Below are 71,691 nucleotides of genomic sequence, written 5' to 3' on the forward strand. Positions count from 1 at the left end.
ACAACGAAAATCGGCGAGAAATCGTCGTTTTGCATCGAAAAATGCGGTTTTCTGTAAGAATTTTGATGATTTCGTGCAAAATTCTGCTGTTTTCTTGCAATTCAGCCGTTGAATCTTGGTAAAAAGTCATGATTTTGTAGATTTCGTGCTCTTCTTTGCGAATTCAAGCCAGAAAACAACGAAAATCGGCGAGAAATCGTCGTTTTGCATCGAAAAATGCGGTTTTCTGTAAGAATTTTGATGATTTCGTGCAGAATTCTGCTGTTTTCTTGCAATTCAGCCGTTGAATCTTGGTAAAAAGTCATGATTTTGTAGATTTCGTGCTCTTCTTTGCAAATTTAAGCCAGAAAACCACGAAAATCGGCGAGAAATCGTCGTTTTGCATCGAAATATGCGGTTTTCTCTAAGAATTTTGATGATTTCGTGCAGAATTCTGCTGTTTTCTTGCAATTCAGCCGTTGAATCTTGGTAAAAAGTGATGATTTTGTAGATTTCGTGCTCTTCTTTGCGAATTCAAGCCAGAAAACAACAAAAATCGGCGAGAAATCGTTGTTTTGCATCGAAATATGCGGTTTTCTGTAAGAATTTTGATGATTTCGTGTAGAATTCTGCTGTTTTCTTGCAATTCAGCCGTTGAATCTTGGTAAAAAGTCATGATTTTGTAGATTTCGTGCTCTTCTTTGCGAATTCAAGCCAGAAAACAACGAAAATCGGCGAGAAATCGTCGTTTTGCATCGAAATATGCGATTTTCTGTAAGAATTTTGATGATTTCGTGCAGAATTCTGCTGTTTTCTTGCAATTCAGCCGTTGAATCTTGGTAAAAAGTGATGATTTTGTAGATTTCGTGCTATTCTTTGCGAATTCAAGCCAGAAAACAACACAAATCGGCGAGAAATCGTTGTTTTGCATCGAAATATGCGGTTTTCTGTAAGAATTTTGATGATTTCGTGCAGAATTCTGCTGTTTTCTTGCAATTCAGCCGTTGAATCTTGGTAAAAAGTCATGATTTTGTAGATTTCGTGCTCTTCTTTGCGAATTCAAGCCAGAAAACAACGAAAATCGGCGAGAAATCGTCGTTTTGCATCAAAATATGCGATTTTCTGTAAGAATTTTGATGATTTCGTGCAGAATTCTGCTGTTTTCTTGCAATTCAGCCGTTGAATCTTGGTAATAAGTCATGATTTTATAGATTTCGTGCTCTTCTTTGCGAATTCAAGCCAGAAAACAACGAAAATCGGCGAGAAATAATCGTTTTGCATCGAAATATGCGGTTTTCTGTAAGAATTTTGATGATTTCGTGCAGAATTCTGCTGTTTTCTTGCAATTCAGCCGTTGAATCTTGGTAAAAAGTCATGATTTTGTAGATTTCGTGCTCTTCTTTGCGAATTTAAGCCAGAAAACCACGAAAATCGGCGAGAAATCGTCGTTTTGCATCGAAATATGCGGTTTTCTCTAAGAATTTTGATGATTTCGTGCAGAATTCTGCTGTTTTCTTGCAATTCAGCCGTTGAATCTTGGTAAAAAGTGATGATTTTGTAGATTTCGTGCTCTTCTTTGCGAATTCAAGCCAGAAAACAACGAAAATCGGCGAGAAATCGTCGTTTTGCATCGAAAGATGCGGTTTTCTCTAAGAATTTTGACGATTTCGTGCAGAATTCTGCTGTTTTCTTGCAATTCAGCTGTTGAATCTTGGTAAAAAGTCATGATTTTGTAGATTTCGTGCTCTTCTTTGCGAATTCAAGCCAGAAAACAACGAAAATCGGCGAGAAATCGTCGTTTTGCATCGAAAAATGCGGTTTTCTGTAAGAATTTTGATGATTTCGTGCAGAATTCTGCTGTTTTCTTGCAATTCAGCCGTTGAATCTTGGTAAAAAGTCATGATTTTGTAGATTTCGTGCTCTTCTTTGCGAATTCAAGCCAGAAAACAACGAAAATCGGCGAGAAATCGTCGTTTTGCATCGAAAAATGCGGTTTTCTGTAAGAATTTTGATGATTTCGTGCAGAATTCTGCTGTTTTCTTGCAATTCAGCCCTTGAATCTTGGTAAAAAGTGATGATTTTGTAGATTTCGTGCTCTTCTTTGCGAATTCAAGCCAGAAAACAACAAAAATCGGCGAGAAATCGTTGTTTTGCATCGAAATATGCGGTTTTCTGTAAGAATTTTGATGATTTCGTGCAGAATTCTGCTGTTTTCTTGCATTCAGCCGTTGAATCTTGGTAAAAAGTCATGATTTTGTAGATTTCGTGCTCTTCTTTGCGAATTCAAGCCAGAAAACAACGAAAATCGGCGAGAAATCGTCGTTTTGCATCGAAAAATGCGGTTTTCTGTAAGAATTTTGATGATTTCGTGCAGAATTCTGCTGTTTTCTTGCAATTCAGCCCTTGAATCTTGGTAAAAAGTCATGATTTTGTAGATTTCGTGCTCTTCTTTGCGAATTTAAGCCAGAAAACCACGAAAATCGGCGAGAAATCGTCGTTTTGCATCGAAATATGCGGTTTTCTCTAAGAATTTTGATGATTTCGTGCAGAATTCTGCTGTTTTCTTGCATTCAGCCGTTGAATCTTTGTAAAAAGTGATGATTTTGTAGATTTCGTGCTCTTCTTTGCGAATTCAAGCCAGACAACAACGAAAATCGGCGAGAAATCGTCGTTTTGCATCGAAATATGCGGTTTTCTCTAAGAATTTTGACGATTTCGTGCAGAATTCGGCTGTTTTCTTGCAATTCAGCCGTTGAATTTTGGTAAAATGTCATGAATTTGTAGATTTCGTGCTCTTCTTTGCGAATTTAAGATAGAAAACAACGAAAATCAGCGAGAAATCGTCGTTTTGCATCGAAATATGCGGTTTTCTCTAAGAATTTTGATGATTTCGTGCAGAATTCTGCTGTTTTCTTGCATTCAGCCGTTGAATCTTTGTAAAAAGTGATGATTTTGTAGATTTCGTGCTCTTTCATGCCAGATAACAACGAAAATCGGCGAGAAATCGTCGTTCTGCATCGAAATATGCGGTTTTCTGTAAGAATTTTGATGATTTCGTGCAGAATTCTGCTGTTTTCTTGCAATTCAGCCGTTGAATCTAGGTAAAAAGTCATGATTTTGTAGATTTCGTGCTCTTCTTGGCGAATTCAAGATAGAAAACAACGAAAATCGGCGAGAAATCGTTGTTTTGCATCGAAATATGCAGTTTTCTCTAAGAATTTTGATGATTTCGTGCAGAATTCTGCTGTTTTCTTGCAATTCAGCCGTTGAATCTTGGTAATAAGTCATGATTTTGTAGATTTCGTTCTCTTCTTTGCGAATTCAAGCCAGAAAACAACGAAAATCGGCGAGAAATAATCGTTTTGCATCGAAATATGCGGTTTTCTGTAAGAATTTTGATGATTTCGTGCAGAATTCTGCTGTTTTCTTGCAATTCAGCCGTTGAATCTTGGTGAAAAGTCATGATTTTGTAGATTTCGTGCTCTTCTTTGCGAATTTAAGCCAGAAAAAAAAATCGGCGAGAAATCGTTGTTTTGCATCGAAATATGCGGTTTTCTGTAAGAATTTTGATGATTTCCTGCAGAATTCTGCTGTTTTCTTGCAATTCAGCCGTTGAATCTTGGTAAAAAGTCATGATTTTGTAGATTTCGTGCTCTTCTTTGCGAATTTAAGCCAGAAAACCACGAAAATCGGCGAGAAATCGTCGTTTTGCATCGAAATATGCGGTTTTCTCTAAGAATTTTGATGATTTCGTGCAGAATTCTGCTGTTTTCTTGCAATTCAGCCCTTGAATCTTGGTAAAAAGTGATGATTTTGTAGATTTCGTGCTCTTCTTTGCGAATTCAAGCCAGAAAACAACAAAAATCGGCGAGAAATCGTTGTTTTGCATCGAAATATGCGGTTTTCTGTAAGAATTTTGATGATTTCGTGCAGAATTCTGCTGTTTTCTTGCAATTCAGCCGTTGAATCTTGGTAAAAAGTCATGATTTTGTAGATTTCGTGCTCTTCTTTGCGAATTCAAGCCAGAAAACAACGAAAATCGGCGAAAAATCGTCGTTTTGCATCGAAATATGCGATTTTCTGTAAGAATTTTGATGATTTCGTGCAGAATTCTGCTGTTTTCTTGCAATTCAGCCGTTGAATCTTGGTAATAAGTCATGATTTTGTAGATTTCGTGCTATTCTTTGCGAATTCAAGCCAGAAAACAACACAAATCGGCGAGAAATCGTTGTTTTGCATCGAAATATGCGGTTTTCTGTAAGAATTTTGATGATTTCGTGCAGAATTCTGCTGTTTTCTTGCAATTCAGCCGTTGAATCATGGTAAAAAGTCATGATTTTGTAGATTTCGTGCTCTTCTTTGCGAATTCAAGCCAGAAAACAACGAAAATCGGCGAGAAATCGTCGTTTTGCATCGAAATATGCGATTTTCTGTAAGAATTTTGATGATTTCGTGCAGAATTCTGCTGTTTTCTTGCAATTCAGCCGTTGAATCTTGGTAATAAGTCATGATTTTGTAGATTTCGTGCTCTTCTTTGCGAATTCAAGCCAGAAAACAACGAAAATCGGCGAGAAATAATCGTTTTGCAACGAAATATGCGGTTTTCTGTAAGAATTTTGATGATTTCGTGCAGAATTCTGCTGTTTTCTTGCAATTCAGCCGTTGAATCTTGGTAAAAAGTCATGATTTTGTAGATTTCGTGCTCTTCTTTGCGAATTTAAGCCAGAAAACCACGAAAATCGGCGAGAAATCGTCGTTTTGCATCGAAAAATGCGGTTTTCTGTAAGAATTTTGATGATTTCGTGCAGAATTCTGCTGTTTTCTTGCAATTCAGCCGTTGAATCTTGGTAAAAAGTCATGATTTTGTAGATTTCGTGCTCTTCTTTGCGAATTCAAGCCAGAAAACAACGAAAATCGGCGAGAAATCGTCGTTTTGCATCGAAAAATGCGGTTTTCTGTAAGAATTTTGATGATTTCGTGCAGAATTCTGCTGTTTTCTTGCAATTCAGCCCTTGAATCTTGGTAAAAAGTGATGATTTTGTAGATTTCGTGCTCTTCTTTGCGAATTCAAGCCAGAAAACAACAAAAATCGGCGAGAAATCGTTGTTTTGCATCGAAATATGCGGTTTTCTGTAAGAATTTTGATGATTTCGTGCAGAATTCTGCTGTTTTCTTGCATTCAGCCGTTGAATCTTGGTAAAAAGTCATGATTTTGTAGATTTCGTGCTCTTCTTTGCGAATTCAAGCCAGAAAACAACGAAAATCGGCGAGAAATCGTCGTTTTGCATCGAAAAATGCGGTTTTCTGTAAGAATTTTGATGATTTCGTGCAGAATTCTGCTGTTTTCTTGCAATTCAGCCCTTGAATCTTGGTAAAAAGTCATGATTTTGTAGATTTCGTGCTCTTCTTTGCGAATTTAAGCCAGAAAACCACGAAAATCGGCGAGAAATCGTCGTTTTGCATCGAAATATGCGGTTTTCTCTAAGAATTTTGATGATTTCGTGCAGAATTCTGCTGTTTTCTTGCATTCAGCCGTTGAATCTTTGTAAAAAGTGATGATTTTGTAGATTTCGTGCTCTTCTTTGCGAATTCAAGCCAGACAACAACGAAAATCGGCGAGAAATCGTCGTTTTGCATCGAAATATGCGGTTTTCTCTAAGAATTTTGACGATTTCGTGCAGAATTCGGCTGTTTTCTTGCAATTCAGCCGTTGAATTTTGGTAAAATGTCATGAATTTGTAGATTTCGTGCTCTTCTTTGCGAATTTAAGATAGAAAACAACGAAAATCAGCGAGAAATCGTCGTTTTGCATCGAAATATGCGGTTTTCTCTAAGAATTTTGATGATTTCGTGCAGAATTCTGCTGTTTTCTTGCATTCAGCCGTTGAATCTTTGTAAAAAGTGATGATTTTGTAGATTTCGTGCTCTTTCATGCCAGATAACAACGAAAATCGGCGAGAAATCGTCGTTCTGCATCGAAATATGCGGTTTTCTGTAAGAATTTTGATGATTTCGTGCAGAATTCTGCTGTTTTCTTGCAATTCAGCCGTTGAATCTAGGTAAAAAGTCATGATTTTGTAGATTTCGTGCTCTTCTTGGCGAATTCAAGATAGAAAACAACGAAAATCGGCGAGAAATCGTTGTTTTGCATCGAAATATGCAGTTTTCTCTAAGAATTTTGATGATTTCGTGCAGAATTCTGCTGTTTTCTTGCAATTCAGCCGTTGAATCTTGGTAATAAGTCATGATTTTGTAGATTTCGTTCTCTTCTTTGCGAATTCAAGCCAGAAAACAACGAAAATCGGCGAGAAATAATCGTTTTGCATCGAAATATGCGGTTTTCTGTAAGAATTTTGATGATTTCGTGCAGAATTCTGCTGTTTTCTTGCAATTCAGCCGTTGAATCTTGGTGAAAAGTCATGATTTTGTAGATTTCGTGCTCTTCTTTGCGAATTTAAGCCAGAAAAAAAAATCGGCGAGAAATCGTTGTTTTGCATCGAAATATGCGGTTTTCTGTAAGAATTTTGATGATTTCCTGCAGAATTCTGCTGTTTTCTTGCAATTCAGCCGTTGAATCTTGGTAAAAAGTCATGATTTTGTAGATTTCGTGCTCTTCTTTGCGAATTTAAGCCAGAAAACCACGAAAATCGGCGAGAAATCGTCGTTTTGCATCGAAATATGCGGTTTTCTCTAAGAATTTTGATGATTTCGTGCAGAATTCTGCTGTTTTCTTGCAATTCAGCCCTTGAATCTTGGTAAAAAGTGATGATTTTGTAGATTTCGTGCTCTTCTTTGCGAATTCAAGCCAGAAAACAACAAAAATCGGCGAGAAATCGTTGTTTTGCATCGAAATATGCGGTTTTCTGTAAGAATTTTGATGATTTCGTGCAGAATTCTGCTGTTTTCTTGCAATTCAGCCGTTGAATCTTGGTAAAAAGTCATGATTTTGTAGATTTCGTGCTCTTCTTTGCGAATTCAAGCCAGAAAACAACGAAAATCGGCGAAAAATCGTCGTTTTGCATCGAAATATGCGATTTTCTGTAAGAATTTTGATGATTTCGTGCAGAATTCTGCTGTTTTCTTGCAATTCAGCCGTTGAATCTTGGTAATAAGTCATGATTTTGTAGATTTCGTGCTATTCTTTGCGAATTCAAGCCAGAAAACAACACAAATCGGCGAGAAATCGTTGTTTTGCATCGAAATATGCGGTTTTCTGTAAGAATTTTGATGATTTCGTGCAGAATTCTGCTGTTTTCTTGCAATTCAGCCGTTGAATCATGGTAAAAAGTCATGATTTTGTAGATTTCGTGCTCTTCTTTGCGAATTCAAGCCAGAAAACAACGAAAATCGGCGAGAAATCGTCGTTTTGCATCGAAATATGCGATTTTCTGTAAGAATTTTGATGATTTCGTGCAGAATTCTGCTGTTTTCTTGCAATTCAGCCGTTGAATCTTGGTAATAAGTCATGATTTTGTAGATTTCGTGCTCTTCTTTGCGAATTCAAGCCAGAAAACAACGAAAATCGGCGAGAAATAATCGTTTTGCAACGAAATATGCGGTTTTCTGTAAGAATTTTGATGATTTCGTGCAGAATTCTGCTGTTTTCTTGCAATTCAGCCGTTGAATCTTGGTAAAAAGTCATGATTTTGTAGATTTCGTGCTCTTCTTTGCGAATTTAAGCCAGAAAACCACGAAAATCGGCGAGAAATCGTCGTTTTGCATCGAAATATGCGGTTTTCTCTAAGAATTTTGATGATTTCGTGCAGAATTCTGCTGTTTTCTTGCAATTCAGCCGTTGAATCTTGGTAAAAAGTGATGATTTTGTAGATTTCGTGCTCTTCTTTGCGAAATCAAGCCAGAAAACAACGAAAATCGGCGAGAAATCGTCGTTTTGCATCGAAAGATGCGGTTTTCTCTAAGAATTTTGACGATTTCGTGCAGAATTCTGCTGTTTTCTTGCAATTCAGCTGTTGAATCTTGGTAAAAAGTCATGATTTTGTAGATTTCGTGCTCTTCTTTGCGAATTCAAGCCAGAAAACAACGAAAATCGGCGAGAAATCGTCGTTTTGCATCGAAAAATGCGGTTTTCTGTAAGAATTTTGATGATTTCGTGCAAAATTCTGCTGTTTTCTTGCAATTCAGCCGTTGAATCTTGGTAAAAAGTCATGATTTTGTAGATTTCGTGCTCTTCTTTGCGAATTCAAGCCAGAAAACAACGAAAATCGGCGAGAAATCGTCGTTTTGCATCGAAAAATGCGGTTTTCTGTAAGAATTTTGATGATTTCGTGCAGAATTCTGCTGTTTTCTTGCAATTCAGCCGTTGAATCTTGGTAAAAAGTCATGATTTTGTAGATTTCGTGCTCTTCTTTGCAAATTTAAGCCAGAAAACCACGAAAATCGGCGAGAAATCGTCGTTTTGCATCGAAATATGCGGTTTTCTCTAAGAATTTTGATGATTTCGTGCAGAATTCTGCTGTTTTCTTGCAATTCAGCCGTTGAATCTTGGTAAAAAGTGATGATTTTGTAGATTTCGTGCTCTTCTTTGCGAATTCAAGCCAGAAAACAACAAAAATCGGCGAGAAATCGTTGTTTTGCATCGAAATATGCGGTTTTCTGTAAGAATTTTGATGATTTCGTGTAGAATTCTGCTGTTTTCTTGCAATTCAGCCGTTGAATCTTGGTAAAAAGTCATGATTTTGTAGATTTCGTGCTCTTCTTTGCGAATTCAAGCCAGAAAACAACGAAAATCGGCGAGAAATCGTCGTTTTGCATCGAAATATGCGATTTTCTGTAAGAATTTTGATGATTTCGTGCAGAATTCTGCTGTTTTCTTGCAATTCAGCCGTTGAATCTTGGTAAAAAGTGATGATTTTGTAGATTTCGTGCTATTCTTTGCGAATTCAAGCCAGAAAACAACACAAATCGGCGAGAAATCGTTGTTTTGCATCGAAATATGCGGTTTTCTGTAAGAATTTTGATGATTTCGTGCAGAATTCTGCTGTTTTCTTGCAATTCAGCCGTTGAATCTTGGTAAAAAGTCATGATTTTGTAGATTTCGTGCTCTTCTTTGCGAATTCAAGCCAGAAAACAACGAAAATCGGCGAGAAATCGTCGTTTTGCATCAAAATATGCGATTTTCTGTAAGAATTTTGATGATTTCGTGCAGAATTCTGCTGTTTTCTTGCAATTCAGCCGTTGAATCTTGGTAATAAGTCATGATTTTATAGATTTCGTGCTCTTCTTTGCGAATTCAAGCCAGAAAACAACGAAAATCGGCGAGAAATAATCGTTTTGCATCGAAATATGCGGTTTTCTGTAAGAATTTTGATGATTTCGTGCAGAATTCTGCTGTTTTCTTGCAATTCAGCCGTTGAATCTTGGTAAAAAGTCATGATTTTGTAGATTTCGTGCTCTTCTTTGCGAATTTAAGCCAGAAAACCACGAAAATCGGCGAGAAATCGTCGTTTTGCATCGAAATATGCGGTTTTCTCTAAGAATTTTGATGATTTCGTGCAGAATTCTGCTGTTTTCTTGCAATTCAGCCGTTGAATCTTGGTAAAAAGTGATGATTTTGTAGATTTCGTGCTCTTCTTTGCGAATTCAAGCCAGAAAACAACGAAAATCGGCGAGAAATCGTCGTTTTGCATCGAAAGATGCGGTTTTCTCTAAGAATTTTGACGATTTCGTGCAGAATTCTGCTGTTTTCTTGCAATTCAGCTGTTGAATCTTGGTAAAAAGTCATGATTTTGTAGATTTCGTGCTCTTCTTTGCGAATTCAAGCCAGAAAACAACGAAAATCGGCGAGAAATCGTCGTTTTGCATCGAAAAATGCGGTTTTCTGTAAGAATTTTGATGATTTCGTGCAGAATTCTGCTGTTTTCTTGCAATTCAGCCGTTGAATCTTGGTAAAAAGTCATGATTTTGTAGATTTCGTGCTCTTCTTTGCGAATTCAAGCCAGAAAACAACGAAAATCGGCGAGAAATCGTCGTTTTGCATCGAAAAATGCGGTTTTCTGTAAGAATTTTGATGATTTCGTGCAGAATTCTGCTGTTTTCTTGCAATTCAGCCCTTGAATCTTGGTAAAAAGTGATGATTTTGTAGATTTCGTGCTCTTCTTTGCGAATTCAAGCCAGAAAACAACAAAAATCGGCGAGAAATCGTTGTTTTGCATCGAAATATGCGGTTTTCTGTAAGAATTTTGATGATTTCGTGCAGAATTCTGCTGTTTTCTTGCATTCAGCCGTTGAATCTTGGTAAAAAGTCATGATTTTGTAGATTTCGTGCTCTTCTTTGCGAATTCAAGCCAGAAAACAACGAAAATCGGCGAGAAATCGTCGTTTTGCATCGAAAAATGCGGTTTTCTGTAAGAATTTTGATGATTTCGTGCAGAATTCTGCTGTTTTCTTGCAATTCAGCCCTTGAATCTTGGTAAAAAGTCATGATTTTGTAGATTTCGTGCTCTTCTTTGCGAATTTAAGCCAGAAAACCACGAAAATCGGCGAGAAATCGTCGTTTTGCATCGAAATATGCGGTTTTCTCTAAGAATTTTGATGATTTCGTGCAGAATTCTGCTGTTTTCTTGCATTCAGCCGTTGAATCTTTGTAAAAAGTGATGATTTTGTAGATTTCGTGCTCTTCTTTGCGAATTCAAGCCAGACAACAACGAAAATCGGCGAGAAATCGTCGTTTTGCATCGAAATATGCGGTTTTCTCTAAGAATTTTGACGATTTCGTGCAGAATTCGGCTGTTTTCTTGCAATTCAGCCGTTGAATTTTGGTAAAATGTCATGAATTTGTAGATTTCGTGCTCTTCTTTGCGAATTTAAGATAGAAAACAACGAAAATCAGCGAGAAATCGTCGTTTTGCATCGAAATATGCGGTTTTCTCTAAGAATTTTGATGATTTCGTGCAGAATTCTGCTGTTTTCTTGCATTCAGCCGTTGAATCTTTGTAAAAAGTGATGATTTTGTAGATTTCGTGCTCTTTCATGCCAGATAACAACGAAAATCGGCGAGAAATCGTCGTTCTGCATCGAAATATGCGGTTTTCTGTAAGAATTTTGATGATTTCGTGCAGAATTCTGCTGTTTTCTTGCAATTCAGCCGTTGAATCTAGGTAAAAAGTCATGATTTTGTAGATTTCGTGCTCTTCTTGGCGAATTCAAGATAGAAAACAACGAAAATCGGCGAGAAATCGTTGTTTTGCATTGAAATATGCAGTTTTCTCTAAGAATTTTGATGATTTCGTGCAGAATTCTGCTGTTTTCTTGCAATTCAGCCGTTGAATCTTGGTAATAAGTCATGATTTTGTAGATTTCGTTCTCTTCTTTGCGAATTCAAGCCAGAAAACAACGAAAATCGGCGAGAAATAATCGTTTTGCATCGAAATATGCGGTTTTCTGTAAGAATTTTGATGATTTCGTGCAGAATTCTGCTGTTTTCTTGCAATTCAGCCGTTGAATCTTGGTGAAAAGTCATGATTTTGTAGATTTCGTGCTCTTCTTTGCGAATTTAAGCCAGAAAAAAAAATCGGCGAGAAATCGTTGTTTTGCATCGAAATATGCGGTTTTCTGTAAGAATTTTGATGATTTCCTGCAGAATTCTGCTGTTTTCTTGCAATTCAGCCGTTGAATCTTGGTAAAAAGTCATGATTTTGTAGATTTCGTGCTCTTCTTTGCGAATTTAAGCCAGAAAACCACGAAAATCGGCGAGAAATCGTCGTTTTGCATCGAAATATGCGGTTTTCTCTAAGAATTTTGATGATTTCGTGCAGAATTCTGCTGTTTTCTTGCAATTCAGCCCTTGAATCTTGGTAAAAAGTGATGATTTTGTAGATTTCGTGCTCTTCTTTGCGAATTCAAGCCAGAAAACAACAAAAATCGGCGAGAAATCGTTGTTTTGCATCGAAATATGCGGTTTTCTGTAAGAATTTTGATGATTTCGTGCAGAATTCTGCTGTTTTCTTGCAATTCAGCCGTTGAATCTTGGTAAAAAGTCATGATTTTGTAGATTTCGTGCTCTTCTTTGCGAATTCAAGCCAGAAAACAACGAAAATCGGCGAAAAATCGTCGTTTTGCATCGAAATATGCGATTTTCTGTAAGAATTTTGATGATTTCGTGCAGAATTCTGCTGTTTTCTTGCAATTCAGCCGTTGAATCTTGGTAATAAGTCATGATTTTGTAGATTTCGTGCTATTCTTTGCGAATTCAAGCCAGAAAACAACACAAATCGGCGAGAAATCGTTGTTTTGCATCGAAATATGCGGTTTTCTGTAAGAATTTTGATGATTTCGTGCAGAATTCTGCTGTTTTCTTGCAATTCAGCCGTTGAATCATGGTAAAAAGTCATGATTTTGTAGATTTCGTGCTCTTCTTTGCGAATTCAAGCCAGAAAACAACGAAAATCGGCGAGAAATCGTCGTTTTGCATCGAAATATGCGATTTTCTGTAAGAATTTTGATGATTTCGTGCAGAATTCTGCTGTTTTCTTGCAATTCAGCCGTTGAATCTTGGTAATAAGTCATGATTTTGTAGATTTCGTGCTCTTCTTTGCGAATTCAAGCCAGAAAACAACGAAAATCGGCGAGAAATAATCGTTTTGCAACGAAATATGCGGTTTTCTGTAAGAATTTTGATGATTTCGTGCAGAATTCTGCTGTTTTCTTGCAATTCAGCCGTTGAATCTTGGTAAAAAGTCATGATTTTGTAGATTTCGTGCTCTTCTTTGCGAATTTAAGCCAGAAAACCACGAAAATCGGCGAGAAATCGTCGTTTTGCATCGAAATATGCGGTTTTCTCTAAGAATTTTGATGATTTCGTGCAGAATTCTGCTGTTTTCTTGCAATTCAGCCGTTGAATCTTGGTAAAAAGTGATGATTTTGTAGATTTCGTGCTCTTCTTTGCGAAATCAAGCCAGAAAACAACGAAAATCGGCGAGAAATCGTCGTTTTGCATCGAAAGATGCGGTTTTCTCTAAGAATTTTGACGATTTCGTGCAGAATTCTGCTGTTTTCTTGCAATTCAGCTGTTGAATCTTGGTAAAAAGTCATGATTTTGTAGATTTCGTGCTCTTCTTTGCGAATTCAAGCCAGAAAACAACGAAAATCGGCGAGAAATCGTCGTTTTGCATCGAAAAATGCGGTTTTCTGTAAGAATTTTGATGATTTCGTGCAAAATTCTGCTGTTTTCTTGCAATTCAGCCGTTGAATCTTGGTAAAAAGTCATGATTTTGTAGATTTCGTGCTCTTCTTTGCGAATTCAAGCCAGAAAACAACGAAAATCGGCGAGAAATCGTCGTTTTGCATCGAAAAATGCGGTTTTCTGTAAGAATTTTGATGATTTCGTGCAGAATTCTGCTGTTTTCTTGCATTCAGCCGTTGAATCTTTGTAAAAAGTGATGATTTTGTAGATTTCGTGCTCTTCTTTGCGAATTCAAGCCAGACAACAACGAAAATCGGCGAGAAATCGTCGTTTTGCATCAAAATATGCGGTTTTCTCTAAGAATTTTGACGATTTCGTGCAGAATTCGGCTGTTTTCTTGCAATTCAGCCGTTGAATTTTGGTAAAATGTCATGAATTTGTAGATTTCGTGCTCTTCTTTGCGAATTCAAGATAGAAAACAACGAAAATCAGCGAGAAATCGTCGTTTTGCATCGAAATATGCGGTTTTCTCTAAGAATTTTGATGATTTCGTGCAGAATTCTGCTGTTTTCTTGCATTCAGCCGTTGAATCTTTGTAAAAAGTGATGATTTTGTAGATTTCGTGCTCTTTCATGCCAGATAACAACGAAAATCGGCGAGAAATCGTCGTTCTGCATCGAAATATGCGGTTTTCTGTAAGAATTTTGATGATTTCGTGCAGAATTCTGCTGTTTTCTTGCAATTCAGCCGTTGAATCTAGGTAAAAAGTCATGATTTTGTAGATTTCGTGCTCTTCTTGGCGAATTCAAGATAGAAAACAACGAAAATCGGCGAGAAATCGTTGTTTTGCATCGAAATATGCAGTTTTCTCTAAGAATTTTGATGATTTCGTGCAGAATTCTGCTGTTTTCTTGCAATTCAGCCGTTGAATCTTGGTAATAAGTCATGATTTTGTAGATTTCGTTCTCTTCTTTGCGAATTCAAGCCAGAAAACAACGAAAATCGGCGAGAAATAATCGTTTTGCATCGAAATATGCGGTTTTCTGTAAGAATTTTGATGATTTCGTGCAGAATTCTGCTGTTTTCTTGCAATTCAGCCGTTGAATCTTGGTAAAAAGTCATGATTTTGTAGATTTCGTGCTCTTCTTTGCGAATTCAAGCCAGAAAACAACGAAAATCGGCGAGAAATAATCGTTTTGCATCGAAATATGCGGTTTTCTGTAAGAATTTTGATGATTTCGTGCAGAATTCTGCTGTTTTCTTGCAATTCAGCCGTTGAATCTTGGTGAAAAGTCATGATTTTGTAGATTTCGTGCTCTTCTTTGCGAATTTAAGCCAGAAAAAAAAATCGGCGAGAAATCGTTGTTTTGCATCGAAATATGCGGTTTTCTGTAAGAATTTTGATGATTTCGAGCAGAATTCTGCTGTTTTCTTGCAATTCAGCCGTTGAATCTTGGTAAAAAGTCATGATTTTGTAGATTTCGTGCTCTTCTTTGCGAATTCAAGCCAGAAAACAACGAAAATCGGCGAGAAATTGTCGTTTTGTATCGAAATATGCGGTTTTCTCTAAGAATTTTGACGATTTCGTGCAGAATTCTGCTGTTTTCTTGCAATTCAGCCGTTGAATCTTGGTAAAAAGTCATGATTTTGTAGATTTCGTGCTCTTCTTTGCGAATTCAAGCCAGAAAACAACGAAAATCGGCGAGAAATCGTCGTTTTGCATCGAAAAATGCGGTTTTCTGTAAGAATTTTGATGATTTCGTGCAGAATTCTGCTGTTTTCTTGCAATTCAGCCGTTGAATCTTGGTAAAAAGTCATGATTTTGTAGATTTCGTGCTCTTCTTTGCGAATTAAAGCCAGAAAACAACGAAAATCGGCGAGAAATCGTCGTTTTGCATCGAAAAATGCGGTTTTCTGTAAGAATTTTGATGATTTCGTGCAGAATTCTGCTGTTTTCTTGCAATTCAGCCGTTGAATCTTGGTAAAAAATCATGATTTTGTAGATTTCGTGCTCTTCTTTGCGAATTCAAGCCAGAAAACAACGAAAATCGGCGAGAAATCGTCGTTTTGCATCGAAATATGCGGTTTTCTGTAAGAATTTTGTTGATTTCGTGCAGAATTCTGCTGTTTTCTTGCAATTCAGCCGTTGAATCTTGGAAAAAAGTCATGATTTTGTAGATTTCGTGCTCTTCTTTGCGAATTCAAGCCAGAAAACAACGAAAATCGGCGAGAAATAATCGTTTTGCAACGAAATATGCGGTTTTCTGTAAGAATTTTGATGATTTCGTGCAGAATTCTGCTGTTTTCTTGCAATTCAGCCGTTGAATCTTGGTAAAAAGTCATGATTTTGTAGATTTCGTGCTCTTCTTTGCGAATTTAAGCCAGAAAACCACGAAAATCGGCGAGAAATCGTCGTTTTGCATCGAAAGATGCGGTTTTCTCTAAGAATTTTGACGATTTCGTGCAGAATTCTGCTGTTTTCTTGCAATTCAGCTGTTGAATCTTGGTAAAAAGTCATGATTTTGTAGATTTCGTGCTCTTCTTTGCGAATTCAAGCCAGAAAACAACGAAAATCGGCGAGAAATCGTCGTTTTGCATCGAAAAATGCGGTTTTCTGTAAGAATTTTGATGATTTCGTGCAAAATTCTGCTGTTTTCTTGCAATTCAGCCGTTGAATCTTGGTAAAAAGTCATGATTTTGTAGATTTCGTGCTCTTCTTTGCGAATTCAAGCCAGAAAACAACGAAAATCGGCGAGAAATCGTCGTTTTGCATCGAAAAATGCGGTTTTCTGTAAGAATTTTGATGATTTCGTGCAGAATTCTGCTGTTTTCTTGCATTCAGCCGTTGAATCTTTGTAAAAAGTGATGATTTTGTAGATTTCGTGCTCTTCTTTGCGAATTCAAGCCAGACAACAACGAAAATCGGCGAGAAATCGTCGTTTTGCATCGAAATATGCGGTTTTCTCTAAGAATTTTGACGATTTCGTGCAGAATTCGGCTGTTTTCTTGCAATTCAGCCGTTGAATTTTGGTAAAATGTCATGAATTTGTAGATTTCGTGCTCTTCTTTGCGAATTCAAGATAGAAAACAACGAAAATCAGCGAGAAATCGTCGTTTTGCATCGAAATATGCGGTTTTCTCTAAGAATTTTGATGATTTCGTGCAGAATTCTGCTGTTTTCTTGCATTCAGCCGTTGAATCTTTGTAAAAAGTGATGATTTTGTAGATTTCGTGCTCTTTCATGCCAGATAACAACGAAAATCGGCGAGAAATCGTCGTTCTGCATCGAAATATGCGGTTTTCTGTAAGAATTTTGATGATTTCGTGCAGAATTCTGCTGTTTTCTTGCAATTCAGCCGTTGAATCTAGGTAAAAAGTCATGATTTTGTAGATTTCGTGCTCTTCTTGGCGAATTCAAGATAGAAAACAACGAAAATCGGCGAGAAATCGTTGTTTTGCATCGAAATATGCAGTTTTCTCTAAGAATTTTGATGATTTCGTGCAGAATTCTGCTGTTTTCTTGCAATTCAGCCGTTGAATCTTGGTAATAAGTCATGATTTTGTCGATTTCGTTCTCTTCTTTGCGAATTCAAGCCAGAAAACAACGAAAATCGGCGAGAAATAATCGTTTTGCATCGAAATATGCGGTTTTCTGTAAGAATTTTGATGATTTCGTGCAGAATTCTGCTGTTTTCTTGCAATTCAGCCGTTGAATCTTGGTAAAAAGTCATGATTTTGTAGATTTCGTGCTCTTCTTTGCGAATTCAAGCCAGAAAACAACGAAAATCGGCGAGAAATAATCGTTTTGCATCGAAATATGCGGTTTTCTGTAAGAATTTTGATGATTTCGTGCAGAATTCTGCTGTTTTCTTGCAATTCAGCCGTTGAATCTTGGTGAAAAGTCATGATTTTGTAGATTTCGTGCTCTTCTTTGCGAATTTAAGCCAGAAAAAAAAATCGGCGAGAAATCGTTGTTTTGCATCGAAATATGCGGTTTTCTGTAAGAATTTTGATGATTTCGAGCAGAATTCTGCTGTTTTCTTGCAATTCAGCCGTTGAATCTTGGTAAAAAGTCATGATTTTGTAGATTTCGTGCTCTTCTTTGCGAATTCAAGCCAGAAAACAACGAAAATCGGCGAGAAATTGTCGTTTTGTATCGAAATATGCGGTTTTCTCTAAGAATTTTGACGATTTCGTGCAGAATTCTGCTGTTTTCTTGCAATTCAGCCGTTGAATCTTGGTAAAAAGTCATGATTTTGTAGATTTCGTGCTCTTCTTTGCGAATTCAAGCCAGAAAACAACGAAAATCGGCGAGAAATCGTCGTTTTGCATCGAAAAATGCGGTTTTCTGTAAGAATTTTGATGATTTCGTGCAGAATTCTGCTGTTTTCTTGCAATTCAGCCGTTGAATCTTGGTAAAAAGTCATGATTTTGTAGATTTCGTGCTCTTCTTTCCGAATTAAAGCCAGAAAACAACGAAAATCGGCGAGAAATCGTCGTTTTGCATCGAAAAATGCGGTTTTCTGTAAGAATTTTGATGATTTCGTGCAGAATTCTGCTGTTTTCTTGCAATTCAGCCGTTGAATCTTGGTAAAAAATCATGATTTTGTAGATTTCGTGCTCTTCTTTGCGAATTCAAGCCAGAAAACAACGAAAATCGGCGAGAAATCGTCGTTTTGCATCGAAATATGCGGTTTTCTGTAAGAATTTTGATGATTTCGTGCAGAATTCTGCTGTTTTCTTGCAATTCAGCCGTTGAATCTTGGAAAAAAGTCATGATTTTGTAGATTTCGTGCTCTTCTTTGCGAATTCAAGCCAGAAAACAACGAAAATCGGCGAGAAATCGTCGTTTTGCATCGAAAAATGCGGTTTTCTGTAAGAATTTTGATGATATCGTGCAGAATTCTGCTGTTTTCTTGCAATTCAGCCGTTGAATCTTGGTAAAAAGTCAAGATTTTGTAGATTTCGTGCTCTTCTTTGCGAATTCAAGCCAGAAAACAACGAAAATCGGCGAGAAATCGTCGTTTAGCATCGAAATATGCGATTTTTTGTAAGAATTTTGATGATTTCGTGCAGAATTCTGCTGTTTTCTTGCAATTCAGCCGTTGAATCTTGGTAAAAAGTCATGATTTTGTAGATTTCGTGCTCTTCTTTGCGAATTTAAGCCAGAAAACCACGAAAATCGGCGAGAAATCGTCGTTTTGCATCGAAATATGCGGTTTTCTCTAAGAATTTTGATGATTTCGTGCAGAATTCTGCTGTTTTCTTGCAATTCAGCCGTTGAATCTTGGTAAAAAGTGATGATTTTGTAGATTTCGTGCTCTTCTTTGCGAATTCAAGCCAGAAAACAACAAAAATCGGCGAGAAATCGTTGTTTTGCATCGAAATATGCGGTTTTCTGTAAGAATTTTGATGATTTCGTGCAGAATTCTGCTGTTTTCTTGCAATTCAGCCGTTGAATCTTGGTAAAAAGTCATGATTTTGTAGATTTCGTGCTCTTCTTTGCGAATTCAAGCCAGAAAACAACGAAAATCGGCGAAAAATCGTCGTTTTGCATCGAAATATGCGATTTTCTGTAAGAATTTTGATGATTTCGTGCAGAAATCGGCGAGAAATCGTTGTTTTGCATCGAAATATGCGGTTTTCTGTAAGAATTTTGATAATTTCGTGCAGAATTCTGCTGTTTTCTTGCAATTCAGCCGTTGAATCATGGTAAAAAGTCATGATTTTGTAGATTTCGTGCTCTTCTTTGCGAATTCAAGCCAGAAAACAACGAAAATCGGCGAGAAATCGTCGTTTTGCATCGAAATATGCGATTTTCTGTAAGAATTTTGATGATTTCGTGCAGAATTCTGCTGTTTTCTTGCAATTCAGCCGTTGAATCTTGGTAAAAAGTCATGATTTTGTAGATTTCGTGCTCTTCTTTGCGAATTTAAGCCAGAAAACCACGAAAATCGGCGAGAAATCGTCGTTTTGCATCGAAATATGCGGTTTTCTCTAAGAATTTTGATGATTTCGTGCAGAATTCTGCTGTTTTCTTGCAATTCAGCCGTTGAATCTTGGTAATAAGTCATGATTTTGTAGATTTCGTGCTATTCTTTGCGAATTCAAGCCAGAAAACAACACAAATCGGCGAGAAATCGTTGTTTTGCATCGAAATATGCGGTTTTCTGTAAGAATTTTGATGATTTCGTGCAGAATTATGCTGTTTTCTTGCAATTCAGCCGTTGAATCATGGTAAAAAGTCATGATTTTGTAGATTTCGTGCTCTTCTTTGCGAATTCAAGCCAGAAAACAACGAAAATCGGCGAGAAATAATCGTTTTGCAACGAAATATGCGGTTTTCTGTAAGAATTTTGATGATTTCGTGCAGAATTCTGCTGTTTTCTTGCAATTCAGCCGTTGAATCTTGGTAAAAAGTCATGATTTTGTAGATTTCGTGCTCTTCTTTGCGAATTTAAGCCAGAAAACCACGAAAATCGGCGAGAAATCGTCGTTTTGCATCGAAAAATGCGGTTTTCTCTAAGAATTTTGATGATTTCGTGCAGAATTCTGCTGTTTTCTTGCAATTCAGCCGTTGAATCTTGGTAAAAAGTCATGATTTTGTAGATTTCGTGCTCTTCTTTGCGAATTCAAGCCAGAAAACAACGAAAATCGGCGAGAAATCGTCGTTTTGCATCGAAAAATGCGGTTTTCTGTAAGAATTTTGATGATTTCGTGCAGAATTCTGCTGTTTTCTTGCAATTCAGCTGTTGAATCTTGGTAAAAAGTCATGATTTTGTAGATTTCGTGCTCTTCTTTGCAAATTTAAGCCAGAAAACCACGTAAATCGGCGAGAAATCGTCGTTTTGCATCGAAATATGCGGTTTTCTCTAAGAATTTTGATGATTTCGTGCAGAATTCTGCTGTTTTCTTGCAATTCAGCCGTTGAATCTTGGTAAAAAGTGATGATTTTGTAGATTTCGTGCTCTTCTTTGCGAATTCAAGCCAGAAAACAACAAAAATCGGCGAGAAATCGTTGTTTTGCATCGAAATATGCGGTTTTCTGTAAGAATTTTGATGATTTCGTGCAGAATTCTGCTGTTTTCTTGCAATTCAGCCGTTGAATCTTGGTAAAAAGTCATGATTTTGTAGATTTCGTGCTCTTCTTTGCGAATTCAAGCCAGAAAACAACGAAAATCGGCGAGAAATCGTCGTTTTGCATCGAAATATGCGATTTTCTGTAAGAATTTTGATGATTTCGTGCAGAATTCTGCTGTTTTCTTGCAATTCAGCCGTTGAATCTTGGTAAAAAGTCATGATTTTGTAGATTTCGTGCTCTTCTTTGCGAATTTAAGCCAGAAAACCACGAAAATCGGCGAGAAATCGTCGTTTTGCATCGAAATATGCGGTTTTCTCTAAGAATTTTGATGATTTCGTGCAGAATTCTGCTGTTTTCTTGCAATTCAGCCGTTGAATCTTGGTAATAAGTCATGATTTTGTAGATTTCATGCTATTCTTTGCGAATTCAAGCCAGAAAACAACACAAATCGGCGAGAAATCGTTGTTTTGCATCGAAATATGCGGTTTTCTGTAAGAATTTTGATGATTTCGTGCAGAATTCTGCTGTTTTCTTGCAATTCAGCCGTTGAATCATGGTAAAAAGTCATGATTTTGTAGATTTCGTGCTCTTCTTTGCGAATTCAAGCCAGAAAACAACGAAAATCGGCGAGAAATAATCGTTTTGCAACGAAATATGCGGTTTTCTGTAAGAATTTTGATGATTTCGTGCAGAATTCTGCTGTTTTCTTGCAATTCAGCCGTTGAATCTTGGTAAAAAGTCATGATTTTGTAGATTTCGTGCTCTTCTTTGCGAATTTAAGCCAGAAAACCACGAAAATCGGCGAGAAATCGTCGTTTTGCATCGAAAAATGCGGTTTTCTCTAAGAATTTTGATGATTTCGTGCAGAATTCTGCTGTTTTCTTGCAATTCAGCCGTTGAATCTTGGTAAAAAGTCATGATTTTGTAGATTTCGTGCTCTTCTTTGCGAATTCAAGCCAGAAAACAACGAAAATCGGCGAGAAATCGTCGTTTTGCATCGAAAAATGCGGTTTTCTGTAAGAATTTTGATGATTTCGTGCAGAATTCTGCTGTTTTCTTGCAATTCAGCTGTTGAATCTTGGTAAAAAGTCATGATTTTGTAGATTTCGTGCTCTTCTTTGCAAATTTAAGCCAGAAAACCACGTAAATCGGCGAGAAATCGTCGTTTTGCATCGAAATATGCGGTTTTCTCTAAGAATTTTGATGATTTCGTGCAGAATTCTGCTGTTTTCTTGCAATTCAGCCGTTGAATCTTGGTAAAAAGTGATGATTTTGTAGATTTCGTGCTCTTCTTTGCGAATTCAAGCCAGAAAACAACAAAAATCGGCGAGAAATCGTTGTTTTGCATCGAAATATGCGGTTTTCTGTAAGAATTTTGATGATTTCGTGCAGAATTCTGCTGTTTTCTTGCAATTCAGCCGTTGAATCTTGGTAAAAAGTCATGATTTTGTAGATTTCGTGCTCTTCTTTGCGAATTCAAGCCAGAAAACAACGAAAATCGGCGAGAAATCGTCGTTTTGCATCGAAATATGCGATTTTCTGTAAGAATTTTGATGATTTCGTGCAGAATTCTGCTGTTTTCTTGCAATTCAGCCGTTGAATCTTGGTAAAAAGTCATGATTTTGTAGATTTCGTGCTCTTCTTTGCGAATTTAAGCCAGAAAACCACGAAAATCGGCGAGAAATCGTCGTTTTGCATCGAAATATGCGGTTTTCTCTAAGAATTTTGATGATTTCGTGCAGAATTCTGCTGTTTTCTTGCAATTCAGCCGTTGAATCTTGGTAATAAGTCATGATTTTGTAGATTTCATGCTATTCTTTGCGAATTCAAGCCAGAAAACAACACAAATCGGCGAGAAATCGTTGTTTTGCATCGAAATATGCGGTTTTCTGTAAGAATTTTGATGATTTCGTGCAGAATTCTGCTGTTTTCTTGCAATTCAGCCGTTGAATCATGGTAAAAAGTCATGATTTTGTAGATTTCGTGCTCTTCTTTGCGAATTCAAGCCAGAAAACAACGAAAATCGGCGAGAAATAATCGTTTTGCAACGAAATATGCGGTTTTCTGTAAGAATTTTGATGATTTCGTGCAGAATTCTGCTGTTTTCTTGCAATTCAGCCGTTGAATCTTGGTAAAAAGTCATGATTTTGTAGATTTCGTGCTCTTCTTTGCGAATTTAAGCCAGAAAACCACGAAAATCGGCGAGAAATCGTCGTTTTGCATCGAAAAATGCGGTTTTCTCTAAGAATTTTGATGATTTCGTGCAGAATTCTGCTGTTTTCTTGCAATTCAGCCGTTGAATCTTGGTAAAAAGTCATGATTTTGTAGATTTCGTGCTCTTCTTTGCGAATTCAAGCCAGAAAACAACGAAAATCGGCGAGAAATCGTCGTTTTGCATCGAAAAATGCGGTTTTCTGTAAGAATTTTGATGATTTCGTGCAGAATTCTGCTGTTTTCTTGCAATTCAGCTGTTGAATCTTGGTAAAAAGTCATGATTTTGTAGATTTCGTGCTCTTCTTTGCAAATTTAAGCCAGAAAACCACGTAAATCGGCGAGAAATCGTCGTTTTGCATCGAAATATGCGGTTTTCTCTAAGAATTTTGATGATTTCGTGCAGAATTCTGCTGTTTTCTTGCAATTCAGCCGTTGAATCTTGGTAAAAAGTGATGATTTTGTAGATTTCGTGCTCTTCTTTGCGAATTCAAGCCAGAAAACAACAAAAATCGGCGAGAAATCGTTGTTTTGCATCGAAATATGCGGTTTTCTGTAAGAATTTTGATGATTTCGTGCAGAATTCTGCTGTTTTCTTGCAATTCAGCCGTTGAATCTTGGTAAAAAGTCATGATTTTGTAGATTTCGTGCTCTTCTTTGCGAATTCAAGCCAGAAAACAACGAAAATCGGCGAGAAATCGTCGTTTTGCATCGAAATATGCGATTTTCTGTAAGAATTTTGATGATTTCGTGCAGAATTCTGCTGTTTTCTTGCAATTCAGCCGTTGAATCTTGGTAATAAGTCATGATTTTGTAGATTTCGTGCTCTTCTTTGCGAATTCAAGCCAGAAAACAACGAAAATCGGCGAGAAATAATCGTTTTGCATCGAAATATGCGGTTTTCTGTAAGAATTTTGATGATTTCGTGCAGAATTCTGCTGTTTTCTTGCAATTCAGCCGTTGAATCTTGGTAAAAAGTCATGATTTTGTAGATTTCGTGCTCTTCTTTGCGAATTTAAGCCAGAAAACCACGAAAATCGGCGAGAAATCGTCGTTTTGCATCGAAATATGCGGTTTTCTCTAAGAATTTTGATGATTTCGTGCAGAATTCTGCTGTTTTCTTGCAATTCAGCCGTTGAATCTTGGTAAAAAGTGATGATTTTGTAGATTTCGTGCTCTTCTTTGCGAATTCAAGCCAGAAAACAACGAAAATCGGCGAGAAATCGTCGTTTTGCATCGAAAGATGCGGTTTTCTCTAAGAATTTTGACGATTTCGTGCAGAATTCTGCTGTTTTCTTGCAATTCAGCTGTTGAATCTTGGTAAAAAGTCATGATTTTGTAGATTTCGTGCTCTTCTTTGCGAATTCAAGCCAGAAAACAACGAAAATCGGCGAGAAATCGTCGTTTTGCATCGAAAAATGCGGTTTTCTGTAAGAATTTTGATGATTTCGTGCAGAATTCTGCTGTTTTCTTGCAATTCAGCCGTTGAATCTTGGTAAAAAGTCATGATTTTGTAGATTTCGTGCTCTTCTTTGCGAATTCAAGCCAGAAAACAACGAAAATCGGCGAGAAATCGTCGTTTTGCATCGAAAAATGCGGTTTTCTGTAAGAATTTTGATGATTTCGTGCAGAATTCTGCTGTTTTCTTGCAATTCAGCCGTTGAATCTTGGTAAAAAGTCATGATTTTGTAGATTTCGTGCTCTTCTTTGCGAATTTAAGCCAGAAAACCACGAAAATCGGCGAGAAATCGTCGTTTTGCATCGAAATATGCGGTTTTCTCTAAGAATTTTGATGATTTCGTGCAGAATTCTGCTGTTTTCTTGCATTCAGCCGTTGAATCTTTGTAAAAAGTGATGATTTTGTAGATTTCGTGCTCTTCTTTGCGAATTCAAGCCAGAAAACAACGAAAATCGGCGAGAAATCGTCGTTTTGCATCGAAATATGCGGTTTTCTCTAAGAATTTTGACGATTTCGTGCAGAATTCGGCTGTTTTCTTGCAATTCAGCCGTTGAATTTTGGTAAAATGTCATGATTTTGTAGATTTCGTGCTCTTCTTTGCGAATTCAAGATAGAAAACAACGAAAATCAGCGAGAAATCGTCGTTTTGCATCGAAATATGCGGTTTTCTCTAAGAATTTTGATGATTTCGTGCAGAATTCTGCTGTTTTCTTGCATTCACCCCGTTGAATCTTTGTAAAAAGTGATGATTTTGTAGATTTCGTGCTCTTTCATGCCAGAAAACAACGAAAATCGGCGAAAAATCGTCGTTCTGCATCGAAATATGCGGTTTTCTGTAAGAATTTTGATGATTTCGTGCAGAATTCTGCTGTTTTCTTGCAATTCAGCCGTTGAATCTAGGTAAAAAGTCATGATTTTGTAGATTTCGTGCTCTTCTTGGCGAATTCAAGATAGAAAACAACGAAAATCGGCGAGAAATCGTTGTTTTGCATCGAAATATGCAGTTTTCTCTAAGAATTTTGATGATTTTGTGCAGAATTCTGCTGTTTTCTTGCAATTCAGCCGTTGAATCTTGGTAATAAGTCATGATTTTGTAGATTTCGTACTCTTCTTTGCGAATTCAAGCCAGAAAACAACGAAAATCGGCGAGAAATAATCGTTTTGCATCGAAATATGCGGTTTTCTGTAAGAATTTTGATGATTTCGTGCAGAATTCTGCTGTTTTCTTGCAATTCAGCCGTTGAATCTTGGTAAAAAGTCATGATTTTGTAGATTTCGTGCTCTTCTTTGCGAATTCAAGCCAGAAAACAACGAAAATCGGCGAGAAATAATCGTTTTGCATCGAAATATGCGGTTTTCTGTAAGAATTTTGATGATTTCGTGCAGAATTCTGCTGTTTTCTTGCAATTCAGCCGTTGAATCTTGGTAAAAAGTCATGATTTTGTAGATTTCGTGCTCTTCTTTGCGAATTTAAGCCAGAAAACCACGAAAATCGGCGAGAAATCGTTGTTTTGCATCGAAATATGCGGTTTTCTGTAAGAATTTTGATGAATTCGAGCAGAATTCTGCTGTTTTCTTGCAATTCAGCCGTTGAATCTTTGTAAAAAGTCATGATTTTGTAGATTTCGTGCTCTTCTTTGCGAATTCAAGCCAGAAAACAACGAAAATCGGCGAGAAATTGTCGTTTTGCATCGAAATATGCGGTTTTCTCTAAGAATTTTGACGATTTCGTGCAGAATTCTGCTGTTTTCTTGCAATTCAGCCGTTGAATCTTGGTAAAAAGTCATGATTTTGTAGATTTCGTGCTCTTCTTTGCGAATTCAAGCCAGAAAACAACGAAAATCGGCGAGAAATCGTCGTTTTGCATCGAAAAATGCGGTTTTCTGTAAGAATTTTGATGATTTCGTGCAGAATTCTGCTGTTTTCTTGCAATTCAGCCGTTGAATCTTGGTAAAAAGTCATGATTTTGTAGATTTCGTGCTCTTCTTTGCGAATACAAGCCAGAAAACAACGAAAATCGGCGAGAAATCGTCGTTTTGCATCGAAAAATGCGGTCTTCTGTAAGAATTTTGATGATTTCGTGCAGAATTCTGCTGTTTTCTTGCAATTCAGCCGTTGAATCTTGGTAAAAAATCATGATTTTGTAGATTTCGTGCTCTTCTTTGCGAATTCAAGCCAGAAAACAACGAAAATCGGCGAGAAATCGTCGTTTTGCATCGAAATATGCGGTTTTCTGTAAGAATTTTGATGATTTCGTGCAGAATTCTGCTGTTTTCTTGCAATTCAGCCGTAGAATCTTGGTAAAAAGTGATGATTTTGTAGATTTCGTGCTCTTCTTTGCGAATTCAAGCCAGAAAACAACGAAAATCGGCGAGAAATCGTTGTTTTGCATCGAAATATGCGGTTTTCTGTAAGAATTTTGATGATTTCGTACAGAATTCTGTTGTTTTCTTGCAATTCAGCCGTTGAATCTTGGTAAAAAGTCATGATTTTATAGATTTCGTGCTCTTCTTTGCGAATTCAAGCCAGAAAACAACGAAAATCGGCCAGAAATCGTCGTTTTGCATCGAAATATGCGGTTTTCTGTAAGAATTTTGATGATTTCGTGCAGAATTCTGCTGTTTTCTTGCAATTCAGCCGTAGAATCTTGGTAAAAAGTGATGATTTTGTAGATTTCGTGCTCTTCTTTGCGAATTCAAGCCAGAAAACAAAGAAAATCGGCGATAAATCGTTGTTTTGCATCGAAAAATGCGGTTTTCTGTAAGAATTTTGATGATTTCGTGCAGAATTCTGCTGTTTTCTTGCAATTCAGCCGTTGAATCTTGGTAAAAAGTCATGATTTTGTAGATTTCGTGCTCTTCTTTGCGAGTTCAAGCCAGAAAACAACGAAAATCGGCGAGAAATCGACGTTTTGCATCGAAAAATGCGGTTTTCTGTAAGAATTTTGATGATTTCGTGCAGAATTCTGCTGTTTTCTTTCGATTCAGCCGTTGAATCTTGGTAAAAAGTCATGATTTTGTAGATTTCGTGCTCTTCTTTGCGAATTCAAGCCAGAAAACAACGAAAATCGGCGAGAAATCGTCGTTTTGCATCGAAATATGCGGTTTTCTCTAAGAATTTTGACGATTTCGTGCAGAATTCTGCTGTTTTCTTGCAATTCAGCCGTTGAATCTTGGTAAAAAGTCATGATTTTGTAGATTTCGTGCTCTTCTTTGCGAATTCATGCCAGAAAACAACGAAAATCGGCGAGAAATCGTCGTTTTGCATCGAAATATGCGGTTTTCTGTAAGAATTTTGATGATTTCGTGCAGAATTCTGCTGTTTTCTTGCAATTCAGCCGTTAAATCTTGGTAAAAGTCATGATTTTGTAGATTTCGTGCTCTTCTTTGCGAATTCAAGCCAGAAAACAACGAAAATCGGCGAGGAATCGTCGTTTTGCATCGAAATATGCGGTTTTCTGTAAGAATTTTGATGATTTCGTGCAGAATTCTGCTGTTTTCTTGCAATTCAGCCGTTGAATCTTGGTAAAAAGTCATGATTTTGTGGATTTCGTGCTCTTCTTTGCGAATTCATGCCAAAAAACAACGAAAATCGGCGAGAAATCGTCGTTTTGCATCGAAATATGCGGTTTTCTGTAAGAATTTTGATAATTTCGTGCAGAATTCTGCTGTTTTCTTGCAATTCAGCCGTTGAATCTTGGTAAAAAGTCATGATTTTGTAAATTTCGTGCTCTTCTTTGCGATTTCAAACCAGAAAACAACGAAAATCGGCGAGAAATCGTCGTTTTGCATCGAAATATGCGGTTTTCTCTAAGAATCTTGATGATTTCGTGCAGAATTCTGCTGTTTTCTTGCAATTCAGCCGTTGAATCTTGGTAAAAAGTGATGATTTTGTAGATTTCGTGCTCTTCTTTGCGAATTCAAGACAGAAAACAACGAAAATCGGCGAGAAATCGTCGTTTTGCATCGAAAGATGCGGTTTTCTCTAAGAATTTTGACGATTTCGTGCAGAATTCTGCTGTTTTCTTGCAATTCAGCTGTTGAATCTTGGTAAAAAGTCATGATTTTGTAGATTTCGTGCTCTTCTTTGCGAATTCAAGCCAGAAAACAACGAAAATCGGCGAGAAATCGTCGTTTTGCATCGAAAAATGCGGTTTTCTGTAAGAATTTTGATGATTTCGTGCAGAATACTGCTGTTTTCTTGCAATTCAGCCGTTGAATCTTGGTAAAAAGTCATGATTTTGTAGATTTCGTGCTCTTCTTTGCGAATTCAAGCCAGAAAACAACGAAAATCGGCGAGAAATCGTCGTTTTGCATTGAAAAATGCGGTTTTCTGTAAGAATTTTGATGATTTCGTGCAGAATTCTGCTGTTTTCTTGCAATTCAGCCGTTGAATCTTGGTAAAAAGTCATGATTTTGTAGATTTCGTGCTCTTCTTTGCGAATTTAAGCCAGAAAACCACGAAAATCGGCGAGAAATCGTCGTTTTGCATCGAAATATGCGGTTTTCTCTAAGAATTTTGATGATTTCGTGCAGAATTCTGCTGTTTTCTTGCATTCAGCCGTTGAATCTTTGTAAAAAGTGATGATTTTGTAGATTTCGTGCTCTTCTTTGCGAATTCAAGCCAGAAAACAACGAAAATCGGCGAAAAATCGTCGTTTTGCATCGAAATATGCGGTTTTCTCTAAGAATTTTGACGATTTCGTGCAGAATTCGGCTGTTTTCTTGCAGTTCAGCCGTTGAATTTTGGTAAAATGTCATGATTTTGTAGATTTCGTGCTCTTCTTTGCGAATTCAAGATAGAAAACAACGAAAATCAGCGAGAAATCGTCGTTTTGCATCGAAATATGCGGTTTTCTCTAAGAATTTTGATGATTTCGTGCAGAATTCTGCTGTTTTCTTGCATTCAGCCGTTGAATCTTTGTAAAAAGTGATGATTTTGTAGATTTCGTGCTCTTTCATGCCAGAAAACAACGAAAATCGGCGAGAAATCGTCGTTCTGCATCGAAATATGCGGTTTTCTGTAAGAATTTTGATGATTTCGTGCAGAATTCTGCAGTTTTCTTGCAATTCAGCCGTTGAATCTAGGTAAAAAGTCATGATTTTGTAGATTTCGTGCTCATCTTGGCGAATTCAAGATAGAAAACAACGAAAATCGACGAGAAATCGTTGTTTTGCATCGAAATATGCAGTCTTCTCTAAGAATGTTGATGATTTCGTGCAGAATTCTGCTGTTTTCTTGCAATTCAGCCGTTAAATCTTAGTAATAAGTCATGATTTTGTAGATTTCGTACTCTTCTTTGCGAATTCAAGCCAGAAAACAACGAAAATCGGCGAGAAATAATCGTTTTGCATCGAAATATGCGGTTTTCTGTAAGAATTTTGATGATTTCGTGCAGAATTCTGCTGTTTTCTTGCAATTCAGCCGTTGAATCTTGGTAAAAAGTCATGATTTTGTAGATTTCGTGCTCTTCTTTGCGAATTCAAGCCAGAAAACAACGAAAATCGGCGAGAAATAATCGTTTTGCATCGAAATATGCGGTTTTCTGTAAGAATTTTGATGATTTCGTGCAGAATTCTGCTGTTTTCTTGCAATTCAGCCGTTGAATCTTGGTAAAAAGTCATGATTTTGTAGATTTCGTGCTCTTCTTTGCGAATTTAAGCCAGAAAACCACGAAAATCGGCGAGAAATCGTTGTTTTGCATCGAAATATGCGGTTTTCTGTAAGAATTTTGATGATTTCGAGCAGAATTCTGCTGTTTTCTTGCAATTCAGCCGTTGAATCTTGGTAAAAAGTCATGATTTTGTAGATTTCGTGCTCTTCTTTGCGAATTCAAGCCAGAAAACAACGAAAATCGGCGAGAAATTGTCGTTTTGCATCGAAATATGCGGTTTTCTCTAAGAATTTTGACGATTTCGTGCAGAATTCTGCTGTTTTCTTGCAATTCAGCCGTTGAATCTTGGTAAAAAGTCATGATTTTGTAGATTTCGTGCTCTTCTTTGCGAATTCAAGCCAGAAAACAACGAAAATCGGCGAGAAATCGTCGTTTTGCATCGAAAAATACGGTTTTCTGTAAGAATTTTGATGATTTCGTGCAGAATTCTGCTGTTTTCTTGCAATTCAGCCGTTGAATCTTGGTAAAAAGTCATGATTTTGTAGATTTCGTGCTCTTCTTTGCGAATTCAAGCCAGAAAACAACGAAAATCGGCGAGAAATCGTCGTTTTGCATCGAAAAATGCGGTTTTCTGTAAGAATTTTGATGATTTCGTGCAGAATTCTGCTGTTTTCTTGCAATTCAGCCGTTGAATCTTGGTAAAAAATCATGATTTTGTAGATTTCGTGCTCTTCTTTGCGAATTCAAGCCAGAAAACAACGAAAATCGGCGAGAAATCGTCGTTTTGCATCGAAATATGCGGTTTTCTGTAAGAATTTTGATGATTTCGTGCAGAATTCTGCTGTTTTCTTGCAATTCAGCCGTTGAATCTTGGTAAAAAGTCATGATTTTGTAGATTTCGTGCTCTTCTTTGCGAATTCAAGCCAGAAAACAACGAAAATCGGCGAGAAATCGTCGTTTTGCATCGAAATATGCGGTTTTCTCTAAGAATTTTGACGATTTCGTGCAGAATTCTGCTGTTTTCTTGCAATTCAGCCGTTGAATCTTGGTAAAAAGTCATGATTTTGTAGATTTCGTGCTCTTCTTTGCGACTTCATGCCAGAAAACAACGAAAATCGTCGAGAAATCGTCGTTTTGCATCGAAATATGCGGTTTTCTGTAAGAATTTTGATGATTTCGTGCAGAATTCTGCTGTTTTCTTGCAATTCAGCCGTTGAATCTTGGTAAAAAGTCATGATTTTGTAGATTTCGTGCTCTTCTTTGCGAATTCAAGCCAGAAAACAACGAAAATCGGCGAGAAATCGTCGTTTTGCATCGAAATATGCGGTTTTCTCTAAGAATCTTGATGATTTCGTGCAGAATTCTGCTGTTTTCTTGCAATTCAGCCCTTGAATCTTGGTAAAAACTGATGATTTTGTAGATTTCGTGCTCTTCTTTGCGAATTCAAGCCAGAAAACAACGAAAATCGGCGAGAAATCGTTGTTTTGCATCGAAATATGCGGTTTTCTGTAAGAATTTTGATGATTTCGTACAGAATTCTGCTGTTTTCTTGCAATTCAGCCGTTGAATCTTGGTAAAAAGTCATGATTTTGTAGATTTCGTGCTCTTCTTTGCGAATTCAAGCCAGAAAACAACGAAAATCGGCGAGAAATCGTCGTTTTGCATCGAAATATGCGGTTTTTTGTAAGAATTTTGATGATTTCGTGCAGAATTCTGCTGTTTTCTTGCAATTCAGCCGTAGAATCTTGGTAAAAAGTGATGACTTTGTAGATTTCGTGCTCTTCTTTGCGAATTCAAGCCAGAAAACAACGAAAATCGGCGATAAATCGTTGTTTTGCATCGAAATATGCGGTTTTCTGTAAGAATGTTGATTTCGTGCAGAATTCTGCTGTTTTCTTGCAATTCAGCCGTTGAATCTTGGTAAAAAGTCATGATTTTGTAGATTTCGTGCTCTTCTTTGCGAATTCAAGCCAGAAAACAACGAAAATCGGCGAGAAATCGACGTTTTGCATCGAAAAATGTGGTTTTCTGTAAGAATTTTGATGATTTCGTGCAGAATTCTGCTGTTTTCTTGCGATTCAGCCGTTGAATCTTGGTAAAAAGTCATGATTTTGTAGATTTCGTGCTCTTCTTTGCGAATTCAAGCCAGAAAACAACGAAAATCGGCGAGAAATCGTCGTTTTGCATCGAAATATGCGGTTTTCTGTAAGAATTTTGATGATTTCGTGCAGAATTCTGCTGTTTTCTTGCAATTCAGCCGTTGAATCTTGGTAAAAAGTCATGATTTTGTAGATTTCGTACTCTTCTTTGCGAATTCAAGCCAGAAAACAACGAAAATCGGCGAGAAATCGTCGTTTTGCATCGAAATATGCGGTTTTCTCTAAGAATTTTGACGATTTCGTGCAGAATTCTGCTGTTTTCTTGCAATTCAGCCGTTGAATCTTGGTAAAAAGTCATGATTTTGTAGATTTCGTGCTCTTCTTTGCGAATTCATGCCAGAAAACAACGAAAATCGGCGAGAAATCGTCGTTTTGCATCGAAATATGCGGTTTTCTGTAAGAATTTTGATGATTTCGTGCAGAATTCTGCTGTTTTCTTGCAATTCAGCCGTTAAATCTTGGTAAAAAGTCATGATTTTGTAGATTTCGTGCTTTTCTTTGCGAATTCAAGCCAGAAAACAACGAAAATCGGCGAGAAATCGTCGTTTTGCATTGAAAAATGCGGTTTTCTGTAAGAATTTTGATGATTTCGTGCAGAATTCTGCTGTTTTCTTGCAATTCAGCCGTTGAATCTTGGTAAAAAGTCATGATTTTGTAGATTTCGTGCTCTTCTTTGCGAATTTAAGCCAGAAAACCACGAAAATCGGCGAGAAATCGTCGTTTTGCATCGAAATATGCGGTTTTCTCTAAGAATTTTGATGATTTCGTGCAGAATTCTGCTGTTTTCTTGCATTCAGCCGTTGAATCTTTGTAAAAAGTGATGATTTTGTAGATTTCGTGCTCTTCTTTGCGAATTCAAGCCAGAAAACAACGAAAATCGGCGAAAAATCGTCGTTTTGCATCGAAATATGCGGTTTTCTCTAAGAATTTTGACGATTTCGTGCAGAATTCGGCTGTTTTCTTGCAATTCAGCCGTTGAATTTTGGTAAAATGTCATGATTTTGTAGATTTCGTGCTCTTCTTTGCGAATTCAACATAGAAAACAACGAAAATCAGCGAGAAATCGTCGTTTTGCATCGAAATATGCGGTTTTCTCTAAGAATTTTGATGATTTCGTGCAGAATTCTGCTGTTTTCTTGCATTCAGCCGTTGAATCTTTGTAAAAAGTGATGATTTTGTAGATTTCGTGCTCTTTCATGCCAGAAAACAACGAAAATCGGCGAGAAATCGTCGTTCTGCATCGAAATATGCGGTTTTCTGTAAGAATTTTGATGATTTCGTGCAGAATTCTGCAGTTTTCTTGCAATTCAGCTGTTGAATCTAGGTAAAAAGTCATGATTTTGTAGATTTCGTGCTCTTCTTGGCGAATTCAAGATAGAAAACAACGAAAATCGACGAGAAATCGTTGTTTTGCATCGAAATATGCAGTCTTCTCTAAGAATGTTGATGATTTCGTGCAGAATTCTGCTGTTTTCTTGCAATTCAGCCGTTAAATCTTAGTAATAAGTCATGATTTTGTAGATTTCGTACTCTTCTTTGCGAATTCAAGCCAGAAAACAACGAAAATCGGCGAGAAATAATCGTTTTGCATCGAAATATGCGGTTTTCTGTAAGAATTTTGATGATTTCGTGCAGAATTCTGCTGTTTTCTTGCAATTCAGCCGTTGAATCTTGGTAAAAAGTCATGATTTTGTAGATTTCGTGCTCTTCTTTGCGAATTCAAGCCAGAAAACAACGAAAATCGGCGAGAAATAATCGTTTTGCATCGAAATATGCGGTTTTCTGTAAGAATTTTGATGATTTCGTGCAGAATTCTGCTGTTTTCTTGCAATTCAGCCGTTGAATCTTGGTAAAAAGTCATGATTTTGTAGATTTCGTGCTCTTCTTTGCGAATTTAAGCCAGAAAACCACGAAAATCGGCGAGAAATCGTTGTTTTGCATCGAAATATGCGGTTTTCTGTAAGAATTTTGATGATTTCGAGCAGAATTCTGCTGTTTTCTTGCAATTCAGCCGTTGAATCTTGGTAAAAAGTCATGATTTTGTAGATTTCGTGCTCTTCTTTGCGAATTCAAGCCAGAAAACAACGAAAATCGGCGAGAAATTGTCGTTTTGCATCGAAATATGCGGTTTTCTCTAAGAATTTTGACGATTTCGTGCAGAATTCTGCTGTTTTCTTGCAATTCAGCCGTTGAATCTTGGTAAAAAGTCATGATTTTGTAGATTTCGTGCTCTTCTTTGCGAATTCAAGCCAGAAAACAACGAAAATCGGCGAGAAATCGTCGTTTTGCATCGAAAAATACGGTTTTCTGTAAGAATTTTGATGATTTCGTGCAGAATTCTGCTGTTTTCTTGCAATTCAGCCGTTGAATCTTGGTAAAAAGGCATGATTTTGTAGATTTCGTGCTCTTCTTTGCGAATTCAAGCCAGAAAACAACGAAAATCGGCGAGAAATCGTCGTTTTGCATCGAAAAATGCGGTTTTCTGTAAGAATTTTGATGATTTCGTGCAGAATTCTGCTGTTTTCTTGCAATTCAGCCGTTGAATCTTGGTAAAAAATCATGATTTTGTAGATTTCGTGCTCTTCTTTGCGAATTCAAGCCAGAAAACAACGAAAATCGGCGAGAAATCGTCGTTTTGCATCGAAATATGCGGTTTTCTGTAAGAATTTTGATGATTTCGTGCAGAATTCTGCTGTTTTCTTGCAATTCAGCCGTTGAATCTTGGTAAAAAGTCATGATTTTGTAGATTTCGTGCTCTTCTTTGCGAATTCAAGCCAGAAAACAACGAAAATCGGCGAGAAATCGTCGTTTTGCATCGAAATATGCGGTTTTCTCTAAGAATTTTGACGATTTCGTACAGAATTCTGCTGTTTTCTTGCAATTCAGCCGTTGAATCTTGGTAAAAAGTCATGATTTTGTGGATTTCGTGCTCTTCTTTGCGACTTCATGCCAGAAAACAACGAAAATCGTCGAGAAATCGTCGTTTTGCATCGAAATATGCGGTTTTCTGTAAGAATTTTGATGATTTCGTGCAGAATTCTGCTGTTTTCTTGCAATTCAGCCGTTGAATCTTGGTAAAAAGTCATGATTTTGTAGATTTCGTGCTCTTCTTTGCGAATTCAAGCCAGAAAACAACGAAAATCGGCGAGAAATCGTCGTTTTGCATCGAAATATGCGGTTTTCTCTAAGAATCTTGATGATTTCGTGCAGAATTCTGCTGTTTTCTTGCAATTCAGCCGTTGAATCTTGGTAAAAACTGATGATTTTGTAGATTTCGTGCTCTTCTTTGCGAATTCAAGCCAGAAAACAACGAAAATCGGCGAGAAATTGTCGATTTGCATCGAAATATGCGGTTTTCTCTAAGAATTTTGACGATTTCGTGCAGAATTCCGCTGTTTTCTTGCAATTCAGCCGTTGAATCTTGGTAAAAAGTCATGATTTTGTAGATTTCGTGCTCTTCTTTGCGAATTCAAGCCAGAAAACAACGAAAATCGGCGAGAAATCGTCGTTTTGCATCGAAATATGCGGTTTTCTGTAAGAATTTTGATGATTTCGTGCAGAATTCTGCTGTTTTCTTGCAATTCAGCCGTAGAATCTTGGTAAAAAGTGATGATTTTGTAGATTTCGTGCTCTTCTTTGCGAATTCAAGCCAGAAAACAACGAAAATCGGCGAGAAATCGTTGTTTTGCATCGAAATATGCGGTTTTCTGTAAGAATTTTGATGATTTCGTACAGAATTCTGCTGTTTTCTTGCAATTCAGCCGTTGAATCTTGGTAAAAAGTCATGATTTTGTAGATTTCGTGCTCTTCTTTGCGAATTCAAGCCAGAAAACAACGAAAATCGGCCAGAAATCGTCGTTTTGCATCGAAATATGCGGTTTTCTGTAAGAATTTTGATGATTTCGTGCAGAATTCTGCTGTTTTCTTGCAATTCAGCCGTAGAATCTTGGTAAAAAGTGATGACTTTGTAGATTTCGTGCTCTTCTTTGCGAATTCAAGCCAGAAAACAACGAAAATCGGCGATAAATCGTTGTTTTGCATCGAAATATGCGGTTTTCTGTAAGAATTTTGATGATTTCGTGCAGAATTCTGCTGTTTTCTTGCAATTCAGCCGTAGAATCTTGGTAAAAAGTGATGATTTTGTAGATTTCGTGCTCTTCTTTGCGAATTCAAGCCAGAAAACAACGAAAATCGGCGAGAAATCGTTGTTTTGCATCGAAATATGCGGTTTTCTGTAAGAATTTTGATGATTTCGTACAGAATTCTGCTGTTTTCTTCCAATTCAGCCGTTGAATCTTGGTAAAAAGTCATGATTTTGTAGATTTCGTGCTCTTCTTTGCGAATTCAAGCCAGAAAACAACGAAAATCGGCGAGAAATCGTCGTTTTGCATCGAAATATGCGGTTTCTTGTAAGAATTTTGATGATTTCGTGCAGAATTCTGCTGTTTTCTTGCAATTCAGCCGTAGAATCTTGGTAAAAATGATGACTTTGTAGATTTCGTGCTCTTCTTTGCGAATTCAAGCCAGAAAACAACGAAAATCGGCGATAAATCGTTGTTTTGCATCGAAATATGCGGTTTTCTGTAAGAATTTTCATTTCGTGCAGAATTCTGCTGTTTTCTTGCAATTCAGCCGTTGAATCTTGGTAAAAAGTCATGATTTTGTAGATTTCGTGCTCTTCTTTGCGAATTCAAGCCAGAAAACAACGAAAATCGGCGAGAAATCGACGTTTTGCATCGAAAAATGCGGTTTTCTGTAAGAATTTTGATGATTTCGTGCAGAATTCTGCTGTTTTCTTGCGATTCAGCCGTTGAATCTTGGTAAAAAGTCATGATTTTGTAGATTTCGTGCTCTTCTTTGCGAATTCAAGCCAGAAAACAACGAAAATCGGCGAGAAATCGTCGTTTTGCATCGAAATATGCGGTTTTCTGTAAGAATTTTGATAATTTCGTGCAGAATTCTGATGTTTTCTTGCAATTCAGCCGTTGAATCTTGGTAAAAAGTCATGATTTTGTAGATTTCGTGCTCTTCTTTGCGAATTCAAGCCAGAAAACAACGAAAATCGGCGAGAAATCGTCGTTTTGCATCGAAATATGCGGTTTTCTCTAAGAATTTTGACGATTTCGTGCAGAATTCTGCTGTTTTCTTGCAATTCAGCCGTTGAATCTTGGTAAAAAGTCATGATTTTGTAGATTTCGTGCTCTTCTTTGCGAATTCATGCCAGAAAACAACGAAAATCGGCGAGAAATCGTCGTTTTGCATCGAAATATGCGGTTTTCTGTAAGAATTTTGATGATTTCGTGCAGAATTCTGCTGTTTTCTTGCAATTCAGCCGTTAAATCTTGGTAAAAAGTCATGATTTTGTAGATTTCGTGCTTTTCTTTGCGAATTCAAGCCAGAAAACAACGAAAATCGGCGAGAAATCGTCGTTTTGCATCGAAATATGCGGTTTTCTGTAAGAATTTTGATGATTTCGTGCAGAATTCTGCTGTTTTCTTGCAATTCAGCCGTTGAATCTTGGTAAAAAGTCATGATTTTGTAGATTTCGTGCTCTTCTTTGCGAATTCATGCCAAAAAACAACGAAAATCGGCGAGAAATCGTCGTTTTGCATCGAAATATGCGGTTTTCTGTAAGAATTTTGATAATTTCGTGCAGAATTCTGCTGTTTTCTTGCAATTCAGCCGTTGAATCTTGGTAAAAAGTCATGATTTTGTAGATTTCGTGCTCTTCTTTGCGAATTCAAGCCAGAAAACAACGAAAATCGGCGAGAAATCGTTGTTTTGCATCGAAATATGCGGTTTTCTGTAAGAATTTTGATGATTTCGTACAGAATTCTGCTGTTTTCTTGCAATTCAGCCGTTGAATCTTGGTAAAAAGTCATGATTTTGTAGATTTCGTGCTCTTCTTTGCGAATTCAAGCCAGAAAACAACGAAAATCGGCGAGAAATCGTCGTTTTGCATCGAAATATGCGGTTTTTTGTAAGAATTTTGATGATTTCGTGCAGAATTCTGCTGTTTTCTTGCAATTCAGCCGTTGAATCTTGGTAAAAAGTCATGATTTTGTAGATTTCGTGCTCTTCTTTGCGAATTCAAGCCAGAAAACAACGAAAATCGGCGAGAAATCGTCGTTTTGCATCGAAATATGCGGTTTTCTCTAAGAATCTTGATGATTTCGTGCAGAATTCTGCTGTTTTCTTGCAATTCAGCCGTTGAATCTTGGTAAAAAGTGATGATTTTGTAGATTTCGTGCTCTTCTTTGCGAATTCAAGCCAGAAAACAACGAAAATCGGCGAGAAATCGTCGTTTTGCATCGAAAAATGCGGTTTTCTGTAAGAATTTTGATGATTTCGTGCAGAAATCTGCTGTTTTCTTGCAATTCAGCCGTTGAATCTTGGTAAAAAGTCATGATTTTGTAGATTTCGTGCTCTTCTTTGCAAATTCAAGCCAGAAAACAACGAAAATCGGCGAGAAATCGTCGTTTTGCATCGAAAAATGCGGTTTTCTGTAAGAATTTTGATGATTTCGTGCAGAATTCTGCTGTTTTCTTGCAATTCAGCCGTTGAATCTTGGTAAAAAGTTATGATTTTGTAGATTTCGTGCTCTTCTTTGCGAATTCAAGCCAGAAAACAACGAAAATCGGCGAGAAATCGTCGTTTTGCATCGAAAAATGCGGTTTTCTGTAAGAATTTTGATGATTTCGTGCAGAATTCTGCTGTTTTCTTGCAATTCAGCCGTTGAATCTTGGTAAAAAGTTATGATTTTGTAGATTTCGTGCTCTTCTTTGCGAATTCAAGCCAGAAAACAACGAAAATCGGCGAGAAATCGTCGTTTTGCATCGAAAAATGCGGTTTTCTGTAAGAATTTTGATGATTTCGTGCAGAATTCTGCTGTTTTCTTGCAATTCAGCCGTTGAATCTTGGTAAAAAATCATGATTTTGTAGATTTCGTGCTCTTCTTTGCGAATTCAAGCCAGAAAACAACGAAAATCGGCGAGAAATAGTCGTTTTGCATCGAAATATGCGGTTTTCTGTAAGAATTTTGATGATTTCGTGCAGAATTCTGCTGTTTTTTTGCAATTCAGCCGTTGAATCTTGGTAAAAAGTCATGATTTTGTAGATTTCGTGCTCTTCTTTGCGAATTCAAGCCAGAAAACAACGAAAATCGGCGAGAAATCGTCGTTTTGCATCGAAATATGCGGTTTTCTCTAAGAATTTTGACGATTTCGTGCAGAATTCTGCTGTTTTCTTGCAATTCAGCCGTTGAATCTTGGTTAAAAGTCATGATTTTGTAGATTTCGTGCTCTTCTTTGCGACTTCATGCCAGAAAACAACGAAAATCGGCGAGAAAGCGTCGTTTTGCATCGAAATATGCGGTTTTCTGTAAGAATTTTGATGATTTCGTGCAGAATTCTGCTGTTTTCTTGCAATTCAGCTGTTGAATCTTGGTAAAAAGTCGTGATTTTGTAGATTTCGTGCTCTTCTTTGCGAATTCAAGCCAGAAAACAACGAAAATCGGCGAGAAATCGTCGTTTTGCATCGAAATATGCGGTTTTCTGTAAGAATTTTGATGATTTCGTGCAGAATTCTGCTGTTTTCTTGCAATTCAGCCGTTGAATCTTGGTAAAAAGTCATGATTTTGTAGATTTCGTGCTCTTCTTTGCGAATTCAAGCCAGAAAACAACGAAAATCGGCGAGAAATCGTCGTTTTGCATCGAAATATGCGGTTTTCTCTAAGAATCTTGATGATTTCGTGCAGAATTCTGCTGTTTTCTTGCAATTCAGCCGTTGAATCTTGGTAAAAACTGATGATTTTGTAGATTTCGTGCTCTTCTTTGCGAATTCAAGCCAGAAAACAACGAAAATCGGCGAGAAATTGTCGATTTGCATCGAAATATGCGGTTTTCTCTAAGAATTTTGACGATTTCGTGCAGAATTCCGCTGTTTTCTTGCAATTCAGCCGTTGAATCTTGGTAAAAAGTCATGAATTTGTAGATTTCGTGCTCTTCTTTGCAAATTCAAGCCAGAAAACAACGAAAATCGGCGAGAAATCGTCGTTTTGCATCGAAATATGCGGTTTTCTGTAAGAATTTTGATGATTTCGTGCAGAATTCTGCTGTTTTCTTTCGATTCAGCCGTTGAATCTCGGTAAAAAGTCATGATTTTGTAGATTTCGTGCTCTTCTTTGCGAATTCAAGCCAGAAAACAACGAAAATCGGCGAGAAATCGTCGTTTTGCATCGAAATATGCGGTTTTCTGTAAGAATTTTGATGATTTCGTGCAGAATTCTGCTGTTTTCTTGCAATTCAGCCGTTGAATCTTGGTAAAAAGTCATGATTTTGTAGATTTCGTGCTCTTCTTTGCGAATTCAAGCCAGAAAACAACAAAAATCGGCGAGAAATCGTCGTTTTGCATCGAAATATGCGGTTTTCTCTAAGAATTTTGACGATTTCGTGCAGAATTCTGCTGTTTTCTTGCAATTCAGCCGTTGAATCTTGGTAAAAAGTCATGATTTTGTAGATTTCGTGCTCTTCTTTGCGAATTCATGCCAGAAAACAACGAAAATCGGCGAAAAATCGTCGTTTTGCATCGAAATATGCGGTTTTCTGTAAGAATTTTGATGATTTCGTGCAGAATTCTGCTGTTTTCTTGCAATTCAGCCGTTAAATCTTGGTAAAAAGTCATGATTTTGTAGATTTCGTGCTCTTCTTTGCAAATTCAAACCAGAAAACAACGAAAATCGGCGAGAAATCGTCGTTTTGCATCGAAATATGCGGTTTTCTGTAAGAATTTTGATGATTTCGTGCAGAATTCTGCTGTTTTCTTGCAATTCAGCCGTTGAATCTTGGTAAAAAGTGATGATTTTGTAGATTTCGTGCTCTTCTTTGCGAATTCAAGCCAGAAAACAACGAAAATCGGCGAGAAATCGTCGTTTTGCATCGAAAAATGCGGTTTTCTGTAAGAATTTTGATGATTTCGTGCAGAAATCTGCTGTTTTCTTGCAATTCAGCCGTTGAATCTTGGTAAAAAGTCATGATTTTGTAGATTTCGTGCTCTTCTTTGCGAATTCAAGCCAGAAAACAACGAAAATCGGCGAGAAATCGTCGTTTTGCATCGAAAAATGCGGTTTTCTGTAAGAATTTTGATGATTTCGTGCAGAATTCTGCTGTTTTCTTGCAATTCAGCCGTTGAATCTTGGTAAAAAGTCATGATTTTGTAGATTTCGTGCTCTTCTTTGCGAATTCAAGCCAGAAAACAACGAAAATCGGCGAGAAATCGTCGTTTTGCATCGAAAAATGCGGTTTTCTGTAAGAATTTTGATGATTTCGTGCAGAATTCTGCTGTTTTCTTGCAATTCAGCCGTTGAATCTTGGTAAAAAATCATGATTTTGTAGATTTCGTGCTCTTCTTTGCGAATTCAAGCCAGAAAACAACGAAAATCGGCGAGAAATAGTCGTGTTGCATCGAAATATGCGGTTTTCTGTAAGAATTTTGATGATTTCGTGCAGAATTCTGCTGTTTTTTTGCAATTCAGCCGTTGAATCTTGGTAAAAAGACATGATTTTGTAGATTTCGTGCTCTTCTTTGCGAATTCAAGCCAGAAAACAACGAAAATCGGCGAGAAAGCGTAGTTTTGCATCGAAATATGCGGTTTTCTGTAAGAATTTTGATGATTTCGTGCAGAATTCTGCTGTTTTCTTGCAATTCAGCTGTTGAATCTTGGTAAAAAGTCGTGATTTTGTAGATTTCGTGCTCTTCTTTGCGAATTCAAGCCAGAAAACAACGAAAATCGGCGAGAAATCGTCGTTTTGCATCGAAATATGCGGTTTTCTGTAAGAATTTTGATGATTTCGTGCAGAATTCTGCTGTTTTCTTGCAATTCAGCCGTTGAATCTTGGTAAAAAGTCATGATTTTGTAGATTTCGTGCTCTTCTTTGCGAATTCAAGCCAAAAAACAACGAAAATCGGCGAGAAATCGTCGTTTTGCATCGAAATATGCGGTTTTCTCTAAGAATCTTGATGATTTCGTGCAGAATTCTGCTGTTTTCTTGCAATTCAGCCGTTGAATCTTGGTAAAAACTGATGATTTTGTAGATTTCGTGCTCTTCTTTGCGAATTCAAGCCAGAAAACAACGAAAATCGGCGAGAAATTGTCGATTTGCATCGAAATATGCGGTTTTCTCTAAGAATTTTGACGATTTCGTGCAGAATTCCGCTGTTTTCTTGCAATTCAGCCGTTGAATCTTGGTAAAAAGTCATGATTTTGTAGATTTCGTGCTCTTCTTTGCAAATTCAAGCCAGAAAACAACGAAAATCGGCGAGAAATCGTCGTTTTGCATCGAAATATGCGGTTTTCTGTAAGAATTTTGATGATTTCGTGCAGAATTCTGCTGTTTTCTTGCAATTCAGCCGTAGAATCTTGGTAAAAAGTGATGATTTTGTAGATTTCGTGCTCTTCTTTGCGAATTCAAGCCAGAAAACAAAGAAAATCGGCGATAAATCGTTGTTTTGCATCGAAATATGCGGTTTTCTGTAAGAATTTAGATGATTTCGTGCAGAATTCTGCTGTTTTCTTGCAATTCAGCCGTTAAATCTTGGTAAAAAGTCATGATTTTGTAGATTTCGTGCTCTTCTTTGCGAGTTCAAGCCAGAAAACAACGAAAATCGGCGAGAAATCGACGTTTTGCATCGAAAAATGCGGTTTTCTGTAAGAATTTTGATGATTTCGTGCAGAATTCTGCTGTTTTCTTTCGATTCAGCCGTTGAATCTTGGTAAAAAGTCATGATTTTGTAGATTTCGTGCTCTTCTTTGCGAATTCAAGCCAGAAAACAACGAATATCGGCGAGAAATCGTCGTTTAGCATCGAAATATGCGGTTTTCTGTAAGAATTTTGATGATTTCGTGCAGAATTCTGCTGTTTTCTTGCAATTCAGCCGTTGAATCTTGGTAAAAAGTCATGATTTTGTAGATTTCGTGCTCTTCTTTGCGAATTCAAGCCAGAAAACAACAAAAATCGGCGAGAAATCGTCGTTTTGCATCGAAATATGCGGTTTTCTCTAAGAATTTTGACGATTTCGTGCAGAATTCTGCTGTTTTCTTGCAATTCAGCCGTTGAATCTTGGTAAAAAGTCATGATTTTGTAGATTTCGTGCTCTTCTTTGCGAATTCATGCCTGAAAACAACGAAAATCGGCGAAAAATCGTCGTTTTGCATCGAAATATGCGGTTTTCTGTAAGAATTTTGATGATTTCGTGCAGAATTCTGCTGTTTTCTTGCAATTCAGCCGTTAAATCTTGGTAAAAAGTCATGATTTTGTAGATTTCGTGCTCTTCTTTGCAAATTCAAGCCAGAAAACAACGAAAATCGGCGAGAAATCGTCGTTTTGCATCGAAATATGCGGTTTTCTGTAAGAATTTTGACGATTTCGTGCAGAATTCTGCTGTTTTCTTGCAATTCAGCCGTTGAATCTTGGTAAAAAGTCATGATTTTGTAGATTTCGTGCTCTTCTTTGCGAATTCATGCCAAAAAACAACGAAAATCGGCGAGAAATCGTCGTTTTGCATTGAAATATGCGGTTTTCTGTAAGAATTTTGATAATTTCGTGCAGAATTCTGCTGTTTTCTTGCAATTCAGCCGTTGAATCTTGGTAAAAAGTCATGATTTTGTAGATTTCGAGCTCTTCTTTGCGAATTCAAGCCAGAAAACAACGAAAATCGGCGAGAAATCGTCGTTTTGCATCGAAATATGCGGTTTTCTCTAAGAATCTTGATGATTTCGTGCAGAATTCTGCTGTTTTCTTGCAATTCAGCCGTTGAATCTTGGTAAAAAGTCATGATTTTGTAGATTTCGTGCTCTTCTTTGCGAATTCAAGCCAGAAAACAACGAAAATCGGCGAGAAATCGTCGTTTTGCATCGAAAACTGCGGTTTTCTGTAAGAATTTTGATGATTTCGTGCAGAATTCTGCTGTTTTCTTGCAATTCAGCCGTTGAATCTTGGTAAAAAGTCATGATTTTGTAGATTTCGTGCTCTTCTTTGCGAATTCAAGCCAGAAAACAACGAAAATCGGCGAGAAATCGTCGTTTTGCATCGAAAAATGCGGTTTTCTGTAAGAATTTTGATGATTTCGTGCAGAATTCTGCTGTTTTCTTGCAATTCAGCCGTTGAATCTTGGTAAAAAGTCATGATTTTGTAGATTTCGTGCTCTTCTTTGCGAATTTAAGCCAGAAAACCACGAAAATCGGCGAGAATTCGTCGTTTTGCATCGAAATATGCGGCTTTCTCTAAGAATTTTTATGATTTCGTGCAGAATTCTGCTGTTTTCTTGCATTCAGCCGTTGAATCTTTGTAAAAAGTGATGATTTTGTAGATTTCGTGCTCTTCTTTGCAAATTCAAGATAGAAAACAACGAAAATCAGCGAGAAATCGTCGTTTTGCATCGAAATATGCGGTTTTCTCTAAGAATTTTGATGATTTCGTGCAGAATTCTGCTGTTTCTTGCATTCAGCCGTTGAATCTTTGTAAAAAGTGATGATTTTGTAGATTTCGTGCTCTTTCATGCCAGAAAACAACGAAAATCGGCGAGAAATCGTCGTTCTGCATCGAAATATGCGGTTTTCTGTAAGAATTTTGATGATTTCGTGCAGAATTCTGCTGTTTTCTCTTGCAATTCAGCCGTTGAATCTAGGTAAAAAGTCATGATTTTGTAGATTTCGTGCTCTTCTTGGCGAATTCAAGATAGAAAACAACGAAAATCGACGAGAAATCGTTGTTTTGCATCGAAATATGCAGTCTTCTCTAAGAATTTTGATGATTTCCTGCAGAATTCTGCTGTTTTCTTGCAATTCAGCCGTTAAATCTTGGTAATAAGTCATGATTTTGTAGATTTCGTACTCTTCTTTGCGAATTCAAGCCAGAAAACAACGAAAATCGGCGAGAAATAATCGTTTTGCATCGAAATATGCGATTTTCTGTAAGAATTTTGATGATTTCGTGCAGAATTCTGCTGTTTTCTTGCAATTCAGCCGTTGAATCTTGGTAAAAAGTCATGATTTTGTAGATTTCGTGCTCTTCTTTGCGAATTCAAGCCAGAAAACAACGAAAATCGGCGAGAAATCGTCGTTTTGCATCGAAAAATGCGGTTTTCTGTAAGAATTTTGATGATTTCGTGCAGAATTCTGCTGTTTTCTTGCAATTCAGCCGTTGAATCTTGGTAAAAAGTCATGATTTTGTAGATTTCGTGCTCTTCTTTGCGAATTCAAGCCAGAAAACAACGAAAATCGGCGAGAAATCGTCGTTTTGCATCGAAATATGCGGTTTTCTCTAAGAATTTTGACGATTTCGTGCAGAATTCTGCTGTTTTCTTGCAATTCAGCTGTTGAATCTTGGTAAAAAGTCATGATTTTGTAGATTTCGTGCTCTTCTTTGCGACTTCATGCCAGAAAACAACGAAAATCGGCGAGAAATCGTCGTTTTGCATCGAAATATGCGGTTTTCTGTAAGAATTTTGATGATTTCGTGCAGAATTCTGCTGTTTTCTTGCAATTCAGCCGTTGAATCTTGGTAAAAAGTCATGATTTTGTAGATTTCGTGCTCTTCTTTGCGAATTCAAGCCAGAAAACAACGAAAATCGGCGAGAAATCGTCGTTTTGCATCGAAATATGCGGTTTTCTCTAAGAATCTTGATGATTTCGTGCAGAATTCTGCTGTTTTCTTGCAATTCAGCCGTTGAATCTTGGTAAAAAGTCATGATTTTGTAGATTTCGTGCTTTTCTTTGCGAATTCAAGCCAGAAAACAACGAAAATCGGCGAGAAATCGTCGTTTTGCATCGAAAAATGCGGTTTTCTGTAAGAATTTTGATGATTTCGTGCAGAATTCTGCTGTTTTCTTGCAATTCAGCCGTTGAATCTTGGTAAAAAGTCATGATTTTGTAGATTTCGTGCTCTTCTTTGCGAATTCAAGCCAGAAAACAACGAAAATCGGCGAGAAATCGTCGTTTTGCATCGAAAAATGCGGTTTTCTGTAAGAATTTTGATGATTTCGTGCAGAATTCTGCTGTTTTCTTGCAATTCAGCCGTTGAATCTTGGTAAAAAGTCATGATTTTGTAGATTTCGTGCTCTTCTTTGCGAATTTAAGCCAGAAAACCACGAAAATCGGCGAGAATTCGTCGTTTTGCATCGAAATATGCGGCTTTCTCTAAGAATTTTTATGATTTCGTGCAGAATTCTGCTGTTTTCTTGCATTCAGACCGTTGAATCTTTGTAAAAAGTGATGATTTTGTAGATTTCGTGCTCTTCTTTGCAAATTCAAGATAGAAAACAACGAAAATCAGCGAGAAATCGTCGTTTTGCATCGAAATATGCGGTTTTCTCTAAGAATTTTGATGATTTCGTGCAGAATTCTGCTGTTTCTTGCATTCAGCCGTTGAATCTTTGTAAAAAGTGATGATTTTGTAGATTTCGTGCTCTTTCATGCCAGAAAACAACGAAAATCGGCGAGAAATCGTCGTTCTGCATCGAAATATGCGGTTTTCTGTAAGAATTTTGATGATTTCGTGCAGAATTCTGCTGTTTTCTTGCAATTCAGCTGTTGAATCTAGGTAAAAAGTCATGATTTTGTAGATTTCGTGCTCTTCTTGGCGAATTCAAGATAGAAAACAACGAAAATCGACGAGAAATCGTTGTTTTGCATCGAAATATGCAGTCTTCTCTAAGAATTTTGATGATTTCCTGCAGAATTCTGCTGTTTTCTTGCAATTCAGCCGTTAAATCTTGGTAATAAGTCATGATTTTGTAGATTTCGTACTCTTCTTTGCGAATTCAAGCCAGAAAACAACGAAAATCGGCGAGAAATAATCGTTTTGCATCGAAATATGCGATTTTCTGTAAGAATTTTGATGATTTCGTGCAGAATTCTGCTGTTTTCTTGCAATTCAGCCGTTGAATCTTGGTAAAAAGTCATGATTTTGTAGATTTCGTGCTCTTCTTTGCGAATTCAAGCCAGAAAACAACGAAAATCGGCGAGAAATCGTCGTTTTGCATCGAAAAATGCGGTTTTCTGTAAGAATTTTGATGATTTCGTGCAGAATTCTGCTGTTTTCTTGCAATTCAGCCGTTGAATCTTGGTAAAAAGTCATGATTTTGTAGATTTCGTGCTCTTCTTTGCGAATTCAAGCCAGAAAACAACGAAAATCGGCGAGAAATCGTCGTTTTGCATCGAAATATGCGGTTTTCTCTAAGAATTTTGACGATTTCGTGCAGAATTCTGCTGTTTTCTTGCAATTCAGCTGTTGAATCTTGGTAAAAAGTCATGATTTTGTAGATTTCGTGCTCTTCTTTGCGACTTCATGCCAGAAAACAACGAAAATCGGCGAGAAATCGTCGTTTTGCATCGAAATATGCGGTTTTCTGTAAGAATTTTGATGATTTCGTGCAGAATTCTGCTGTTTTCTTGCAATTCAGCCCTTGAATCTTGGTAAAAAGTCGTGATTTTGTAGATTTCGTGCTCTTCTTTGCGAATTCAAGCCAGAAAACAACGAAAATCGGCGAGAAATCGTCGTTTTGCATCGAAATATGCGGTTTTCTGTAGGAATTTTGATGATTTCGTGCAGAATTCTGCTGTTTTCTTGCAATTCAGCCGTTGAATCTTGGTAAAAAGTCATGATTTTGTAGATTTCGTGCTCTTCTTTGCGAATTCAAGCCAGAAAACAACGAAAATCGGCGAGAAATCGTCGTTTTGCATCGAAATATGCGGTTTTCTCTAAGAATCTTGATGATTTCGTGCAGAATTCTGCTGTTTTCTTGCAATTCAGCCGTTGAATCTTGGTAAAAACTGATGATTTTGTAGATTTCGTGCTCTTCTTTGCGAATTCAAGCCAGAAAACAACGAAAATCGGCGAGAAATTGTCGATTTGCATCGAAATATGCGGTTTTCTCTAAGAATTTTGACGATTTCGTGCAGAATTCCGCTGTTTTCTTGCAATTCAGCCGTTGAATCTTGGTAAAAAGTCATGATTTTGTAGATTTCGTGCTCTTCTTTGCGATTCAAGCCAGAAAACAACGAAAATCGGCGAGAAATCGTCGTTTTGCATCGAAATATGCGGTTTTCTGTAAGAATTTTGATGATTTCGTGCAGAATTCTGCTGTTTTCTTGCAATTCAGCCGTAGAATCTTGGTAAAAAGTGATGATTTTGCAGATTTCGTGCTCTTCTTTGTGAATTCAAACCAGAAAACAACGAAAATCGGCGAGAAATCGTTGTTTTGCATCGAAATATGCGGTTTTCTGTAAGAATTTTGATGATTTCGTGCAGAATTCTGCTGTTTTCTTGCAATTCAGCCGTAGAATCTTGGTAAAAAGTGATGACTTTGTAGATTTCGTGCTCTTCTTTCCGAATTCAAGCCAGAAAACAACGAAAATCGGCGATAAAACGTTGTTTTGCATCGAAATATGCGGTTTTCTGTAAGAATTTTGATTTCGTGCAGAATTCTGCTGTTTTCTTGCAATTCGGCCGTTGAATCTTGGTAAAAAGTCATGATTTTGTAGATTTCGTGCTCTTCTTTGCGAATTCAAGCCAGAAAACAACGAAAATCGGCGAGAAATCGACGTTTTGCATCGAAAAATGCGGTTTTCTGTAAGAATTTTGATGATTTCGTGCAGAATTCTGCTGTTTTCCTTGCGATTCAGCCGTTGAATCTTGGTAAAAAGTCATGATTTTGTAGATTTCGTGCTCTTCTTTGCGAATTTAAGCCAGAAAACCACGAAAATCGGCGAGAAATCGTTGTTTTGCATCGAAATATGCGGTTTTCTGTAAGAATTTTGATGATTTCGAGCAGAATTCTGCTGTTTTCTTGCAATTCAGCCGTTGAATCTTGGTAAAAAAGTCATGATTTTGTAGATTTCGTGCTCTTCTTTGCGAATTCAAGCCAGAAAACAACGAAAATCGGCGAGAAATTGTCGTTTTGCATCGAAATATGCGGTTTTCTCTAAGAATTTTGACGATTTCGTGCAGAATTCTGCTGTTTTCTTGCAATTCAGCCGTTGAATCTTGGTAAAAAGTCATGATTTTGTAGATTTCGTGCTCTTCTTTGCGAATTCAAGCCAGAAAACAACGAAAATCGGCGAGAAATCGTCGTTTTGCATCGAAAAATGCGGTTTTCTGTAAGAATTTTGATGATTTCGTGCAGAATTCTGCTGTTTTCTTGCAATTCAGCCGTTGAATCTTGGTAAAAAGTCATGATTTTGTAGATTTCGTGCTCTTCTTTGCGAATTCAAGCCAGAAAACAACGAAAATCGGCGAGAAATCGTCGTTTTGCATCGAAATATGCGGTTTTCTCTAAGAATTTTGACGATTTCGTGCAGAATTCTGCTGTTTTCTTGCAATTCAGCCGTTGAATCTTGGTAAAAAGTCATGATTTTGTAGATTTCGTGCTCTTCTTTGCCACTTCATGCCAGAAAACAACGAAAATCGGCGAGAAATCGTCGTTTTGCATCGAAATATGCGGTTTTCTGTAAGAATTTTGATGATTTCGTGCAGAATTCTGCTGTTTTCTTGCAATTCAGCCGTTGAATCTTGGTGAAAAGTCGTGATTTTGTAGATTTCGTGCTCTTCTTTGCGAATTCAAGCCAGAAAACAACGAAAATCGGCGAGAAATCGTCGTTTTGCATCGAAATATGCGGTTTTCTGTAGGAATTTTGATGATTTCGTGCAGAATTCTGCTGTTTTCTTGCAATTCAGCCGTTGAATCTTGGTAAAAAGTCATGATTTTGTAGATTTCGTGCTCTTCTTTGCGAATTCAAGCCAGAAAACAACGAAAATCGGCGAGAAATCGTCGTTTTGCATCGAAATATGCGGTTTTCTCTAAGAATCTTGATGATTTCGTGCAGAATTCTGCTGTTTTCTTGCAATTCAGCCGTTGAATCTTGGTAAAAACTGATGATTTTGTAGATTTCGTGCTCTTCTTTGCGAATTCAAGCCAGAAAACAACGAAAATCGGCGAGAAATTGTCGATTTGCATCGAAATATGCGGTTTTCTCTAAGAATTTTGACGATTTCGTGCAGAATTCCGCTGTTTTTCTTGCAATTCAGCCGTTGAATCTTGGTAAAAAGTCATGATTTTGTAGATTTCGTGCTCTTCTTTGCGAATTCAAGCCAGAAAACAACGAAAATCGGCGAGAAATCGTCGTTTTGCATCGAAATATGCGGTTTTCTGTAGGAATTTTGATGATTTCGTGCAGAATTCTGCTGTTTTCTTGCAATTCAGCCGTTGAATCTTGGTAAAAAGTCATGATTTTGTAGATTTCGTGCTCTTCTTTGCGAATTCAAGCCAGAAAACAACGAAAATCGGCGAGAAATCGTCGTTTTGCATCGAAATATGCGGTTTTCTCTAAGAATCTTGATGATTTCGTGCAGAATTCTGCTGTTTTCTTGCAATTCAGCCGTTGAATCTTGCTAAAAACTGATGATTTTGTAGATTTCGTGCTCTTCTTTGCGAATTCAAGCCAGAAAACAACGAAAATCGGCGAGAAATTGTCGATTTGCATCGAAATATGCGGTTTTCTCTAAGAATTTTGACGATTTCGTGCAGAATTCCGCTGTTTTCTTGCAATTCAGCCGTTGAATCTTGGTAAAAAGTCATGATTTTGTAGATTTCGTGCTCTTCTTTGCGAATTCAAGCCAGAAAACAACGAAAATCGGCGAGAAATCGTCGTTTTGCATCGAAATATGCGGTTTTCTGTAAGAATTTTGATGATTTCGTGCAGAATTCTGCTGTTTTCTTGCAATTCAGCCGTAGAATCTTGGTAAAAAGTGATGATTTTGTAGATTTCGTGCTCTTCTTTGTGAATTCAAACCAGAAAACAACGAAAATCGGCGAGAAATCGTTGTTTTGCATCGAAATATGCGGTTTTCTGTAAGAATTTTGATGATTTCGTGCAGAATTCTGCTGTTTTCTTGCAATTCAGCCGTAGAATCTTGGTAAAAAGTGATGACTTTGTAGATTTCGTGCTCTTCTTTGCGAATTCAAGCCAGAAAACAACGAAAATCGGCGATAAATCGTTGTTTTGCATCGAAATATGCGGTTTTCTGTAAGAATTTTGATTTCGTGCAGAATTCTGCTGTTTTCTTGCAATTCGGCCGTTGAATCTTGGTAAAAAGTCATGATTTTGTAGATTTCGTGCTCTTCTTTGCGAATTCAAGCCAGAAAACAACGAAAATCGGCGAGAAATCGACGTTTTGCATCGAAAAATGCGGTTTTCTGTAAGAATTTTGATGATTTCGTGCAGAATTCTGCTGTTTTCTTGCGATTCAGCCGTTGAATCTTGGTAAAAAGTCATGATTTTGTAGATTTCGTGCTCTTCTTTGCGAATTCAAGCCAGAAAACAACGAAAATCGGCGAGAAATCGTCGTTTTGCATCGAAATATGCGGTTTTCTGTAAGAATTTTGATGATTTCGTGCAGAATTCTGCTGTTTTCTTGCAATTCAGCCGTTGAATCTTGGTAAAAAGTCATGATTTTGTAGATTTCGTGCTCTTCTTTGCAAATTCAAGCCAGAAAACAACGAAAATCGGCGAGAAATCGTCGTTTTGCATCGAAATATGCGGTTTTCTGTAAGAATTTTGATGATTTCGTGCAGAATTCTGCTGTTTTCTTGCAATTCAGCTGTTGAATCTTGGTAAAAAGTCATGGTTTTGTAGATTTCGTGCTCTTCTTTGCGAATTCATGCCAAAAAACAACGAAAATCGGCGAGAAATCGTCGTTTTGCATCGAAATATGCGGTTTTCTGTAAGAATTTTGATAATTTCGTGCAGAATTCTGCTGTTTTCTTGCAATTCAGCCGTTGAATCTTGGTAAAAAGTCATGATTTTGTAGATTTCGTGCTCTTCTTTGCGAATTCAAGCCAGAAAACAACGAAAATCGGCGAGAAATCGTCGTTTTGTATCGAAATATGCGGTTTTCTCTAAGAATCTTGATGATTTCGTGCAGAATTCTGCTGTTTTCTTGCAATTCAGCCGTTGAATCTTGGTAAAAAGTGATGATTTTGTAGAGTTCGTGCTCTTCTTTGCGAATTCAAGCCAGAAAACAACGAAAATCGGCGAGAAATTGTCGTTTTGCATCGAAATATGCGGTTTTCTCTAAGAATTTTGACGATTTCGTGCAGAATTCCGCTGTTTTCTTGCAATTCAGCCGTTCAATCTTGGTAAAAAGTCATGATTTTGTAGATTTCGTGCTCTTCTTTGCGAATTCAAGATAGAAAACAACGAAAATCAGCGAGAAATCGTCGATTTGCATCGAAATATGCGGTTTTCTCTAAGAATTTTGATGATTTCGTGCAGAATTCTGCTGTTTTCTTGCAATTCAGCCGTTGAATCTTGGTAAAAAGTGATGATTTTGTAGATTTCGTGCTCTTCTTTGCAAATTCATGCCAGAAAACAACGAAAATCGGCGAGAAATCGTCGTTTTGCATCAAAATATGCGGTTTTCTGTAAGAATTTTGATGATTTCGTGCTGAATTCTGCTGTTTTCTTGCAATTCAGCCGTTGAATCTTGGTAAAAAGTCATGATTTTGTAGATTTCGTCCTCTTCTTTGCGAATTCAAGCCAGAAAACAACAAAAATCGGCGAGAAATCGTCGTTTTGCATCGAAATATGCGGTTTTCTGTAAGAATTTTGACGATTTCGTGCAGAATTCTGCTGTTTTCTTGCAATTCAGCCGTTGAATTTATGTAAAAAGTCATGATTTTGTAGATTTTGTGCTCTTCTTGGCGAATTCAAGATAGAAAACAACGAAAATTTGCGAGAAATCGTTGTTTTGCATCGAAATATGCGGTTTTCTGTAAGAATTTTGATGATTTCGTGCAGAATTTTGCTGTTTTCTTGCAATTCAGCCGTTCAATCTAGGTAAAAAGTAATGATTTTGTAGATTTCGTGCTCTTCTTGGCGAATTCAAGATAGAAAACAACGAAAATCGGCGAGAAATCGTTGTTTTGCATCGAAATATGCGGTTTTCTGTAAGAATTTTGATGATTTCGTGCAGAATTCTGCTGTTTTCTTGCAATTCAGCCGTTGAATCTTGGTAAAAAGTCATGATTTTGTAGATTTCGTGCTCTTCTTTGCGAATTCAAGCCAGAAAACAACGAAAATCGGCGAGAAATCGTCGTTTTGCATCGAAATATGCGGTTTTCTCTAGGAATTTTGACGATTTCGTGCAGAATTCTGCTGTTTTCTTGCAATTCAGCCGTTGAATCTTGGTAAAAAGTCATGATTTTGTAGATTTCGTGCTCTTCTTTGCGAATTCATGCCAGAAAACAACGAAAATCGGCGAGAAATCGTCGTTTTGCATCGAAATATGCGGTTTTCTGTAAGAATTTTGATGATTTCGTGCAGAATTCTGCTGTTTTCTTGCTATTCAGCCGTTAAATCTTGGTAAAAAGTCATGACTTTGTAGATTTCGTGCTCTTCTTTGCGAATTCAAGCCAGAAAACAACGAAAATCGGCGAGAAATCGTCGTTTTGCATCGAAATATGCGGTTTTCTGTAAGAATTTTGATGATTTCGTGCAGAATTCTGCTGTTTTCTTGCAATTCAGCCGTTGAATCTTGGTAAAAAGTCATGATTTTGTAGATTTCGTGCTCTTCTTTGCGAATTCAAGCCAGAAAACAACGAAAATCGGCGAGAAATCGTCGTTTTGCATCGAAATATGCGGTTTTCTGTAAGAATTTTGATGATTTCGTGCAGAATTCTGCTGTTTTCTTGCAATTCAGCCGTAGAATCTTGGTAAAAAGTGATGACTTTGTAGATTTCGTGCTCTTCTTTGCGAATTCAAGCCAGAAAACAACGAAAATCGGCGATAAATCGTTGTTTTGCATCGAAATATGCGGTTTTCTGTAAGAATTTTGATTTCGTGCAGAATTCTGCTGTTTTCTTGCAATTCAGCCGTTGAATCTTGGTAAAAAGTCATGATTTTGTAGATTTCGTGCTCTTCTTTGCGAATTCATGCCAAAAAACAACGAAAATCGGCGAGAAATCATCGTTTTGCATCGAAATATGCGGTTTTCTGTAAGAATTTTGATAATTTCGTGCAGAATTCTGCTGTTTTCTTGCAATTCAGCCGTTGAATCTTGGTAAAAAGTCATGATTTTGTAGATTTCGTGCTCTTCTTTGCGAATTCAAGCCAGAAAACAACGAAAATCGGCGAGAAATTGTCGTTTTGCATCGAAATATGCGGTTTTCTCTAAGAATTTTGACGATTTCGTGCAGAATTCCGCTGTTTTCTTGCAATTCAGCCGTTGAATCTTGGTAAAAAGTCATGATTTTGTAGATTTCGTGCTCTTCTTTGCAAATTCAAGATAGAAAACAACGAAAATCAGCGAGAAATCGTCGATTTGCATCGAAATATGCGGTTTTCTCTAAGAATTTTGATGATTTCGTGCAGAATTCTGCTGTTTTCTTGCAATTCAGCCGTTGAATCTTGGTAAAAAGTGATGATTTTGTAGATTTCGTGCTCTTCTTTGCAAATTCATGCCAGAAAACAACGAAAATCGGCGAGAAATCGTCGTTTTGCATCGAAATATGCGGTTTTCTGTAAGAATTTTGATGATTTCGTGCAGAATTCTGCTGTTTTCTTGCAATTCAGCCGTTGAATCTTGGTAAAAAGTCATGATTTTGTAGATTTCGTGCTCTTCTTTGCGAATTCAAGCCAGAAAACAACAAAAATCGGCGAGAAATCGTCGTTTTGCATCGAAATATGCGGTTTTCTGTAAGAATTTTGACGATTTCGTGCAGAATTCTGCTGTTTTCTTGCAATTCAGCCGTTGAATCTATGTAAAAAGTCATGATTTTGTAGATTTCGTGCTCTTCTTGGCGAATTCAAGATAGAAAACAACGAAAATCTGCGAGAAATCTTTGTTTTGCATCGAAATATGCGGATTTCTGCAAGAATTTTGATGATTTCGTGCAGAATTTTGCTGTTTTCTTGCAATTCAGCCGTTGAATCTTGGTAAAAAGTCATGATTTTGTAGATTTCGTGCTCTTCTTGGCGAATTCAAGATAGAAAACAACGAAAATCGGCGAGAAATCGTTGTTTTGCATCGAAATATGCGGTTTTCTGTAAGAATTTTGATGATTTCGTGCAGAATTCTGCTGTTTTCTTGCAATTCAGCCGTTGAATCTTGGTAAAAAGTCATGATTTTGTAGATTTCGTGCTCTTCTTTGCGTATTCAAGCCAGAAAACAACAAAAATCGGCGAGAAATCGTCGTTTTGCATCGAAATATGCGGTTTTCTGTAAGAATTTTGACGATTTCGTGCAGAATTCTGCTGTTTTCTTGCAATTCAGCCGTTGAATCTATGTAAAAAGTCATGATTTTGTAGATTTCGTGCTCTTCTTGGCGAATTCAAGATAGAAAACAACGAAAATCTGCGAGAAATCGTTGTTTTGCATCGAAATATGCGGTTTTCTGTAAGAATTTTGATGATTTCGTGCAGAATTTTGCTGTTTTCTTGCAATTCAGCCGTTGAATCTTGGTAAAAAGTCAAGATTTTGTAGATTTCGTGCTCTTCATTGCGAATTCAAGCCAGAAAACAACGAAAATCGGCGAGACATCGTCGTTTTGCATCGAAATATGCGATTTTCTGTAAGAATTTTGATGATTTCGTGCAGAATTCTGCTGTTTTCTTGCAATTCAGCCGTTAAATCTTGGTAAAAAGTCATGATTTTGTAGATTTCGTGCTCTTCATTGCGAATTCAAGCCAGAAAACAACGAAAATCGGCGAGAAATCGTCGTTTTGCATCGAAAAATGCGGTTTTCTGTAAGAATTTTGATGATTTCGTGCAGAATTCTGCTGTTTTCTTGCAATTCAGCCGTTGAATCTTGGTAAAAAGTCAAGATTTTGTAGATTTCGTGCTCTTCTTTGCGAATTCAAGCCAGAAAACAACGAAAATCGGCGAGAAATCGTCGTTTTGCATCGAAATATGCGATTTTCTGTAAGAATTTTGATGATTTCGTGCAGAATTCTGCTGTTTTCTTGCAATTCAGCCGTTGAATCTTGGTAAAAAGTCATGATTTTGTAGATTTCGTGCTCTTCTTTGCGAATTTAAGCCAGAAAACCACGAAAATCGGCGAGAAATCGTCGTTTTGCATCGAAATATGTGTTTTCTCTAAGAATTATGATGATGTCGTGCAGAATTCTGCTGTTTTCTTGCAATTCAGCCGTTGAATCTTGGTAAAAAGTGATGATTTTGTAGATTTCGTGCTCTTCTTTGCGAATTCAAGCCAGAAAACAACAAAAATCGGCGAGAAATCGTTGTTTTGCATCGAAATATGCGGTTTTCTGTAAGAATTTTGATAATTTCGTGCAGAATTCTGCTGTTTTCTTGCAATTCAGCTGTTGAATCTTGGTAAAAAGTGATGATTTTGTAGATTTCGTGCTCTTCTTTGCGAATTCAAGCCAGAAAAGAACGAAAATCGGCCAGAAATCGTCGTTTTGCATCGAAATATGCGGTTTTCTGTAAGAATTTTAATGATTTCGTGCAGAATTCTGCTGTTTTCTTGCAATTCAGCCGTAGAATCTTGGTAAAAAGTGATGATTTTGTAGATTTCGTGCTCTTCTTTGCGAATTCAAGCCAGAAAACAACGAAAATCGGCGATAAATCGTTGTTTTGCATCGAAATATGCGGTTTTCTGTAAGAATTTTGATGATTTCGTGCAGAATTCTGCTGTTTTCTTGCAATTCAGCCGTTGAATCTTGGTAAAAAGTCATGATTTTGTAGATTTCGTGCTCTTCTTTGCGAATTCAAGCCAGAAAACAACGAAAATCGGCGAGAAATCGACGTTTTGCATCGAAAAATGCGGTTTTCTGTAAGAATTTTGATGATTTCGTGCAGAATTCTGCTGTTTTCTTGCGATTCAGCGGTTGAATCTTGGTAAAAAGTCATGATTTTGTAGATTTCGTGCTCTTCTTTGCGAATTCAAGCCAGAAAACAACGAAAATCGGCGAGAAATCGTCGTTTTGCATCGAAATATGCGGTTTTCTGTAAGAATTTTGATGATTTCGTGCAGAATTCTGCTGTTTTCTTGCAATTCAGCCGTTGAATCTTGGTAAAAAGTCATGATTTTGTAGATTTCGTGCTCTTCTTTGCGAATTCAAGCCAGAAAACAACGAAAATCGGCGAGAAATCGTCGTTTTGCATCAAAACATGCGGTTTTCTCTAAGAATTTTGACGATTTCGTGCAGAATTCTGCTGTTTTCTTGCAATTCAGCCGTTGAATCTTGGTAAAAAGTCATGATTTTGTAGATTTCGTGCTCTTCTTTGCAAATTCATGCCAGAAAACAACGAAAATCGGCGAGAAATCGTCGTTTTGCATCGAAATATGCGGTTTTCTGTAAGAATTTTGATGATTTCGTGCAGAATTCTGCTGTTTTCTTGCAATTCAGCCGTTAAATCTTGGTAAAAAGTCATGATTTTGTAGATTTCGTGCTCTTCTTTGCGAATTCAAGCCAGAAAACAACGAAAATCGGCAAGAAATCGTCGTTTTGCATCGAAATATGCGGTTTTCTGTAAGAATTTTGATGATTTCGTGCAGAATTCTGCTGTTTTCTTGCAATTCAGCCGTTGAATCTTGGTAAAAAGTCATGATTTTGTAGATTTCGTGCTCTTCTTTGCGAATTCATGCCAAAAAACAACGAAAATCGGCGAGAAATCGTCGTTTTGCATCGAAATATGCGGTTTTCTGTAAGAATTTTGATAATTTCGTGCAGAATTCTGCTGTTTTCTTGCAATTCAGCCGTTGAATCTTGGTAAAAAGTCATGATTTTGTAGATTTCGTGTTCTTCTTTGCGAATTCAAGCCAGAAAACAACGAAAATCGGCGAGAAATCGTCGTTTTGCATCGAAATATGCGGTTTTCTGTAAGAATTTTGACGATTTCGTGCAGAATTCTGCTGTTTTCTTGCAATTCAGCCGTTGAATCTATGTAAAAAGTCATGATTTTGTAGATTTCGTGCTCTTCTTGGCGAATTCAAGATAGAAAACAACGAAAATCTGCGAGAAATCTTTGTTTTGCATCGAAATATGCGGATTTCTGCAAGAATTTTGATGATTTCGTGCAGAATTTTGCTGTTTTCTTGCAATTCAGCCGTTGAATCTTGGTAAAAAGTCATGATTTTGTAGATTTCGTGCTCTTCTTGGCGAATTCAAGATAGAAAACAACGAAAATCGGCGAGAAATCGTTGTTTTGCATCGAAATATGCGGTTTTCTGTAAGAATTTTGATGATTTCGTGCAGAATTCTGCTGTTTTCTTGCAATTCAGCCGTTGAATCTTGGTAAAAAGTCATGATTTTGTAGATTTCGTGCTCTTCTTTGCGTATTCAAGCCAGAAAACAACAAAAATCGGCGAGAAATCGTCGTTTTGCATCGAAATATGCGGTTTTCTGTAAGAATTTTGACGATTTCGTGCAGAATTCTGCTGTTTTCTTGCAATTCAGCCGTTGAATCTATGTAAAAAGTCATGATTTTGTAGATTTCGTGCTCTTCTTGGCGAATTCAAGATAGAAAACAACGAAAATCTGCGAGAAATCGTTGTTTTGCATCGAAATATGCGGTTTTCTGTAAGAATTTTGATGATTTCGTGCAGAATTTTGCTGTTTTCTTGCAATTCAGCCGTTGAATCTTGGTAAAAAGTCAAGATTTTGTAGATTTCGTGCTCTTCATTGCGAATTCAAGCCAGAAAACAACGAAAATCGGCGAGACATCGTCGTTTTGCATCGAAATATGCGATTTTCTGTAAGAATTTTGATGATTTCGTGCAGAATTCTGCTGTTTTCTTGCAATTCAGCCGTTAAATCTTGGTAAAAAGTCATGATTTTGTAGATTTCGTGCTCTTCATTGCGAATTCAAGCCAGAAAACAACGAAAATCGGCGAGAAATCGTCGTTTTGCATCGAAAAATGCGGTTTTCTGTAAGAATTTTGATGATTTCGTGCAGAATTCTGCTGTTTTCTTGCAATTCAGCCGTTGAATCTTGGTAAAAAGTCAAGATTTTGTAGATTTCGTGCTCTTCTTTGCGAATTCAAGCCAGAAAACAACGAAAATCGGCGAGAAATCGTCGTTTTGCATCGAAATATGCGATTTTCTGTAAGAATTTTGATGATTTCGTGCAGAATTCTGCTGTTTTCTTGCAATTCAGCCGTTGAATCTTGGTAAAAAGTCATGATTTTGTAGATTTCGTGCTCTTCTTTGCGAATTTAAGCCAGAAAACCACGAAAATCGGCGAGAAATCGTCGTTTTGCATCGAAATATGTGTTTTCTCTAAGAATTATGATGATGTCGTGCAGAATTCTGCTGTTTTCTTGCAATTCAGCCGTTGAATCTTGGTAAAAAGTGATGATTTTGTAGATTTCGTGCTCTTCTTTGCGAATTCAAGCCAGAAAACAACAAAAATCGGCGAGAAATCGTTGTTTTGCATCGAAATATGCGGTTTTCTGTAAGAATTTTGATAATTTCGTGCAGAATTCTGCTGTTTTCTTGCAATTCAGCTGTTGAATCTTGGTAAAAAGTGATGATTTTGTAGATTTCGTGCTCTTCTTTGCGAATTCAAGCCAGAAAAGAACGAAAATCGGCCAGAAATCGTCGTTTTGCATCGAAATATGCGGTTTTCTGTAAGAATTTTAATGATTTCGTGCAGAATTCTGCTGTTTTCTTGCAATTCAGCCGTAGAATCTTGGTAAAAAGTGATGATTTTGTAGATTTCGTGCTCTTCTTTGCGAATTCAAGCCAGAAAACAACGAAAATCGGCGATAAATCGTTGTTTTGCATCGAAATATGCGGTTTTCTGTAAGAATTTTGATGATTTCGTGCAGAATTCTGCTGTTTTCTTGCAATTCAGCCGTTGAATCTTGGTAAAAAGTCATGATTTTGTAGATTTCGTGCTCTTCTTTGCGAATTCAAGCCAGAAAACAACGAAAATCGGCGAGAAATCGACGTTTTGCATCGAAAAATGCGGTTTTCTGTAAGAATTTTGATGATTTCGTGCAGAATTCTGCTGTTTTCTTGCGATTCAGCGGTTGAATCTTGGTAAAAAGTCATGATTTTGTAGATTTCGTGCTCTTCTTTGCGAATTCAAGCCAGAAAACAACGAAAATCGGCGAGAAATCGTCGTTTTGCATCGAAATATGCGGTTTTCTGTAAGAATTTTGATGATTTCGTGCAGAATTCTGCTGTTTTCTTGCAATTCAGCCGTTGAATCTTGGTAAAAAGTCATGATTTTGTAGATTTCGTGCTCTTCTTTGCGAATTCAAGCCAGAAAACAACGAAAATCGGCGAGAAATCGTCGTTTTGCATCAAAACATGCGGTTTTCTCTAAGAATTTTGACGATTTCGTGCAGAATTCTGCTGTTTTCTTGCAATTCAGCCGTTGAATCTTGGTAAAAAGTCATGATTTTGTAGATTTCGTGCTCTTCTTTGCAAATTCATGCCAGAAAACAACGAAAATCGGCGAGAAATCGTCGTTTTGCATCGAAATATGCGGTTTTCTGTAAGAATTTTGATGATTTCGTGCAGAATTCTGCTGTTTTCTTGCAATTCAGCCGTTAAATCTTGGTAAAAAGTCATGATTTTGTAGATTTCGTGCTCTTCTTTGCGAATTCAAGCCAGAAAACAACGAAAATCGGCAAGAAATCGTCGTTTTGCATCGAAATATGCGGTTTTCTGTAAGAATTTTGATGATTTCGTGCAGAATTCTGCTGTTTTCTTGCAATTCAGCCGTTGAATCTTGGTAAAAAGTCATGATTTTGTAGATTTCGTGCTCTTCTTTGCGAATTCATGCCAAAAAACAACGAAAATCGGCGAGAAATCGTCGTTTTGCATCGAAATATGCGGTTTTCTGTAAGAATTTTGATAATTTCGTGCAGAATTCTGCTGTTTTCTTGCAATTCAGCCGTTGAATCTTGGTAAAAAGTCATGATTTTGTAGATTTCGTGTTCTTCTTTGCGAATTCAAGCCAGAAAACAACGAAAATCGGCGAGAAATCGTCGTTTTGCATCGAAATATGCGGTTTTCTCTATGAATCTTGATGATTTCGTGCAGAATTCTGCTGTTTTCTTGCAATTCAGCCGTTGAATCTTGGTAAAAAGTGATGATTTTGTAGATTTCGTGCTTTTCTTTGCGAATTCAAGCCAGAAAACAACGAAAATCGGCGAGAAATTGTCGTTTTGCATCGAAATATGCGGTTTTCTCTAAGAATTTTGACGATTTCGTGCAGAATTCCGCTGTTTTCTTGCAATTCAGCCGTTGAATCTTGGTAAAAAGTCATGATTTTGTAGATTTCGTGCTCTTCTTTGCGAATTCAAGATAGAAAACAACGAAAATCAGCGAGAAATCGTCGATTTGCATCGAAATATGCGGTTTTCTCTAAGAATTTTGATGATTTCGTGCAGAATTCTGCTGTTTTCTTGCAATTCAGCCGTTGAATCTTGGTAAAAAGTGATGATTCTGTAGATTTCATGCTCTTCTTTGCAAATTCATGCCAGAAAACAACGAAAATCGGCGAGAAATCGTCGTTTTGCATCGAAATATGCGGTTTTCTGTAAGAATTTTGATGATTTCGTGCAGAATTCTGCTGTTTTCTTGCAATTCAGCCGTTGAATCTTGGTAAATAGTCATGATTTTGTAGATTTCGTGCCCTTCTTGGCGAATTCAAGATAGAAAACAACGAAAATCGGCGAGAAATCGTTGTTTTGCATCGAAATATGCGGTTTTCTGTAAGAATTTTGATGATTTCGTGCAGAATTTTGCTGTTTTCTTGCAATTCAGCTGTTCAATCTAGGTAAAAAGTCATGATTTTGTAGATTTCGTGCTCTTCTTGGCGAATTCAAGATAGAAAACAACGAAAATCGGCGAGAAATCGTTGTTTTGCATCGAAATATGCAGTTTTCTCTAAGAATTTTGATGATTTCGTGCAGAATTCTGCTGTTTTCTTGCAATTCAGCCGTAGAATCTTGGTAAAAAGTGATGATTTTGTAGATTTCGTGCTCTTCTTTGCGAATTCAAGCCAGAAAACAACGAAAATCGGCGAGAAATCGTCGTTTTGCATCGAAATATGCGGTTTTCTGTAAGAATTTTGATGATTTCGTGCAGAATTCTGCTGTTTTCTTGCAATTCAGCCGTAGAATCTTGGTAAAAAGTGATGATTTTGAAGATTTCGTGCTCTTCTTTGCGAATTCAAGCCAGAAAACAACGAAAATCGGCGAGAAATCGTTGTTTTGCATCGAAATATGCGGTTTTCTGTAAGAATTTTGATGATTTCGTACAGAATTCTGCTGTTTTCTTGCAATTCAGCCGTTGAATCTTGGTAAAAAGTCATGATTTTGTAGATTTCGTGCTCTTCTTTGCGAATTCAAGCCAGAAAACAACGAAAATCGGCTAGAAATCGTCGTTTTGCATCGAAATATGCGGTTTTCTGTAAGGATTTTGATGATTTCGTGCAGAATTCTGCTGTTTTCTTGCAATTCAGCCGTAGAATCTTGGTAAAAAGTGATGATTTTGTAGATTTCGTGCTCTTCTTTGCGAATTCAAGCCAGAAAACAACGAAAATCGGCGAGAAATTGTCGATTTGCATCGAAATATGCGGTTTTCTCTAAGAATTTTGACGATTTCGTGCAGAATTCCGCTGTTTTCTTGCAATTCAGCCGTTGAATCTTGGTAAAAAGTCATGATTTTGTAGATTTCGTGCTCTTCTTTGCGAATTCAAGCCAGAAAACAACGAAAATCGGCGAGAAATCGTCGTTTTGCATCGAAATATGCGGTTTTCTGTAAGAATTTTGATGATTTCGTGCAGAATTCTGCTGTTTTCTCTCAATTCAGCCGTAGAATCTTGGTAAAAAGTGATGATTTTGTAGATTTCGTGCTCTTCTTTGCGAATTCAAGCCAGAAAACAACGAAAATCAGCGAGAAATCGTTGTTTTGCATCGAAATATGCGGTTTTCTGTAAGAATTTTGATGATTTCGTACAGAATTCTGCTGTTTTCTTGCAATTCAGCCGTTGAATCTTGGTAAAAAGTCATGATTTTGTAGATTTCGTGCTCTTCTTTGCGAATTCAAGCCAGAAAACAACGAAAATCGGCCAGAAATCGTCGTTTTGCATCGAAATATGCGGTTTTCTGTAAGAATTTTGATGATTTCGTGCAGTATTCTGCTGTTTTCTTGCAATTCAGCCGTAGAATCTTGGTAAAAAGTGATGATTTTGTAGATTTCGTGCTCTTCTTTGCGAATTCAAGCCAGAAAACAACGAAAATCGGCGATAAATCGTTGTTTTGCATCGAAATATGCGGTTTTCTGTAAGAATTTTGATGATTTCGGGCAGAATTCTGCTGTTTTCTTGCAATTCAGCCGTTGAATCTTGGTAAAAAGTCATGATTTTGTAGATTTCGTGCTCTTCTTTGCGAATTCAAGCCAGAAAACAATGAAAATCGGCGAGAAATCGACGTTTTGCATCGAAAAATGCGGTTTTCTGTAAGAATTTTGATGATTTCGTGCAGAATTCTGCTGTTTTCTTGCGATTCAGCCGTTGAATCTTGGTAAAAAGTCATGATTTTGTAGATTTCGTGCTCTTCTTTGCGAATTCAAGCCAGAAAACAACGAAAATCGGCGAGAAATCGTCGTTTTGCATCGAAATATGCGGTTTTCTGTAAGAATTTTGATGATTTCGTGCAGAATTCTGCTGTTTTCTTGCAATTCAGCCGTTGAATCTTGGTAAAAAGTCATGATTTTGTAGATTTCGTGCTCTTCTTTGCGAATTCAAGCCAGAAAACAACGAAAATCGGCGAGAAATCGTCGTTTTGCATCGAAATATGCGGTTTTCTCTAAGAATTTTGACGATTTCGTGCAGAATTCTGCTGTTTTCTTGCAATTCAGCCGTTGAATCTTGGTAAAAAGTCATGATTTTGTAGATTTCGTGCTCTTCTTTGCGAATTCATGCCAGAAAACAACGAAAATCGGCGAGAAATCGTCGTTTTGCATCGAAATATGCGGTTGTCTGTAAGAATTTTGATGATTTCGTGCAGAATTCTGCTGTTTTCTTGCAATTCAGCCGTTAAATCTTGGTAAAAAGTCATGATTTTGTAGATTTCGTGCTCTTCTTTGCGAATTCAAGCCAGAAAACAACGAAAATCGGCGAGAAATCGTCGTTTTGCATCGAAATATGCGGTTTTCTGTAAGAATTTTGATGATTTCGTGCAGAATTCTGCTGTTTTCTTGCAATTCAGCCGTTGAATCTTGGTAAAAAGTCATGATTTTGTAGATTTCGTGCTCTTCTTTGCGAATTCATGCCAAAAAACAACGAAAATCGGCGAGAAATCGTCGTTTTGCATCGAAATATGCGGTTTTCTGTAAGAATTTTGATAATTTCGTGCAGAATTCTGCTGTTTTCTTGCAATTCAGCCGTTGAATCTTGGTAAAAAGTCATGATTTTGTAGATTTCGTGCTCTTCTTTGCGAATTCAAGCCAGAAAACAACGAAAATCGGCGAGAAATCGTCGTTTTGCATCGAAATATGCGGTTTTCTCTAAGAATCTTGATGATTTCGTGCAGAATTCTGCTGTTTTCTTGCAATTCAGCCGTTGAATCTTGGTAAAAAGTGATGATTTTGTAGATTTCGTGCTCTTCTTTGCGAATTCAAGCCAGAAAACAACGAAAATCGGCGAGAAATCGTTGTTTTGCATCGAAATATGCGGTTTTCTGTAAGAATTTTGATGATTTCGTGCAGAATTCTGGTTTTCTTGCAATTCAGCCGTTGAATCTTGGTAAAAAGTCATGATTTTGTAGATTTCGTGCTCTTCTTTGCGAATTCAAGCCAGAAAACAACGAAAATCGGCGAGAAATCGTCGTTTTGCATCGAAATATGTGGTTTTCTGTAAGAATTTTGATGATTTCGTGCAGAATTCTGCTGTTTTCTTGCAATTCAGCCGTTGAATCTTGGTAAAAAGTCATGATTTTGTAGATTTTGTGCTCTTCTTTGCGAATTCAAGCCAGAAAACAACGAAAATCGGCGAGAAATCGTTGTTTTGCATCGAAATATGCGGTTTTCTGTAAGAATTTTGATGATTTCGTGCAGAATTCTGCTGTTTTCTTGCAATTCAGCCGTTGAATCTTGGTAAAAAGTCATGATTTTGTAGATTTCGTGCTCTTCTTTGCTAATTCAAGCCAGAAAACAACGAAAATCGGCGAGAAATCGTCGTTTTGCATCGAAAAATGCGGTTTTCTGTAAGAATTTTGATGATTTCGTGCAGAATTCTGCTGTTTTCTTGCAATTCAGCCGTTGAATCTTGGTAAAAAGTCATGATTTTGTAGATTTCGTGCTCTTCTTTGCGAATTCAAGCCAGAAAACAACGAAAATCGGCGAAAAATCGTCGTTTTGCATCGAAATATGCGGTTTTCTCTAAGAATTTTGATGATTTCGTGCAGAATTCTGCTGTTTTCTTGCAATTCAGCCGTTGAATCCTGGTAAAAAGTCATGATTTTGTAGATTTTGTGCTCTTCTTTGCGAATTCATGCCAGAAAACAACGAAAATCGGCGAGAAATCGTCGTTCTGCATCGAAATATGCGGTTTTCTGTAAGAATTTTGATGATTTCGTGCAGAATTCTGCTGTTTTCTTGCAATTCAGCCGTTGAATCTAGGTAAAAAGTCATGATTTTGTAGATTTCGTGCTCTTCTTTTCGAATTCAAGATAGAAAACAACGAAAATCGGCGAGAAATCGTTGTTTTGCATCGAAATATGCAGTTTTCTCTAAGAATTTTGATGATTTCGTGCAGAATTCTGCTGTTTTCTTGCAATTCAGCCGTTGAATCTTGGTAATAAGTCATGATTTTGTAGATTTCGTGCTCTTCTTTGCGAATTCAAGCCAGAAAACAACGAAAATCGGCGAGAAATCGTCGTTTTGCATCGAAAAATGCGGTTTTCTGTAAGAATTTTGATGATTTCGTGCAGAATTCTGCTGTTTTCTTGCAATTCAGCCGTTGAATCTTGGGAAAAAGTCAAGATTTTGTAGATTTCGTGCTCTTCTTTGCGAATTCAAGCCAGAAAACTACGAAAATCGGCGAGAAATCGTCGTTTTGCATCGAAATATGCGATTTTCTGTAAGAATTTTGATGATTTCGTGCAGAATTCTGCTGTTTTCTTGCAATTCAGCCGTTGAATCTTGGTAAAAAGTCATGATTTTGTAGATTTCGTGCTCTTCTTTGCGAATTTAAGCCAGAAAACCACGAAAATCGGCGAGAAATCGTCGTTTTGCATCGAAATATGCGGTTTTCTCTAAGAATTATGATGATGTCGTGCAGAATTCTGCTGTTTTCTTGCAATTCAGCAGTTGAATCTTGGTAAAAAGTGATGATTTTGTAGATTTCGTGCTCTTCTTTGCGAATTCAAGCCAGAAAACAACAAAAATCGGCGAGAAATCGTTGTTTTGCATCGAAATATGCAGTTTTCTCTAAGAATTTTGATGATTTCGTGCAGAATTCTGCTGTTTTCTTGCAATTCAGCCGTTGAATCTTGGTAAAAAGTCATGATTTTGTAGATTTCGTGCTCTTCTTTGCGAATTTAAGCCAGAAAACCACGAAAATCGGCTAGAAATCGTCGTTTTGCATCGAAATATGCGATTTTCTGTAAGAATTTTGATGATTTCGTGCAGAATTCTGCTGTTTTCTTGCAATTCAGCTGTTGAATCTTGGTAAAAAGTCATGATTTTGTAGATTTCGTGCTCTTCTTTGCGAATTTAAGCCAGAAAACCACGAAAATCGGCTAGAAATCGTCGTTTTGCATCGAAATATGCGGTTTTCTCTAAGAATTTTGATGATTTCGTGCAGAATTCTGCTGTTTTCTTGCAATTCAGCCGTTGAATCTTTGTAAAAAGTGATGATTTTGTAGATTTCGTGCTCTTCTTTGCGAATTCAAGCCAGAAAACAACGAAAATCGGCGAGAAATCGTCGTTTTGCATCGAAATATGGGGTTTTCTCAAAGAATTTTGACGATTTCGTGCAGAATTCGGCTGTTTTCTTGCAATTCAGCCGTTGAATTTTGGTAAAATGTCATGATTTTGTAGATTTCGTGCTCTTCTTTGCGAATTCAAGATAGAAAACAACGAAAATCAGCGAGAAATCGTCGTTTTGCATCGAAATATGCGGTTTTCTCTAAGAATTTTGATGATTTCGTGCAGAATTCTGCTGTTTTCTTGCAATTCAGCCGTTGAATCCTGGTAAAAAGTCATGATTTTGTAGATTTTGTGCTCTTCTTTGCGAATTCATGCCAGAAAACAACGAAAATCGGCGAGAAATCGTCGTTCTGCATCGAAATATGCGGTTTTCTGTAAGAATTTTGATGATTTCGTGCAGAATTCTGCTGTTTTCTTGCAATTCAGCCGTTGAATCTAGGTAAAAAGTCATGATTTTGTAGATTTCGTGCTCTTCTTTTCGAATTCAAGATAGAAAACAACGAAAATCGGCGAGAAATCGTTGTTTTGCATCGAAATATGCAGTTTTCTCTAAGAATTTTGATGATTTCGTGCAGAATTCTGCTGTTTTCTTGCAATTCAGCCGTTGAATCTTGGTAATAAGTCATGATTTTGTAGATTTCGTGCTCTTCTTTGCGAATTCAAGCCAGAAAACAACGAAAATCGGCGAGAAATAATAGTTTTGCATCGAAATATGCGGTTTTCTGTAAGAATTTTGATGATTTCGTGCAGAATTCTGCTGTTTTCTAGCAATTCAGCCGTTGCATCTTGGTAAAAAGTCATGATTTTGTAGATTTCGTGCTCTTCTTTGCGAATTCAAGCCAGAAAACAACGAAAATCGGCGAGAAATAATCGTTTTGCATCGAAATATGCGGTTTTCTGTAAGAATTTTCATGATTTCGTGCAGAATTCTGCTGTTTTCTTGCAATTCAGCCGTTGAATCTTGGTAAAAAGTCATGATTTTGTAGATTTCGTGCTCTTCTTTGCGAATTCAAGCCAGAAAACAACGAAAATCGGCGAGAAATCGTCGTTTTGCATCGAAATATGCGGTTTTCTCTAAGAATCTTGATGATTTCGTGCAGAATTCTGCTGTTTTCTTGCAATTCAGCCGTTGAATCTTGGTAAAAAGTGATGATTTTGTGGATTTCGTGCTCTTCTTTGCGAATTCAAGCCAGAAAACAACGAAAATCGGCGAGAAATTGTCGTTTTGCATCGAAATATGCGGTTTTCTCTAAGAATTTTGACGATTTCGTGCAGAATTCCGCTGTTTTCTTGCAATTCAGCCGTTGAATCTTGGTAAAAAGTCATGATTTTGTAGATTTCGTGCTCTTCTTTGCGAATTCAAGATAGAAAACAACGAAAATCAGCGAGAAATCGTCGATTTGCATCGAAATATGCGGTTTTCTCTAAGAATTTTGATGATTTCGTGCAGAATTCTGCTGTTTTCTTGCAATTCAGCCGTTGAATCTTGGTAAAAAGTGATGATTTTGTAGATTGCGTGCTCTTCTTTGCAAATTCATGCCAGAAAACAACGAAAACCGGCGAGAAATCGTCGTTTTGCATCGAAAAATGCGGTTTTCTGTAAGAATTTTGATGATTTCGTGCAGAATTCTGCTGTTTTCTTGCAATTCAGCCGTTGAATCTTGGTAAAAAGTCATGATTTTGTAGATTTCGTGCTCTTCTTTGCGAATTCAAGCCAGAAAACAACGAAAATCAGCGAGAAATCGTCGATTTGCATCGAAATATGCGGTTTTCTCTAAGAATTTTGATGATTTCGTGCAGAATTCTGCTGTTTTCTTGCAATTCAGCCGTTGAATCTTGGTAAAAAGTCATGATTTTGTAGATTTTGTGCTCTTCTTTGCGAATTCAAGCCAGAAAACAACGAAAATCGGCGAGAAATCGTTGTTTTGCATCGAAATATGCGGTTTTCTGTAAGAATTTTGATGATTTCGTGCAGAATTCTGCTGTTTTCTTGCAATTCAGCCGTTGAATCTTGGTAAAAAGTCATGATTTTGTAGATTTCGTGCTCTTCTTTGCGAATTCAAGCCAGAAAACAACGAAAATCGGCGAGAAATCGTCGTTTTGCATCGAAAAATGCGGTTTTCTGTAAGAATTTTGATGATTTCGTGCAGAATTCTGCTGTTTTCTTGCAATTCAGCCGTTGAATCTTGGTAAAAAGTCAAGATTTTGTAGATTTCGTGCTCTTCTTTGCGAATTCAAGCCAGAAAACAACGAAAATCGGCGAGAAATCGTCGTTTTGCATCGAAATATGCGATTTTCTGTAAGAATTGTGATGATTTCGTGCAGAATTCTGCTGTTTTCTTGCAATTCAGCCGTTGAATCTTGGTAAAAAGTCATGATTTTGTAGATTTCGTGCTCTTCTTTGCGAATTTAAGCCAGAAAACCACGAAAATCGGCGAGAAATCGTCGTTTTGCATCGAAATATGCGGTTTTCTCTAAGAATTATGATGATGTCGTGCAGAATTCTGCTGTTTTCTTGCAATTCAGCCGTTGAATCTTGGTAAAAAGTGATGATTTTGTAGATTTCGTGCTCTTCTTTGCGAATTCAAGCCAGAAAACAACAAAAATCGTTGTTTTGCATCGAAATATGCGGTTTTCTGTAAGAATTTTGATAATTTCGTGCAGAATTCTGCTGTTTTCTTGCAATTCAGCTGTTGAATCTTGGTAAAAAGTCATGATTTTGTAGATTTCGTGCTCTTCTTTGCGAATTCAAGCCAGAAAACAACGAAAATCGGCGAGAAATCGTCGTTTTGCATCGAAATATGCGATTTTCTGTAAGAATTTTGATGATTTCGTGCAGAATTCTGCTGTTTTCTTGCAATTCAGCTGTTGAATCTTGGTAAAAAGTCATGATTTTGTAGATTTCGTGCTCTTCTTTGCGAATTTAAGCCAGAAAACCACGAAAATCGGCTAGAAATCGTCGTTTTGCATCGAAATATGCGGTTTTCTCTAAGAATTTTGATGATTTCGTGCAGAATTCTGCTGTTTTCTTGCAATTCAGCCGTTGAATCTTTGTAAAAAGTGATGATTTTGTAGATTTCGTGCTCTTCTTTGCGAATTCAAGCCAGAAAACAACGAAAATCGGCGAGAAATCGTCGTTTTGCATCGAAATATGCGGTTTTCTCTAAGAATTTTGACGATTTCGTGCAGAATTCGGCTGTTTTCTTGCAATTCAGCCGTTGAATTTTGGTAAAATGTCATGATTTTGTAGATTTCGTGCTCTTCTTTGCTAATTCAAGATAGAAAACAACGAAAATCAGCGAGAAATCGTCGTTTTGCATCGAAATATGCGGTTTTCTCTAAGAATTTTGATGATTTCGTGCAGAATTCTGCTGTTTTCTTGCAATTCAGCCGTTCAATCCTAGTAAAAAGTCATGATTTTGTAGATTTTGTGCTCTTCTTTGCGAATTCATGCCAGAAAACAACGAAAATTGGCGAGAAATCGTCGTTCTGCATCGAAATATGCGGTTTTCTGTAAGAATTTTGATGATTTCGTGCAGAATTCTGCTGTTTTCTTGCAATTCAGCCGTTGAATCTAGGTAAAATGTCATGATTTTGTAGATTTCGTGCTCTTCTTTGCGAATTCAAGATAGAAAACAACGAAAATCGGCGAGAAATCGTTGTTTTGCATCGAAATATGCAGTTTTCTCTAAGAATTTTGATGATTTCGTGCAGAATTCTGCTGTTTTCTTGCAATTCAGCCGTTGAATCTTGGTAAAAAGTCAAGATTTTGTAGATTTCGTGCTCTTCTTTGCGAATTCAAGCCAGAAAACAACGAAAATCGGCGAGAAATCGTCGTTTTGCATCGAAATATGCGATTTTCTGTAAGAATTTTGATGATTTCGTGCAGAATTCTGCTGTTTTCTTGCAATTCAGCCGTTGAATCTTGGTAAAAAGTCATGATTTTGTAGATTTCGTGCTCTTCTTTGCGAATTTAAGCCAGAAAACCACGAAAATCGGCGAGAAATCGTCGTTTTGCATCGAAATATGCGGTTTTCTCTAAGAATTATGATGATGTCGTGCAGAATTCTGCTGTTTTCTCTCAATTCAGCCGTTGAATCTTGGTAAAAAGTGATGATTTTGTAGATTTCGTGCTCTTCTTTGCGAATTCAAGCCAGAAAACAACAAAAATCGGCGAGAAATCGTTGTTTTGCATCGAAATATGCGGTTTTCTGTAAGAATTTTGATAATTTCGTGCAGAATTCTGCTGTTTTCTTGCAATTCAGCTGTTGAATCTTGGTAAAAAGTCATGATTTTGTAGATTTCGTGCTCTTCTTTGCGAATTCAAGCCAGAAAACAACGAAAATCGGCGAGAAATCGTCGTTTTGCATCGAAATATGCGATTTTCTGTAAGAATTTTGATGATTTCGTGCAGAATTCTGCTGTTTTCTTGCAATTCAGCCGTTGAATCTTGGTAATAAGTCATGATTTTGTAGATTTCGTGCTATTCTTTGCGAATTCAAGCCAGAAAACAACACAAATCGGCGAGAAATCGTTGTTTTGCATCGAAATATGCGGTTTTCTGTAAGAATTTTGATGATTTCGTGCAGAATTCTGCTGTTTTCTTGCAATTCAGCCGATGAATCTTGGTAAAAAGTCATGATTTGGTAGATTTCGTGCTCTTCTTTGCGAATTCAAGCCAGAAAACAACGAAAATCGGCGAGAAATCGTCGTTTTGCATCGAAAAATGCGGTTTTCTGTGAGAATTTTGATGATTTCGTGCAGAATTCTGCTGTTTTCTTGCAATTCAGCTGTTGAATCTTGGTAAAAAGTCATGATTTTGTAGATTTCGTGCTCTTCTTTGCGAATTTAAGCCAGAAAACCACGAAAATCGGCTAGAAATCGTCGTTTTGCATCGAAATATGCGGTTTTCTCTAAGAATTTTGATGATTTCGTGCAGAATTCTGCTGTTTTCTTGCAATTCAGCCGTTGAATCTTTGTAAAAAGTGATGATTTTGTAGATTTCGTGCTCTTCTTTGCGAATTCAAGCCAGAAAACAACGAAAATCGGCGAGAAATCGTCGTTTTGCATCGAAA

This window comes from Gnatocerus cornutus, chromosome 8, assembly GCF_029298725.1.
Source record: "Gnatocerus cornutus isolate USDA-ARS CGAHR chromosome 8, icGnaCorn1.1, whole genome shotgun sequence".
NCBI classification, from domain to species: Eukaryota; Metazoa; Arthropoda; class Insecta; order Coleoptera; family Tenebrionidae; genus Gnatocerus; species Gnatocerus cornutus.